Raw genomic sequence first — 72,089 nt, forward strand, 5'->3', positions numbered from 1 at the left:
CATGCATCTTCTCTGCAGTATGATAATAGTTCCATTCCCACTCAAGGAAATCACCCCCTCACAATACCAGGCCTCATCCTCCTAACTTATATTTAGAGGGAAAATTCTCAGGTATGAGTTTTGGCACTATTATCACAAAAGTAATGGTTAAGCAGGGGAGACAAAAGTTAAGTACTAAGGAACTCTTTCTTTCTGTGGTTTCCCAAGGGTAGAACACTGATGGGTAGAACAAGTGGGACTCCCTTCCTTAAAGCCATGGTAATATTTGGTAGCATGGCCTGGTTGTGAGGGCTAGGGGCTAATGACTTCAATTAGGAATTACCTCATGAGTTTAAAGTTGACCAGTTATCTACTGAAGCAGAACACTATGAAGGCATTTACTATTACAGCAGGCTATCATTGCATGAAACTAATTAGATAGTAATTACACACTTACAGATTTCTTGGTAACCAGGAAACAGTTCTATGTATTTTGCATTTTGATATCACAACATTAACTAAAATGCAGACAGCCATATAATTAACATATGACATTATAACACATGAATTACAACAAATTATCTTACTGATGCATAATGATTTTAGCCTAAATTATTCTCAAAATCTTTATAGAATTAAGAATTATTTCACCTCCAACTCAAGTTTTGACTCTCCTAAGCAAAATGACAGCAACCAGCTGACCCTTAGCAATATTTTATAGACTCAGTTTTATAGCTAGAAGAGGGAAACAATCAATCATGTTTTTCACCTGCTGAATTTAACAGATGAGGAAAAAGTCACAATAGTACTAAATGTAAATGGTCTCTGAATCCCAAAGTCCAATGTTTGTTATCCACTGCAGATGCTATCCCACCAATCTCCTTTCTAAAATTTCCATTACTCTTTCACATAACTGTTCATTTCCACCTAGATTTATGCTTGTGATTATGCAATTTACTCTAATCAACAACTGAGTAATTTTATCACATGTATCAAAATCCTACTTCCAAAATTGATCCATCCAGGAAGACTTCTCTGACTCCAAGGATAAAAACTGCAGTTTGTACCACTGTCAAGTCATCCAAGAAAAATCCTCCTTTTGTGTTTATTTAGCAGTGCTTACATATATAGAAATTATATTTTCTTAACTAAAACCCAGGACACATGATCTGAGCCAAATAATTTTTTTCAATTCATAAGCTTTTATAAATATTTAATTTGAAAATATTAAATAACAAGTAAATAAACTGATTTTAAGGACAAGAATAAAATTATATGCAATTAGGGTTGTACTGAAAAACTACTAACAACATTCTTAAAAAATTCCCACACCTGAATCTAGAAATCCTCCAGTTAGTGACTAGCTTTGTGGAGGGAGAAAGACAGTTATCCATCTGCAGCAGTTAACAACACCTTTAGCTAAATATTTTGTTGACATTTCACACTACTTGTCAAGTTACTTTATTTGCCAAAAAAGATGTGAGGCTATATTCTTTATGTGAAAACAAGAGTTCTGTAAAGATGGCGCATCTTCATCCCTAAGACACCAAACTTGTGCAAGATGACAAAGGTGGTGCCCATTGTCAGTGAGTGCACATGCCACGGAATGCTCCTCCCTGCCCCATGCTCAGGCAGGAGACTGATTATATGGTCAACCTAGGAACAGAAGCTGAGAACATCTTAACAGAAATATTCCTTTGCCTTACTCAAGCTGAAGATACAGGACATAATTTAGGAGAAAAATATTATAGTGTCACAGGTAATAAAACCCCAGTACAGGGTTAGAGCCCCAGGAGGCTGCATGGGTGATAGAGGAAAAAAGCAAAAACAAAACAAAGTTAAGAATAAAAGCATTATGGCTTAAACTTTCCCAAGTAGAGCATATTAATCTAGACATAGAATCTAAGACAGAAGCACTGAATCAATACTTTCACACAAATTAGTGTAAACTGATTCCAAAAGAAATTTAAATTATCATAAGTGTAAAATGGGGCCCAATATTCATGCCCAGAATTTTAAATTGGAATATAAACCTTTTGTTGCTAAATAAAGGAATGCTAAAACTTAGATGCATATACTGAAAACTTTGCATATACTCAAAAATAAACAAAAATACATATGCCAAGGAGAAAAACCTCTCCATCATACATTAGACCCTACCATTCAATTTTTCTACCTTTTATTTTATATAAAAATGCATATTTTACAATGGATCATTACGTCAATAAAACTCTATTAACAATAAGTCTTGGGGCTTCCCTGGTGGCGCAGTGGTTGAGAGTCTGCCTGCCGATGCAGGGGACACGGGTTTGTGCCCCGGTCTGGGAAGATCCCACATGCCGCGGAGTGGCTGGGCCCGTGGGCCATGGCCGCTGAGCCTGCACGTCCGGAGCCTGTGCTCCGCAACGGGAGAGGCCACAACAGTGAGAGGCCCGCGTACCGCAAAAAAAAAAAAACAAAAAAAAAAAACAATAAGTCTTCAGCCATAAGCTTTTAGTAAAAATTTGTACTCCTAATACAGTGTTGATTTTTCTTACCTATACTGGCCATAACTTCTTTTCTTACCAATCTGTAGACTAAATTTGATCCCCTGAATGTTTCAGAGAAATGATTATATATTATTACGTAATATTTAATGTATAATGACTAGATAATATTTTGAAACAAATAATATACATTGCTTAATATTTTTTATTTCATTTTATTTTACGTGTACTCGGGAACACTTACCTGATATAGAAGGTCTTTCTGAGGCAAAGGGGGGGACTGTCCTTCATACATAGGAGGTGGTTTATGTGTGGGTGGAAGGTCGATCCTACAAAAAAACAAAAAAAAAGGGTGGGTGGGGGAAACATTCAAGATTCGCTTAAGTTTTGAGAATATTTTCCTCATACTAATATTTGTATTAGCATACATGTTTAATTCAGTTCTTACATTTCCATTAATCAATCATAATTGGAAGAAAAAAGTGAACTGGTTTTAAAGGTTCTAATGTTTAGGACTAATCTGAAATAAACAATTCTTTGAAAAATCTAAAAAAGAAGCAAATAGAAGTATTTTTTGAACATTATTATTAAGCAAGTAATCTAGTATATGACTAATTAAGTACTGTACATTTTTACATATGACTATGCCTACCAACATTTTAAATATAGTCAAACATGTGAAATGGAAAACACTTTCCTCCGAAGTGTCATAAAAGTGATTTAAAAGACTATATCTTAAAATGATAATGAAAAAAATGTTTATACTATATTTTGGAAATACTTCCATAATTAGTTTTCAAAAGCCATGGTCATTCTTAGAATATTCATCATGTAAATTAAGATTTTCAATCTACAAACCATTATAAATCTTGGCACCTGAAATAAAGAGACCATTACATCCTTGGGGAATGTATTTATCTTTGCCAAAATGACGTAATCTACTAAAAAAAAGTATTTTCATATATTTTTAAATTGTTGCATTACAACAAAAATAGAATTAAATATACCTTGTAGCTCTCTGCATTTTAGAAAATAATTTTTCATATATTCTCCTAATTTTGAAGATCACAGATAACTAATTTTCAGTAATTGAGATTAGTAAATCAAATAAAAATTTTACCTATATTAAAAGATAAAGAGGATGAAAGCTATAGAGGCCAAAGAAATTACAAATTCTCACTTCTCCATGTGGGCATGAAATAATATTTTAAATGAACAGAATTCAAATAATAAATAAAATGATTACATGGATATAATTAGTGGCCTACTAGTAAATTATGTTTTTGAAATTATAGAAAAGTTTGAGATAATCTGGCAACTAAGATGAAGTTAACCACAAGCTAGATACTCTTGAAATATTAGAGGAATCGGTCTTACAGGTATTAGACTGAAAGGGTATTTTATAATCCTTTTATTTAAAGTAATTATTTCCTTTAATGTAACAAAAATCACAGCAAATGTATAGCTCCAAGATGCCATAAGTTATTTAGGTGAGAAAACCAAGGTTCATGGAGGTGACGTGACTTGTTCATGATCATACCGCTAATTTGATCGTAATAGAGCTAACACGCAGGTGTCCTTAATCCAAAAAGATCAGTGCTCTAACTATGCCAGATTAGAGAGGCAGAGACATACACAAAGCATTTATGAAGACAGAAGAAATACATTCCTTCAGAGCCAGCCTCATGTCCTCATATAAAAACATTAATAACCACACAAGAAATAATGTCATTTGTATAGAACTTCACAGTTCATAAACATCTTATTCTACTCTTATCACAGCCATGTGAGGTAAGCAGGAAAAGTATTATTCACATTTCACAGATGAAGCAACAAAAGCTGCTGATGGAATTAAGTGACCTGGGACTTCGGTCTTTTGATTATACAACAGAGTGCAATTTCTGTTTTGTAATTCTATCTCATGATTAGGTCCAAAACATTGCTTTCTCTTTAAATAAAAGCACATTTTGTAATTCACCAAAACTTAAATTTCTTTAAGATAAAAGCTTTAAAACTCAATGTATTTAATAACTTTTGGCAGTTTAAAGTTAGTTATATCTATACATAAAACAGGTATAAACAATTTAAAGAAGTAATTTAAATTTCTAAGATTTTTTATATCTGTCTTTCAACTACTTCATGGAAGACCTGCATTTTTATTCAGAAGGCAGGACAACATAGAGTCATTATGTTACCATTTGGAAAGATATGTAATATACTGTAGGTTAAAAAGGTGTCTAATATATTTGTCTCTAGCAGCCCCTTGCAACTGTTTATTTACTAAAATGTAGTCAGACTTTCTGACAAAACCAGTCATCTTACAAAGACCTAACAGTATCTTTACTTCCATCCCTCAGACACTTTTCATATGAGTAGCTATAAAGATAAAGACTGCCACATACTGAATATTCATAGTTGAACACAAGCAAAAAATTTACCTACACTTTGTCAAGGTAGGATGGTCTCTTTTTTCGAGGAGTCAACAGCACAGTCACAAAGATGGCAATGATGAAAAGGGCAAGGACAGCTCCAATTACAGCTCCAGCTACAGCTATAGAAGAGGTCTGCTTAAGTGGAACATCTGTAAAGCAACAAAAATTAGGTTTTTCAAACAATTTTAAGAGTTCTTGAGTTTTTGTCCTCTGATTTCTACAATGTGCAAGGACTAAGTATGTTATCCAACCACAAGCTTAGAAGACCCCAAATTTGATTCGTTACTTTTTGTAGCATTATGCTAACACATTTATTCCTTGCAAGATGTCACCTTAGCACTCCAACTTTACGTTTTTAAAGTGATGAAAAGAATAGACCCAGTCAGGTATCAATGAGTGAATCTACTGTCAACAGGCAAAGAATGTCTGGACGAGAAAAGAAGATAGAGAAAAGGATGAAAACTAAGTTCTTACTCTAAAAGGTGATAAAAAAAACAAAAAATTCAGTATTCTTTAATGGAGTTAGCCAACAATGTATTGAATAGATTTTTACCTTTCATTCTATTAAAAGAAATTCTATGAAAGAAACCAAAAACCTTCAAGAAAGAGAAAACACTAAAAAACAGAAAATATCCCAGACCTAATAAATAGTCAAAAAGTGACATTGCAAAATCTAAGTTTTTAAAATAGAAGTATTATTAAAACAGTGCTTGCTGCAGATAGCTTCCTTTAATTCACACACATTTAATACAAATTAAACTTTAAGATAGTGTCTATACTACAAAATTATGTAAATTCTTCCCTGTCTCCTGGCTACAGGCACACTCTATCATTTCTGAATACCAATTTCTCTTTTCCAGCCTGCACCACAAAATTTTATAAGAAAGGATGTTAAAAACATACTTAGTAGCTAGCATTTCACACAATTCTAAAAAAAAGTCACCCTACTTTATGAACTGCCAATTAAAGGAATTTACTAAAATAATTTTCAAATGTAAGTATTATGGATATGACAAAACCATCAATCGTTATGTGTAGGTATTATTTTGACAATTTCAGCCATATTAAATCCAATAACTGAATTTTGTGAAGCGACCCATCAGTTACAAAGAACCTTCAATATACAAGATTTTATCTTTCTAACCAGTAAGAAAGATATTTAAGGTAACATCCTATAAATGAAGATACTGCTATTCTAAAGTTAAATATTCTGCCCAAGGTCATTCAGTCAATAAATAGGAGAGAACACAGGGTGAAATAAAGCTAGGTTGGGGCAGGATAGAAACCTCCACCCATAAGCCCTTTTTGGGAAAGAATGGTTTCTCGCAACATCTAACGTAGTCTCTCCTTTTGGGCCCCCTATTTGGAAATGCCGAGCTCTTAGTCTTCCATTAAATTGACGTTCATATACACCCTTAAATAATTACAATTACTGTTGGAATCCAGACATGGCAAATTTAAATAGAATTAAGCACTATCAGTTTTGAAATATGTTTCACCTACTTACCATCACGGTATTTCCAAATACATACATAGTGTATTCAGAAGCATTTCCCAACTGTTCATATTAAAATGTGATTCATGTGGTTTTAGATTGCTAAAAACAACATTTTAGGGCTTCCCTGGGGGCACAGTGGTTGAGAGTCTGCCTGCTGATGCAGGGGACATGGGTTCGTGCCCCGGTCCGGGAAGATCCCACATGCCGCAGAGCGGCTGGGCCCGTGAGCCATGGCCGCTGATCCTGCGCGTCCGGAGCCTGTGCTCCGCAACGGGAGAGGCCACAACAGTGAGAGAGGCCCGCATACCGCAAAAAAAAAAAACCCAAAAACAAAAAAAAACCCACGTTTTACTTTCTTGCCAATTATAAAAATTTCTTTAGCAAACTAATGATCTTGGGTTTATTAATGGTTCATTTTATTAGCCTCATTCTAGACTAAAAATCTTATACCAGTGAGTGCCCAAGGAACCCAATCTGATAATCTTTCAAATACTGAATAGAAGCTAAAACTATACAATTATTTTAAACAATATAACCAGCTTCATTGTTCAGGATGTTACCCTCATCTGCTAATACATACCTGGTTTATCTTCCTGTTGTTGCTAATTTCTCTAATCACTACTAACTCCATTTGAATATGTGCTACATGACAAAAAGATTTGAAAACCAAGCCAGTCAAGTATTACTCTGCTCTTATAAATGTAGAAAATAGACTTGGGATGATTTAGGGCTAGTCTTATCTTCTACACTATCACTTTTCCCACCATGTAAGTTATAGTTTTGTATTCGGTTTTTAACAATAGGCCAATTGAAACCTATTAAGGTTACATGACCAAGGTTATTTGACCAAGGTCATACACCTTATCAGTGGCAAAAATAAAAAATCCCTATGTGTCAAGTATGCTACCTATTCTACACTAGTTAGTCTAAAGATTTCCCTTTAATGGAATTTTTTCTTTTGCTAAGGAATAAAGTGGCCCTACCACTTTTGCCCAAGCGTGGAGAATTTAAATTTGGGTATTCTTATTTTGATGATAATGACAAAGTTAATACCATATGTATGTAATACTTCTGAAATTATTTTTCAAAAACTCAGGTTACTCTTTGAATATAATTAGCCTAAATTAAGATTCTCAATTTAACACATCATTATATATATATATATATATATATATCACTCAATCCCAACACATCATTATAAATTCTTCACCAAACCTCACACCTCCTACAAGAAAGCCTTTCATTTAATCTTAGCAATAATATTTAATTTGGTAGTGTTTTATAAGTAATAAACCAGAATCAGACTTTTAATATCCTAATTTAATTTCCAAATCTGAATATATACTATTTTTAATATCCTGAAGTAATTCTCAAGTCTATATAGATACTATTCTTTAAACATTTAAATTATGGTCTACTTATCCAATTCTGTCCCATTAGGCTTCTAATTTCTAGCTCTAGAATTCCATAACTGAGAGTTGACTGTATGTATACTGTAACTCTTCCTTCTATCTTAATTTGAGCATATTTATTTCACTTGGCTCCATTCATTCTTTATTCATCTCTAACATTTTTTGCACACCTCTTCTTAGTATTGGAACAGGCTAGTAAGTGCTGAAATGAGGAAGTGGAAGAAAAGTTAGGCAGAGTCCATTTACCAATTGGATATCCTACTCTACATAGGGAAACTGATTAAGTACATATATGACATATATATCATATTTCCTTTTCTGATTCTTCAACTTACTGAGAAAAGAAGAAATAATATATTTTAGAGTATTAAGATTTTAAAAGTATTAATGGGTGATGAACACTAGTATGAAATGCAAAGGGAGAGCTCAAGTTTCTTGCATTCATGTCAAAGAATTTTGACGAAAATTGAGAATTTAGCCCCAACACTGCCTCCCCACATCCCTGTCCTCATAATCTACATAGACTCTATATTCCAACAAAACCACTACAAGGAGAAAAAAATTTTAACTAAGCAAATGTATAAAAATTTGGCATTTTTCAACATTAAGCTAGTTTACTGAGTGACTGACATGAAGCAACATTACCTTACCATCACCTAAGGAGATGTTCTACTAAATCTAATTGTATGCTTACAAGCAGCAGAAAACAAAAAGACAAAAGCATTAAAATATTTAGTATTAAAGGATTGGTGCATGTCTTCCAAAAGAACATCTTTCTGTTATCACAGCTGCTTATTAACCCATATACATTGGAAACTCACCTCCAAAAACAGAAAAATAGCATTCCTCAATACAACCAAAGTACACTATCCATAATTAAAGATACCATGCATATGTCTTATGGAGAAAGCTATCAAAAATCAGTTACAAATAATACAAAAAATTTAATACAGATATGAGAAATAACTTTCATTACTTTTTGAAAAAATATACATAAATATTATAGATATTAAATTGAATTAAAGCTTGTCTTTGTTATCACTCTGATACAAGTGAATAAAGCCTACGTAAAGGCTATTCAAACATGTGCTCACCTGATTCACATCTGAAACTGAGGCATTATAAAGTTTTTAAAAGTTAAATACTATTCTATACACTAAAATACGTGCTTCTGGCAATATGCTAAAACCATTTAAAATGGGTGAGTACAGAAATCCATAGTCCCTTTTTACACTTACATTAAAACACCAAATCCCAACAATTGAGATGTTAAGTTTCATCCCTCTTTTTCTTCATTTCCTCCACCCAAACTTCTGTGATGCCATGGATTGATTCACAGCTTAATGTAATACCCTACAAACTTATCTTCCCAACTTTCATTTGGGATTAAATTCATATATTCCCATAATACATGTTACTGTATTACCAAATTTTCCCCATATGCCCCACTGTTTTATTTTTCAATAGCCGTTTTAATGCTTATATTTCAATACGACATCTAAGCCAAAGCCTTTATAACCATCCAAATATTTATCTCACTATTTTTCAATAAAAGTCCTCTATTTGGGTCAGGACAGTCTCCTCAGCATCTCATCCAACAAATTACCAATAGTAACCAAACATGTGCCAGGCCCTGTGCTAGGAATGCCAAGGATAATTTTACACAGTTCCTGTCCTCACAATAGAGCAAAAGCCTCAAGGTAGGGTCAGAGAATCCATAAAAATATTTATTTTCCAATGAAGCATAGGATGAAATCATCACTTTTCTAAAAAAAAAAGAGGGAGAGGGCATTTAATAAAAATTACTATTGTACTAGTATGGATTGGCACTGGTAGCCCTAGTTGGTCCATGTGTCAGATGGCACCCTGCCACACAGGGCACCCAAAATTTCCTATAGGAAGTGTGGAGTGGGACAGTTCCAGAATGAAAGAAAACAGTTACATCTTTACTTGGTGGTCCCTCTCAACATAGCATCCTGTGACAGACATATTGTGATATATGGGAGCTCAGCTGAATGAACTAAAAACTTATCTAGATTTAACTAAAGGTCAAAAATGTAAAGAAGGCATGACATGTGTGCTCTGACAGGTGAACATCTGACTCGTAAACCAAGTGAGGGTATCAGTGTTAATCCGTGTTATATACTAGTAGGCATTTAATCCAAGTAAATGCCATTCCTGCAAAGAACTGACAGAATGTAAGATAACACCAATAATGTAGGCACAAATAACAAAACCCCACAAAAATGGCAATGCAAATAACTTCTTCCTAATACATAAACTTTACCAGTTACATTATGAAATAAAACCATGGCAATCTAATCAGATGTGACAAATCAACCCCCCCAATCAAATACATTTAGAAACCAAATAAAACAAATTTATATTCACTCTTATTGACAACAAACCTCACACTAAACCCATACTGTGCTGAAATAGCTAATGTGAGTGGTGATTAGCATGATGCTGAAAAACCAAACACCTTGAACATGAAGACTAGCTCTAAAAACAGTAGTTGGGATGAAAACTGCTAAGGTTCCCAACAATGAACTTCTTTCATTTGAATCTACTTGTTTTCGAGAGGTGGCTTAGCTTTCATACCTAAAAACAAGTGTTAAAATATACTCAACATGGACTTAAAACTTTGAATCACTGAATCAAAAAATACAAAACCAAGATTAAAAAAAAATGAAGCACATTCAATTACATGGTTTTCTCAAAAATGTTTTAGCAAGAAAAAAAGTTAATTTTTAAAATGAAGCACAATTATATTGTTTACCCAAATATTACTGTTTTAGTGAAAATAATTAGTATTTTAAAATGTTATTTTAGCAGATTAAAAATTTCTTTTTTGAATATTTTGTAATGCATATAGCAAAATTCTATGGTAGCATATATATAATTTATAAACTTATACATATTAGGGGTATAAGTACATACTAATTTTTAACTGATAGGCACAGTCAAGAGTATTGAAGAGCACTGATCTAAAGAAGATAGATAATAACTAGAATAAAATGTGAGGTTACAATAGAGAAGATATAAGTTGATAAAAAAGAATTATGAACAGCAATTATTAATTCTAAAGGGAAAAGTTGCATAAAACTATAATTTGAGCTGGACCTTGAATATGGACTGGTTTCCCAATATGGCAAAGGGAGGAAAGGGTATTTCAGGTAAAGGGAGCAGCATGAACATAATTATTAAGACATCAAAGCACATGGTATGGTAAAAAAAGAGTTAATAGATGTAGAAATTATGTAGGCTCCCTGTTAGTAGATCTAGGCTTTGAGCATCAAATGGCTGCTAATATTGAAAGAAAACGAGGTAAAGACTTGCACCTTCTGATAGAGGAACATACTACCACTGAAGTAACCTTGACCCCCAAATTAAACCTTAATCTTATCAAGGCTCTAGATCTGTCAACTTACAGAAAATACAGAGGTGCAACTGGCACAATCCAAACTGGAAAACTGCAGGACAGATGAAGCTGTTTCTTCACCAAAAAAACTGCATGGGAAAAGTGTGGGAGTGGGGAACAGCACACAGAGAACACACAGATTAAAAGACATCTCAACCAACCAATGTATGGATCACATTTGGTTACTAGCTAAAACTGCAAAAATATATGATTACAAATTTGAACACTCACTGGATACCTGACATTAAGGAATTATTCATTTCTGGTGTAGTAATGAATCTGTGGTTACTTTCTCTAAATGTTCCTTAACTTTTAGAGCTACATACTGATATATTTACAGATGAACTAATGGCAGGAGGGCTTATATAGACAGAAATTTAAATAAAACAAGACTGACCATGAACTGACAATAACTGAAGCAGGTACATGAACATTCATTTCATTATTCTGTCTTATTGCATATTTTTTAGTAATAATCTTTTTTTTAAACAGGAAGGTCAAAGTCTCTAGGTCTTGTTTCCTCTAGCTTTTAGATCAAACTGTCCCTTCAAGACTAGGTTTTCCCTGAGATATTTCTCATAACTGAGACTGTGAAATTAGGTATCACGTCTATGCAGAAGTATTATGCATGAAAGGAAATAAGGCCTTGAATTATTCTCAAGTTTTGAGATTTATACTTTAAAGTTATTCTGCTAAACTCACGTTCACTAGGCTTCATCCATAGTGCCCAGCCAGAACAAACAGCAGCTATTAACTAAAAGGCAAGTGAAATAAAACATGACAAAATTGGGGCTTCCCTGGTGGTTGAGAGTCTGCCTGCCGATGCAGGGGACACGGGTTCATGCCCCGGCCCAGGAAGATCCCACATGCCGCGGAGCGGCTAGGCCCGTGAGCCATGGCCGCTGACCCTGCACATCCGGAGCCTGTGCTCCGCAACGGGAGAGGCCACAACAGTGAGAGGCCCTCGTACCACAAAAAAAAAAAAAAAAAAAAAAAAAAAAATCACAAAATTGAATCATATTTTACCCTTCAAAATTGAAATGAACATGATAAAATAACTATTATCAAGGTTCAAGAAGAGAAATGACCCCTAAGGGTAGGTATATATAGCAAAAGCTTTTGTAAGCAATGTTTGGTTTCAAGCTCCTGATGGAAACCTATCACTACTCAACTCAAAGTAGACATGTACTTAAGAAAAAAAAGTGCAGCTTACTGGAATAGAAGAAAACAGAAATGCATAAACAAACAATTTTTTTTAAAAAATACCAAAAAGTTGGTATACTCTGTACACTATTCCAAAGATTCATGCATGAATTTTTATTGGTATAACAAGAATGAAACCAAACTTAATCCAGTCAAATTGTATGTTATTTGAAAAAAACTGCTGCTTGCTCTAAAATAGTTTAAAGTTTAGGGGGAAAAATGTATCAAATTTTAACTTATTTTATCTTAAAATATTTTAGGTTTTATAACAGTGTTTATTTATTTTATTTTTATTTTATTTTTTTGGCCGAGCCGCACAGTGTGTGGGATCTTAGTTCCCCAGTCAGGGATGGAACCTGCACCCCCTGCAGTGGAAGCATGGAGTCTTAACCAACAGACCACCAGGGAAGTCCCTGTATCATAATTTCAAATGTCAGAAATGAGGAACAAGGAGAAGGTAACTACAAACAATAAGAAACAATGTCATTCCTACTCAAAGCAGCTCACAAGCAACAAGTTAAAAACACTAAATGCCAACTTAAAAAATATTTTATGAAATGTGTTAATTCCAAACTGAAAGCTAAAATTTAAAAATTTGACTTACGTCAAAGTCACAGCAAACATTTAAAATTTATTTTAACTGCTAGGACTAGAGAGAGAAGATAATTCATGACTGTGGAGAATGTTACTGATGATATGTATATATGAGATATGAATTATATGATTAATTAAAAGTAAATTTTATAATGCTTAACATGCCAACTTAGATGCTTCCTCAAACTTTATTTAACTGTATCCTTAACCTGATATAGTCTTGTTTGGAAAGAGAAATAAAATAGGTTTCTAATTCCACAAAACATCATTAATCAAAGGAAACTAGGTTACACACACACACTCTCTCTCTCTCTCCAGAAAAAATCAAAATGCGGACAAAGAAGGTAATCCAGAGCCATAGGCTTGTTATAGAAATATGCCTCTTAAGAATTTATTTTAAAAACTTTTATTTAAAGATTTATTGAACGGCTATTGGGGCTACCACCTGATAAGTAACTTGGTTAAAAAAAAAATCCCTGGTACAAATTAAAACTAAATATATCCCAATATAACAAAAATTTGAGAAAAGAGCTTTTTATGGATGATACATTAACAAGTAAATAGGAAAAACAATCCAATCTGTAAATCATTCCCCTGTTAGAATTAAAAAATCAATATGGGTACCATTTCTTCCTTCCTTACACTTTACATTGATTACTTCCACACATTAACAATTTCTTGTTCATACTTTGTTTCAGCAGTATTTACCAAAAGCAAAATCAAACTAAAATCAGATGTTTTTGCATCTAATATTGCTACATTTCTCTCAATTTTTGCACTTATACATTGTACTTCCTAAAGCCCCTTATGCGAACATTCAGCCAGGCTTACCATTATAACTTTCCTATATATGGCTATCAGAAGCAATACCTACTACTGAAAAACCCTAATGGTTTCTTTAATGTTAGACTTATCAAACAGAAACCTTTCAGGCACACGGTAAAATACTAAATCTTTCAACTATAAAGTACTTCTCAAATACCACTTTTAAAGTCAACCCCTAGCCTATTAAAGTTTCAACATATTTTAATAAAAATGCAAAAAAGGGAAAAACAAAGAGTTGAATTTATCTCCACTGTATCACTGAAGTACTTTAACCACTGTGAAATAAAACTCTAAAGTGAACACAAAAATGAAAAACCAGTTCAAATATAAAGGTAATAAACACGGCCAAAATAAAGTAAAACTATTCTTCCACCTTTTCCAAGAAGAGAGTAGGAGTTCAATACATCAATTAGCTGTGCACATTACTGATACTCAAGAAGTAATTTAAAAAACTGGTTATTAATATGACTATGTTTACAAACAAGTCTCTATGTACAGTAAACATACATAAAGCTCTAATAAACAATAGTGCAATGCTTCAGAAAGTCTTAAGCACTAGTATCATATCATATTCTTAAAATTCTGAAGTCTTTTAGTAGCTTGCCAAATGATTCAGAAAGGATGCAGAATATATCAAATACTCACAGTGTTCCATGTCACTCTCCACTGCCAAAAAAAAAAGCAAAAACAAAAAAACCCAAACCAACAAAAACTAAACAAAAAACCCTAACCACACAATAGCCACTATTTAAAAGAAAGTTCATGATCACTAAGTAGATATATTTTAAAGTACAGTTCTTGGAATACGTTGCAAATTTCCTTCGGATTAGACTCAAGTTGTGATTTGTACAATATTCTAAATGGGATTACTCTTCTCAGATTCATATGACACTTCAAACCACTATTCTAAAGAGGATGTTTTGCTCAAAAAAGCCACAAATTTTCATCTTTCATGGAAAAAAGTTTTAGACTCATCTTTCTTATGGCCATATCATTGCTAACATTTAAATAAAAAAATAAAGCCACTTCAATCATAAGGTATTATCAAGAAAGTTTTTCTTCCAATGATTGGGACCAAAGAGTCTTAATATTGGTCAGTGGTTAGCCATATTTAAACCAAATATTTTTAACAAGACATCAATGAACTTAACTGTATCCTTAACCAACACTTTACTGTTATACTAAGTGTTTGAGGGAGAGAAATAAAATAGATTTCAAACTTCCACAAAATACTGCTAGTTAAAATAAAGGAAACTAGGTTATAATCACTGAGAATAAAGCCTTCACTACTTACAAAATTCTATGAACATGTTAGAACTTTGACTTATAAAAACATTTTTTTAGATTTGATGAGGACTGGGAAGGGAGCAGTTGGGAAGGTGAAAAAAAAGTACCTACTTTGCCATTTTATTAACAAAATAAGTTATTTAATTTATGATTCTCCTGCTAACTTCTATTTCAACTCCCTGGCAAAACACCTAAGGCAATTCTACACAGTCCTTTTTTCAAATGAATCAACAGATAAAACATATTCTTTGGTCTTCAAAATAGTTGTCATCATTATAATTGTATACGACTACACTGTAGAAGCAATTTAATTACCTAACAAAGAAGATCCACATTTGAAGACTTAGGTAAGACTTCTTTTTCAAAAGATACATGATTTTTGGAAAGGATATACTTAATTATGTAAAAAACAAAAAACAAAACAAAAAGACCTCATGATGTTTCCAGTTTTAATTGGAAAAACAAAAATCTTGAAACACATACATACATTTAGGAGGAAAAGGGGGATGGTTTGTCAATATCCATCAGCAAGTGCTAGTGATTGGTTCTATAATTCAGATTTTTTCTTGTTAAATCTCAAATTTCCAAGTTTATTCTATTTTTTTCCTATATATTTATCCATTTGAACAACATCAATAATAAATGACTAAAACAAGATGGTCTACAAAATTCTCTGCACAGATTCTTGGCTGAAATATTTGTCTCATTTCTAAAAATGGTACTCCAATGCTTGTTTTACCCATGGTTTTCCATATACTGAAATGCTCTCTCTGCACTCTATTAAACTATGTATCATCTTTTCATTATTATTCTTATATTTAGGACATAAATCATTAAAACAAAACTACCACTTCATGTACCAAAACCTATGTTCACATGACAATATAAGCATTGCCCTCCAGAGATGAAAAAATTGTAGTAATTATCATGTTTAAAAGGCATGTTTTTATTACTCTTGTATATATTTTGGACAAAAATATTGATCAGCTAATTATGCTCTTCCACACATCATGTTCACTGAGTGTACTACCACAGTTTTTAGTGCAACAAAATACCTTTGAAAAGCCACTCTACAGTAATTATGGCAAGGCTCATTAAAATGCAGAGGTAAAGATTCCATTTGTATAGAAACATATAAAATAATGTCTGAAAAGAAAAGGTGTTTCATCAGGCTGAATTTTTTGTATACTAAAAATATATATAAACATTTCTTGAATTAGTTTTATAGTCAATTTTGATGTAGTATCATTTAGTGGTGATGAATTTCGAGAGGTATATGTTTAACAAACATTTTACTTGAGATTATAGTCTTAGGTAAACATTTAACACACAATGCCAAGGTAGTTTTTTTTTTTTTAATATTTGTACCAAAAAGGTCATTCATTTAACGTTGACATTTCTTCTTACCTGTGTGCCTCAGACCAATAAAGTACTCTGCATTAAAATTTAAATCTTGAGACAGTAGTACAGCATTGAAAAAAAAACTGTAAAGCAGCTCAGATACACTGAACTCAGATTTTACATTTCCGTTTGTCAAATTAGAATATAAAAAGTAAGCTTGAAAATCAAGTTGAAAAGCTTATTATTCCTCAAGAAAAAGTATGAACAATCTGAAAATGATCAACTAGTACGAATGAAACATTGTACATAGTTAAGTCACATTTAGTGGCTGCTAAACATACCACTCCCTCCTGGAAATTACGGAACCATCTACATGTGAAACTAAGTCATCTTCATTTTCATCATACTGTTCATCGCTGACGAACTTCATTCCCATTTTTAGATCTTCATAATAATCCATTGGTCTTTCAAACCTACTGAGATTTTCTACATTGTTCCACTGCGCTTTTTCATGCTCTTCTAAATAGTCTTTCCGTATTAGATTGTTCACTGGATTTTTGTTTTCTTTTTTTACACTGTCTGGGTAAGAATCAAGCTCATCTTGTTGAAGAACATCTATCTGTGATTCTTTTTGCATATCTGATGGTGGAATGTAGTTCTTGGCAAAGTAGTCTCCACGAAACGTCCGTCTTCTCCTATAGCAGAATATTCCAGCCAAAACACTTACAAGTACTACGAAGAGAGCCCCACCCACTACACTAGCAATGATTGTGCCAATTGTGTCATCCTTAATTGTTGCCAAAGTTGACAATGGGAAGGGCAATTTTTTTAGTTCTGTTGCTAGATCCTCGAAGTCAGCAGTTGAGGGATGCCACTGAATTGTAGGCTGAAGGGTGGTAGTAGTAGGAGGATCTAATGGAAACGGTAAAGATAGACAAGACACAGAAAGGCAAAGAATGTCAATGCAGGCTGATTCAGCAGCAAGTTGAAAAGACAGCACAGTTAATGAAAATATATTCATAGTAACAATAGTTTTTCATTCTTAATTTAAGATTAGAAAGTAGTGATACTTCTGTATGTAAAAAAAAAAAACTGACACTTAGTCAGTTACCAATTATGTAAAGGGAATGAAAAATTATGTATGGCATAAATCCTAAATTATTCTATTCCAAGTTTAAGCGTGATATTGTATTCTAAGAAATACTTTCTTTTAAATTAAGACTATTATTTAAGTGTCCTATATACAGCTGGCTTAAGAATTATCATTACTAAAAAATTAAATCGAATCATTCAAATGTACATTTTCTTAGCCAGTAGCACAAGGAAATAACAATAAACTAATAAAAGAATGAAAAAATTAAAATCTGTTTTCTTGAAATCCATCTTTACCTAATATAGTTTATTTTTGTAAGAGCTGAACTTATCTTTAAAAGAATGAAAAACTATAGATTCTTGTTAAGTGGCCATAGTATAAGCTGTTGACTTAATAATTCTCTCAAAAATATTTTCCTTAAATAAAGAAAACTCTATAATTTTTAGAAAGGACATATGTAGTATATACCATTATTTAGTGATTTAAAAAAAAAAAAGCACATATTTAAACTATGTTAGCCAGATGGGCTATTATCAAATGAGACCAATAGACAAAGTAAAAACATGTTATAAACTATACAGTGTTATAAAAATGTCATCATCATGTCTATGCTCCATGGGTAAGATATCTGAACATTTAGGAAATTGAGAAATTTCAACCATGTCTGCAAAATTCAATGTCACATTGCTTTAGGATGGAGTCTCAGAAAGAGCAGCTAATATTTTAGAGAGAACATTCTAATGGTACTTAAATATTAGAGCAAATGATCCTGTGTATTGCCATTAGATTACAGAGTAAATAGCCATTAATATTAAAAAGCAACTAAACATAAATAGTAAAAATTAAAGATTGGTTAATTATCAATTAAGTGGTATTTGTAGGTCATGTTACACAAAATTCTAGAGTTTGAAGAAAGGATGACTTTAAAAATCTTGAATTTCTTCATTGACAAAAAACAAATGACCCAAATGGTAATCTCCTATAATTATTTTTTAAATGAGTGGTACTGACAGAGCTTTTAAAAAGTGATTGTTAGAAAAATACTAAATCTACATGGGGTAAGTTATTCTAAAATTACAAGCTAAAGAAAAATACTTACTGAAACAGGTTTCATCACGGAATGCCATATGTACAGAATGTAGTAAAACTTTAGCAAGTACAGTGTAAAATGTAACAAGTACATTATAAGTAATTTCCTATGAGTTTAAACCAATATAACAGGCAATCCAGTCAAGTACCTTGAAGTGAATTAGTTATCATATTATATGTAAGTAAATGAATCAAAGAAGAGTTTTAATTTGTGAGAACAAATTCAACCTTAAAAAAAAAAATTGTGAAATTGCAGGATCATTTCTACTATAAAAGTAGTAAAGCCTCATATAATCCAACCTCACAGAACCAGGATATTAAAGAAACAGACTAAAAATTAATCATTTATAAGACAACTCATGTATTTTCTGAGGAGGAGGACTAATGGAAGTTTTACATATTAAATGTCATCTTTACAATGATTCCCAAAGGAAAAAGTGTTATAATAAACGGGCATCAGCATGTTTAAACAAAAGCACAAATCACCTAATTAATGATTTAAAATTCACACATTTTTGTGCACATAAAATTTTTAAAGTTTTTGATAGCTCTTAATGAAGTGGTATTTTTCTCAGACTAGTACATGTACACCTGAGCTCTCACCAAATATGATACATAACTGTACATTTTTACGAAGTATTCTTAAAAAGAAAAAATCACTGACATTTATTTCTACTTGTAATGTTCTTTATGTGAACACAAATGGACATCTACTGTGTATTTAACTGAGATTTAACAAAATAAAACTTTCAGAAAATCTAACAACAAAAAAAGAGTAACCAAAATAAATCTATTTAAAAATCTTATTTTGTCAGCAGTTCTAGAAATTTTCAAACCTACCAGCCCCTCCTCAACTAGTGTAAAAAAAAACAGCATAGGGCTTCCCTGGTGGCGCAGTGGTTAAGAATCCGCCTGCGAATGCAGGGGACACGGTTTAAAGCCCTGGTCCGGGAAGACCCCACATGCCGCGGAGCAACTAAGCCTGTGCGCCACAACTACTAAGCCTGCGCTCTAGAGCCCGCAAGCCACCACTACTGAGCCCACGTGCTGCAACTACTGAAGCCCACGCGCCTAGAGCCCGTGCTCCGCAACAAGAGATGCCACTGCAGTGAGAAGCCCGCGCACCACAACGAAGAGTAGCCCCAACTCGCCACAACTAGAGAAAGCCCAAGCACAGCAATGAAGGCCCAACGCAGCCAAAAATAAAATAAATTAATTTAAAAAAATAGCATAGCCTCACTTTTAATAAGAGGGACTATTGCTAAACGTTATATTTTGTATCTTAAGCAATGGACATATCATGATTCACATGAGACATTTATTCATGTTTTCCAATTCTTGCTCTGCTCCAAGATAATTACAGTGAGAGTCATTCTTTGTGTAAGGAGGCAGGAGGACAATTTTGTAATCACTAATAGCTACTTATCTATCATGATTTACAAATCGTTCCCATAAATAAATAAGCATTCCTTATTTATTCAGTTGTTATTTTTTATATTCTTTGCTAAATGTGATAAATAAATATATAACAAATGTAATAAACTAGTAGATTCTGAGTTCTCCACACACAACTTCTTAAGTTTCTTTTTCAAATTAACAAATTCTGCCAAATAGGAAAACGAACAGTCCAGTAAAGCCTCTGTAGCTATAAAGTATATGTTAGCCTAATAATTACTGTGTTAAAAAAACTGAATGAATTGGTTCTCTTTTCTTTTAGACTATATAAATTGTTTAAATAAACAAAATCTATAAATGTTAAAGTTGAAGGATTGCTAAATTAAGTGCATCTGATATTATGTCTGGATTGAAATTCATTCAAATTATATGATTTGAAATTCAAGATTTGCATAGGAATATACTTTGATTTTTAGGCATGAGGAACTTAAGTGATATATGAAAATTCGCTACTCTAGTCCCAGAGACGTAAGAGGTATCAGGGAGAAAACACACACACCAAAAGCAACTAGAAAAACACAATTTTAAGCCGTCAGTTAGTCCTGGACAAAGAGCCACTGTACCATCATGAGTAATAACTGAAGTTGAATATTGCAGTCTTGAATCTTGAATATTGTACCTCTTGCGCAATAACTTATACCAATGTGGGAAAATGTATAACAAAATTTCAAATAATTTCCCTCTGAGTTGCTAATTCTATTCTGTTGTGGGTAGAACTTTTTAGCCTCCAGTCATAGCATACATTCCTTTTACAAATATTTTAAAATATCATATATGAAATTTTAAAATATAAATTTTATTATTGAGATTAAAATGTTTTCCTAGAGGAAAATGGGTACATATAACTCACAATGATAAAGATTAACTTTCTGATCATTTACTGTATAAGTTATGGCCTTTTATTGTGATAAAAGCCTACTAGTAGGCTTTAATAATCAGTTGGGGAAAGCAATTTATATCTAGGATACATGATATACACTAAGAAGCTCGTAGAGAAGCTAACTAAACTCAGTACAGTATACTGTATTAAAGACTGGACAGAAAATTAAAGTCTAATTCTTGATGATTACTTAACAAAAACCATCTCATATAATGCTATCTTTTTCTGAAGTACTCAGTGGTAATTAACTGTGATTTTTCATATTTACTCAAAGTTTTGTTTCCACTCTTATAAGACTTAGTAGAGGTTGATTTTAAAATGTGTAAATTTTATCATCAGTGGTATATTAGTACCTCTGCCAAAAAAATAATAAATTCACATAAATGCAGACTGAATTTTTTATTCTTTCCTGATTATTTTCTTCTCAAATGTATTCATGCATGCAACAAAAGTTTACTGAACACTTACTATGTGCTAAAGATTGCTGCAGAGGGTGAGAATACAGTATTGATTAAAGCACACAAAACTCCTGCCCTCTTAGGAAATATGTTCTAGTGGGGGTAAAAACAGGCAAGCATATAAATAAAATATGTAGTATGTCACATGGTAATATGTACCGCAGAGAAAAAATAAGGCAGAGAAGAATGACAGACAGTAGTAAAGGGGTGAGAAGAGAGAAGTTTCCATTTTTTTTTTTTTTTTTTGCAGTATGTGGGCCTCTCACTGTTGTGGCCTCTCCCATTGCGGAGCACAGGATCCGGATGCGCAGGCTCAGAGGCCATAGCTCACGGGCCCAGCCGCTCCGCGACATGTGGGATCTTCCCGGACCGGGGCACGAACACATGTCCCCTGCATCGGCAGGCGGACTCTCAACCACTGCGCCACCAGGGAAGCCCGAGTTTTCCATTTTAAATATGGCTGTGAAGGTGATATTTGAACAAGTACCTCTTTCCCTGAAGGTATGAGGATATCTGAAGAACATTCTAGGCAGTGGAAACAGAAAGTGCAATGACTCTGAGGTAGGAATGTGCCTGTTCTGTTCAGAGAACAGCAAAGTGGCCAGGGTGGCTGAAGCCAGGTGTACAAGGGTTATAATAAGAGGTGAGCTCAGAGAGATAATCTAGGGCCATAACATGTACAGAGCTTATAAATCACTGTAAAGGGCTTCCCTGGTGGCGCAGTGGTTGAGAGTCCGCCTGCCGATGCAGGGGACACGGGTTCGTGCCCCGGTCCAGGAAGATCCCACATGCCGCGGAGCGGCTGGGCCCGTGAGCCATGGCCGCTGAGCCTGCGCGTCCGGAGCCTGTGCTCCGCAACGGGAGAGGCCACAACAGTGAGAGGCCCGCGTACCGCAAAAAAAAAAAAAAAAAAAAAATCACTGTAAAGATGTGGTTTTCATTGGGGGCAAAATGGGAAGTCCATGGAAGGTTTGGAGGAGAGGACTGACGTGATCCAACATGCCCTTTAAAAGGATTATTCTGCCTGCTCATTTGATGACAGATTGAAAAGTAGGAAAATTAAATGGCTGTTCTATAGTGAAGTAAGGGTTGCCTGATGGTTTGTGCCAGAATACTGGCAACAAAAGCGGAGAATTGGTAAGGTTCTGTATATAACATAATGAGAGAGCTCACATCAATTTGTTGATGGATGGGGTGGGGTATGAGAGGAAAATTAACATCAGGAGTAAGTATCAAGGATTTCATGCCCTGAGCAAATGTAAGGATGGAGCTACCAATAACTGAAAAGGCAAACAAAGACTGCTGGAGAAAGAGATTCGGTGGCAAGAGGCAGAAGAAAGATGAGGAACTCAGTTCTGAATGCATATTATACTTCTACATAGGAGGCTAATGATCACTAAGAGGCAGTGGGACACACAAGTCACGAGTACTGGGAAATGGACCCAGAATACCAAAGATATAAATTTAACATATCGCCAATAGATAAGACACCAAAATTGAGCCTTGATATTTAAATGATTACATACTTAGAACACATTGAGCCTAGGATTTACAAGTAATATCCCACACCAAATTTTGTACAACAGAAATAAAAAGTAATCGGTCCTTAGGTAACCACATTTTAAATATGGATTTCCTGTGGCTTTAAGATTCCTTTTTTTTTTAAAATAAAAAAACCTCTAAGGGAAGAAAGAGAGACTAATATACTAATAGATTTACACCAAAGCACTGCTGTTGGCAGAAAGGACTAGCTAGAGATGTACAAAGCTCTAATCTTCTTGTGAGATACATGCAAAAAAAAAATTGTGTATCATGTGCCAGGCACTAAGTGCTGAGTATACAGTAATAAAAAAAAGCAAACACAAATTTTTGAAATATGAGGATAGATAATAGGTAAATAAATAAGCATACAACTACAAACTGTGGTAAACACCGTGAGAAAATAATATGGGAAACTGTTCTTAGATTAAGTGATCACAGAAGGACTAAGAATGTAACATTAATGTAAGCTTAAAATTTCTCTAAAATCATGGAAAAGAATCTGAAAAAGCATATCTATACATATATAAAACTGAATCACTTTGCTGTACACATGAAACATTATAAATCAACTATACTTCAATTTAAGAAAAATTTAGTTTTAGACTGAAAAAAGAAAAAAATCTTAACTACCTATTATCTAATTACCATACAAACCTCCATTTCTCAAGATTCTCTTCCTTTTTCCTCTTTCCATTTGTTAGACACAAAGATTGCTACATTCTTATAGTCAGGAGGGAGACGTTTAAAATATTTATATAATTTTTATAAATAAGCATTCCATTGATAATTTATTATTTATTACACCCAGGAAAAATATATTTTTGGCTCCAACTATGTTTTGTAAATACCCTAATATATACTCAGTCAAACTGATAAAAACATTCACAGTGAAACAAATGGAATGCATAAAATCTAAGTTCTTAGTGGCTTATGGACTGACCATAAAACACATCTTAAATTTTATTTCATTGGAACATTTTCAGTAGTGTTCCTACTTCGCCTCTCACTAACTCTATATGGTATAGCCTCATATTGAGTGACAATGATATTTAATAAGAGGTTCATCAAAATTGATATCCCATTTTATTTATTAGGCACATGTGCAGAGTAGCTTACCAAAAACAAACAAAAAAATCCAACATTTATTCTTGGTGTAAATATGAAAGAACCTAGAAAGGTACACACTACTGATAAAAAGAATATCTAATACTATTTAACTGAAAAATTAGTTATATGTATAAGGTCTTAAAATGTATATGAACTTATTGCAGAGACATTTTGACATTTTTTAAGTAATGGAATGCCACTTTACATATGTATTTCAGGTAGAGTTGCTTTATTATATCTCTTTTAGATTATTTGGAAAACCTCACACTGAGGAATATGCATCTTCACAAGTATAAATTACTGCCTAGATCATAGTGTTATTGTTATGATTGTTGTTACAGAAATAATTTAAGTAACTCATTTTGTGAGTAAACAGTAACTTACCTGAAATATAGATGACCTTTTGATCACTTCTTTGACCAAGGGAATTGGTCACTTTACAGACATAAACACCAGAATAATTGAAAGTCAGTGGATGGACAAAATGAAGAGTATTGTCTGAAGCCAATAAACCATCAGGCCACTGTCCATCCAACCTATATTTTAAAAGGCACAAAATTACTTTAAATATCTTCAGATTCTACTCATTGACAGCTATTTAAATAAGACATTATACTTCCTAGTTGTCAGTGAAAGAATCAGTATCCTTTAGGTAAAAGTCACTATGAAATAAAAGCATATGTTATGAATTTTCATTTTAATAGAGATGAATTAATTGATTAAGAATACCCATTCTTTCAAAATATCAATTCATATCAATTCATATAAGTGAAGCTAGGCTAACATATTAGAGGGAATAGGAGGGAAGGAGAGGAAAAAATATGTGATTTTTAAAGAATTATATTTGGAAAACTGGAAAATTAGAAATATACATTATTTGAAGACATACCCATAGTATCAAAAGAATTAAAATAATTCTCAGTGAATTGTGCATCTATACATGATATATCTACAACTTTCTTAATGAAAAGTCATCATTTTAGTACATGATAATGTTTTAGCACCTTCTGTAACATATTTAAAGAGCAACATTTAATACTGAACAAATAAATCTATACTGTGCCCTATCCAAAGATGGTTAATTTCTAAAGCACCAACAAGGGTCTTCTTATAAAATAACTTCATTCATAAGGTAGGCATTTGTGACAAAAAAAACCAATGCACCTTTGGTATCAATAATAACTCTTTTTAAATGGTTTCTCTACTAATTGGGTTAAAAGGTCCTATCTGATGTACACATTATTATAAACCATAATAGGAATAAAATCCCACTATAAGAACTCTAAAACCATTCATTGCAATGGAACTAAGTATACTGTTATATTTCATTTTTCCAACCTTAGGGTATACCCCATGGGGGGAAAAAAACCAATAGGTCTTTATTTTGAAAGTGTTTTTACAGCCCATAAATTATTTTTTAAGATAAGAGGATAAAAAGTGAAGTAAACCCAGGCACTCAACTACTACTATAGTTTGAGCTAAGCAGACTTTCAAAAAGTGCATTCATTCATTCACTCAGCCATCCATTATTTTAATTACTAAGAACTTACTATTTACCATATTCTGCTCTGCTGGTGTTGCTGAAATGCACAGGTAAATAAGATTTGGTCCTTGCTTTCAATGATCTAAGCACATTAGTAGGAGACCAACAACTAATTACAAAGGTAATAAGAACACAGAACAATGAAAAGGTAGAAAGCAGCAAATCAACTCTGGAGAACAGATGGAAGGATTTTGGTCTGTGATCTCAAGTGCATAAAAGAACAATCAGTAAAATCTTTTACAGTTGCTATGACTTTAATTTGCATTGAAGGATAAAGGTAACATTCTTACATGGTTTAAAGAACAAAAACAAAAACCCCATATCTTCTTCTTAAGAGGACTTTGGAAAGAACATTTTTACAAGCATCAGCTTTCAAAAGGTAAACCCTTTTTCTAGGAGTATAAGAATGAATATGAAGTCTATGTACTTACCAGTTAGCTCTGTACTTTGGGCCCAAAATTCTAACCACTTTAATTCTGAGAAATATAAAAATGGCTTATAATCCTTTAAAGCTGTTTATTCAAATAAGCTAGAAAAATCTAAATATCATATTAAACTCACAACAAATGACACGCTAAGCACCTTCCATGCTCCTGTACCTATGTTACATGATTTATATTCACTGTCTCTACCCTCACAAAAACTCTATGGGGTACCATTATCAATGAGGAAACAAAGGATTAGAAAGGTTAAATAACTTATTTAAAAAAGACATCTCCAAGTACAGACACCAGGATAAGAACTCAGAATTGTATGACTTTTAAAAATACCCTATCACACATCTTAACCAATGCCTTCTTCCCACATTGAAGAAAATGTAAATGGAAGGCCTTCTCTACTTTTAAAACTTTATCCTTGCTTAAAGACAATAGATTGACCAAATATACTCTTTCCTTGCACCCACAAAATACCACCTAAAGTAAGATTAAAGGAATGAACAAACTACTAAAAACCAATGCGGAGAAAGAGAACAGGAGGTAGAATTCATCAGATGTTTCAACAAACTTTTAGAAGACAGAAAACAGATGGGGAAAACAATATATGCTTTAGGCCAATGTTTCCCAATCAGGAGTAATTCTGTCTCCAGGTGACATACCTGGTATGTCTTGAGACAGTTTTGGTTGTCACAACTGGGGGCGGGGGGAGTATGTGCCACTGGCTGTAGAGAATAGAGGCCAGGGATGCCACTAAACATCCCACAATTCACAAGACTGCCTCCAACAACAAAGATTTATCCAGCCCAAAATGTCAACAGTACCAAGCCTGAAAAGCTCTGCTTTTGGCTGAAGAAGTGCTTGCAGGAGGCATATGAATGAGGAAGCAGCAAATGTGGTCCACTGAACCCAAGATCTGGAGTTTGACTCACTGTACTGCAGAAGGCCAGAGTGAGGCAGAGGGCTAAAAATAAGATCAGCTGAAAGTTGAAAAAAACAAAAAAACAGAGTCCTCTCAACTCCATACAGATACCAGGCATTTATGTTTTAGGCAAAATAATGAAGGTTAATTCAATAAATAAACTGAATGGCCATGAAAAAAAGAATTCTCCTCTTCAGTAACTGATATCTGAAGCTCCCCCAGTGAAATAAACTCCTCTCTAGTTGATCACTCGAAGTGGAATCTACCCAGTAGGCACTCCCCACTTAAAATAAAATGCTGAAGAGTTTCCACTCAGCATTTTATTTTAACGCATCACTGTGAAATGACTAGACAACTGAGAAAATTAAGAAATATCTACAAAATGAAAGACCAAACAAACAAAAAAAAGAACCTGGAGGAAAAAAGAAACAATATGTAAGAAGCAGAAAAAACTCTGCAGAGGAAATAATTCTAGTATCTCTAGGAAGAAACCAGAAGATACTATATCCATAAAATATGAAAAGGATGCTATGAAAATGAACAGAGAATAAGAAAACACTCTTAGAAACTGAAAATATGTCAAAAGAAAATTTTCAATCAGTGGAGCAGAGGGATCGAGGAAATCTTGGGAGAACAACAAAAACTGAAAACTAAGTAAAAAAGAATGTTGAGTATACAATAAATAGGAATTCCAGTACAAGCAAACAAAAAAAAAAAAGCAGGGTTAATGACCAAAGGAAAAAAAAAAGAAGAAAAGAAAAAGAAAGAAGAGGAGAGAAGCAAAGAGAATCCACAGTTGACAGATACAATTCTCTAGACTGAGAAGGTGTGGGGCGTGGGGGGAGGGGTGCAAACACTGAGAAATACAAAAGCAAACCTCAGAATAGCAGTTTGAAATTCCACAGATAAAGAGAATTAAGGATATTCAGATAGAAAACTACACAAGTAAAAAGAAGCAATTATTAGCCTCAGGAAAAACAAACAGCTTTAGGAACAAAAGAAAACAAAATTCCAGTATACTACTTAACTCTCAGTAAATAATATTTACCTGTCATAGGGAGGCAACGATTACACAGTTTATTTCAAAGTAGCTTAATTTCATTGGGACGATGAAGGTCAGGAATATGTGTATGAGTATGTTTACGTGTGAAGGGGTAGATATAAAATTAAATTTTCGTTTTCATAATAAGTCAATAGACAGTGTTAAAGATTAGTAAATTAAGCAGCAGCAGTTTAAGACCGATGATGATAAACACCAGAAGGAATTGCTAACATCGCCAAAGTAGCCTCAATCGCGGGGGCTGGAAGGTGGGGAGAGGTGGGGCAGAAAAACACTTAGAAACCCTTAATTTAATTTCCAGCTCTTAGTGTAATCATATATTACACTGATAAAAACAACTTCCAATATGCATTTAAGAATACTTCTGACTTTTAAATAATTTCTCTTTAGAAGTATCTAACATTATTACCTGCTCCACACAGATTTGAAGGGTGGTGGATTTGCATCAGCATTACACTTGAGAGTAACACCTTTTCTTCCTACAAACCAGTTTCCATCATAGCCTGTTACTGAAACCTCAGGAGCGTCTATAAAATAAATGCATTATACAACAGATTATCTTTTGTTTATGATAGATGCAATACACAACGATAAAGCATTAACATAATACACAGCTTTAGAAGTGGTGTATTTCCCTTCTCTCATATACATAAGAAATAAGGAATACAGTACTCAGTAAATACTGGTTGACTAAAAGAATGACTGAATGAATGGACAATGAGCACCAAACACTAGGCAGCTATAAGCATGTACAATTCTAGTTATCACGGACACAATGTAAGAATATTCACAAACCTATAATCACCAAAAGCAAAATGTAAGAGTCCTGTTATGAAATACGCAGAGGTATATGAACAAAGAAAATATAGTTGGTAATTTGATGAGACATGGCATTTAAGTACCAAGTCACTATATGAAACTGTCTTTAAAGAAATGTTTAATTCATAAGGAAATATCCCCTAAGAGATACCAAGTCAATTACAAAAATAATAATAATAATAATAAGATTCCTTATATTACAATTAATTAATATCCTTTGGGCATGTAAAGATGTGACAAACTTTCTAAGACTATAATCACAACTAAAGTAAATTATCTGAGGCCTCAACTATTCTAAAACATTAAATTTTTATTCATGGCCTAAAAGTACCCAAAGGTCTTTTAGCATATGTGCAATATAATTAGCTAAATGAGCAATTATCCACATCTACCATCAATATAAATTTATACCTTCAAACTGTAAAATCCAATACTAATCATTCATTCAACCACCATTGTTTAGCTCCTATTAAGTGACAGGCACTGTTTTAGATGTTTAGTATACATATAGACTCTGTATTCACAAAACTTATATTCTAATGGTAACAGGAAAGATGACATTTTAAAAACTTTAACTAAAATCCATTATGAGGGCCAAGAAGGAAAAGAATAGGATACTAAGAGAAAAGATAAAGAAATGCTATTTACGTATGGTACAGGGACATTCCATCCTTCTGTGAGCTATACAAGTAAACTAGATAAAAAGTACATGGCCAGATGGGAAGTTAGAGAGAGAACAGGTCAGTCTTTAACTCTGCAGGGAAGCCTGACGTCAATCAAGCAAGGTTTACAGAAAAAAGGAGTAAAAAATTAAACTTTTTATACTAAGGTACAATTACCTTAATAATTAAAAAAAATGTCTGCCTCTTATAAATACAAAGAATTAACAAACATTTTTTCTAACTTAAAATTGGTAATAAAAAATGTTACTGAAAGAACAGTACAGATATCTGTGAGTTTAAGTTATTTTCAAAGGAGGAGAAATTAGGTAGTAAAGTATCCCCAAAGAATACCTCCAAATTTTGAGATATGAATTTTGGATATAAGATTTTATCTCCTTAAGCTTTGTTTACATGTTTCAGAGGGCCCAATTAACAGGAGAAAAGAATACTCTGAGAACATTTTAGGAGTAGGCCACTAAATCTAAACCATAACTATAAAGCTTTACATCAGGAGAAATATTTTTACACATTTAAAATTTCATTCAGGCAAACAAAAAATAATAGTATAAATACTGAAGAAAATTTCAGTCATTATTAGACACAGGGAAGAAAAAAATATGAGAAAAATATTAATGGTACTTACAACCAGGATGTAAACTTTAAAAGAAAAAGGAAATGTTAAAAGTATGTAAAAGCAAGAAAGAAAAAGAAGAAAAATTTTATTTGGATTCTCCAAATAAGTGAGGAGAAAAGAAGGTACAGTCAGCCCTCTGTATCCATGAATTCAGCATCTGTGGATTCAACCAACTGTGGTTGAAAAATATTCAAAAAAAAATTCTACAAAGTTCAAAAAAGCAAAACTTGAATTTGCTGCATACCAGCAACTATTTCCATAGTATTTACATTGAATTTATAGCTATTTACATAATATTTACATTGTATTAGGTATCATTCTTGAGAATAATTCTTGAGCTATTCTTGAGGTATTATTCTTAAATAATCTAGAGATTATTTAAAGCACATGGGAGGATGTGTGTAGATTACATACAAATATTGATACCATGCCATTTTATATAAAGGATTTGAGCATCCTTGGATTTTGGTAACTGAAGGAGTCCTGGAACCAATCCCTCATGGATACCGAGGGACTACTACTAGGACTGTATTTGCACTCAAGAATACAATGGTAATAACATCCATGTAATACAGCTTCTCAAGTTTAACCCTATAAATATTTTAAAAGATCCTTAGAATTAGTTTTAAAAACCATTAATTATACCAAGTGTAATGAATATGTGTAAAATTCCATGAATGTCATATCAAAAAAAACAGTAACAACAAAAAACGAACATTTCCCTCAAAAACCTACGTAGATTTATGATCTGTGCATGGACAGAAATGACACCAGAACCTAAACACTTCTCCTAATTTTATCTTCAACCTACTTAATTTTCATTATCTTTGCTATATGCTATCTGCACCGTCACTTTTTCTCTTGCTCAAAATTTTAAAATGCTACACAAAGAATGTATCAAAAATGAGAAACTTTATAGAAGAGGGGAAAGTATATACACACACGTACATATCCACACAAACATACACACAAGAGTATCCCTTAACCAAAAAATAAAAGCACAAGATGGGCCAGGTTTGAACCTTATCTAAGATTATTATTATCCCAATGATGACTCTTGTTTTACCTTTATGAGGATCTTACAACATGATCAATAAAATCAGACTAGAAATAATACTGAAAAAACACAAATTTTCAAACTAATTAAAATGCATCTAGGAAGTAAAAGATCCTTGCTGAAAACATCATGGGTAGCATCAATAAAAATGAATAACAGCTAAATTAACTGGATTGGAGAAGGAGCTGTTTTTCACCAAGTATTGCACATTCTGAGGTATAAATTTCCACAATTCACCTAAGTCTAGCTTATTTTTAAGGTCTAAAAAGGACAAGCCTAAATAATTTTAAGCTGGACAGCAACTTTAAAATCATTGTCTGTCTTTACAAACATAAATATGTTCTGGTTAAATGGAATTGCCATGAAAATATTCTTTTTTTAATTAAGAAAAAATGTCAACAAGGAAAATCTATAACAATATCTGCATATTAAATATTCAAACTAAAGACAGCTTGATACAGAATTGTGTTAAAGGGAGAAAATTAAAATAAAATGCATGATGTTTAAAAGGCAAATGTTATTCTTTACTTACACTGTATGTCTAATATGAAAGAATATCGGATGTCCTTTTCCAAGGCTGGATGTTTTACAACACAAGTAATCCGCCTTCCTCTAGCAAATCTGGTAGGAAAAAGCTTGTATTGGCTGACAATTGTTGCTGTTTCATTTGGAAAAGAAGTCGTAGTGGATTCCATTTCGCCAAGATCACCTTCCCAATCAATATGTGCAACTGGTTTTCCAGTGGCTGCGATACAAATGGCTGCTACTGTTTCATTTCCTCCATCAATTAAAGAATCTGGCCCTTTTATCAGGCTCACAGTGGGTTCAACTGTTTAAATTTAAAAAAATTAGTTACATTTCAATCAAAAGCATATTTACCCCTTCCAAGCCACAACTAGCCATATTTCATAAACTTAGAGACAACTGCATATAAAATACACACACACTAAATGCCAACAGCAGCTGGGTTCTTGGAACGAGAAGATCATGAACCAGGCCAAACAAAAAGCAAGACTTTACATAACCATCACAAAGATGGCTCTCCCTGGTAAAGATACACTTTTCTTTACAGGGACAAATGAGTTTTCCCCAAAATTAGTATATAAAGAAAATTCCTGCAAATTTGATCATAATTTCCATTAGGAGATTAAAGGTACTACTACTCTGAAAGGAGATTAAAGGTACTATTACTATTACACTATTAAGCCCGTGGCACACGGGCTTAGTTGCTCTGCAGCATGTGGTATCTTCATGGACCAGGGCTCGAACCCGTGTCCCCTGAATTGGCAGATGGATTCTTTTTTTTTTTTTTTTGTGGTACGCGGGCCTCTCCCTGTTGCGGAGCACAGGCTCCGGACACGCAGGCTCAGCGGCCATGGCTCACGGGCCCAGCCGCTCCGCGGCATGTGGGATCTTCCCGGACCGGGGCACGAACCCGTGTCCCCTGCATCGGCAGGCAGACTCTCAACCACTGCGCCACCAGGGGAGCCCCGGCAGATGGATTCTTAACCACTACACCACCAGGGAAAAGAAAAGGTGGTTTTAACATAAAATGCTTCAATTTGCAGCAAAAATGTTTACGACACATTTAATATAGGTACTGTTAAAATGTAATGTCACTAACAGTTTATTGAAATGTACATGCTACCTACCTTTATCTGGTATAAGAAAGCTCCTCAGCAGGGGAAGTAATCTTAATGTTAGACTCCTTTAATCTACCCTCCATATATATGCTAGCTATCTCTTCATATTTTCCAGCAAATTTTATATGCTCCTTTCTGTGTAAATTCCTGAGTACTCACCATCATGAATTCTTTGGCTCAAGCCTATAGGTTACTGTGTGCATTAAATTTTTAATCTAAAAGACTATTTTTCATTTCCAAAATTTCTAATTGGTTCATTTTTTAAATATTTTTTGTCTCAACGTTCTGTTCCTGAGATTTATTTATGTGGGATCATTTAGCCTTAGATTATTATTTTGCAATTCTTCTTTTTTTTACTTTTTACTTTTAGATCATTTAGATTTGCAGGCAATTGTATAAATTATTAGTTTTAACTACTGTATGGTTCATTTACTGTTGGACATTGGTGCTATTTCCTGTTTGGTACAAACAATTTTATAAGAAACATTTTCATTCATGTATCTTGGTATATTTGTATAAAAGGTCCTGTAGTTTATCCCTTGGTACTATGTTTATTTCCATTATTTACCAGTTAATGCCAAAAAGCTTTCCAAAGTACCAATTTACTCCCAATCTTAGCACTCTGGTTGGTCCAACATACCCACTACAGTTGATAGTCAGACATCGCAATGTTTGCCAACCTTGTAAGTACGTAACAGCATATCACTGAAACCTTGTTTCTAATTTCTCAGATTATGAATGACGTTAAGGATCTTTTCTTGTTTATGAGCCATTTGGAATTTCTTCTTCTGCAAAATACTTATTAAAGCCAATTGTTTTTTTCTTACTGATTTGGGAGAGTCCTTTTCTGATTATATGTGAAAATATCTTCCACCAGTTTAGGGCTTGTCTCTTTACCCTATGGTGTGTTTTGATGAGCAGAAGTTTTTAATTCAAATGCATAAAATTTATCAGTTAACTGCTTTTATATACAGGCACACCTCAGTTGATTGCACTTTGCTGTATTGTGCTTCATAAATATTGCATTGTTCACAAATAGAAAGTCTGGGGCAACCCTGCACTGATCAAGTTTATCAGCACCATTTTTCCAACAGCATTTGCTCATTTCCTGTCTCTGTCACATTTTGGAAATTCTCACAATATTTCAACCTTTTTCTTTATTATTATATGTGTTATGATGATCTGTGATCTTCGATGTTACTACTGTAAAAAGATTACAACTGGATGAAGACTCAGATGATGGTTAGCATTTTCTAGCAACAAAATGTTTTTTAAATTAAGGTATGTACATTGTTTTTTATGACATAATACTATTATACCAAAACTACAATAAGGTATCACTTCACACCAGTCAGAATGGCCATCATTAAAATATCTACAAACAATGAATGCTGGAGAGGGTGTAGAGAAAAGGGAACCCTCTTTCACTGTTGGAGGGAATATAAATTGATACAGCCACTACGGAGAACAGTAGGAGGTTCCTTAAAAAACTAAAAATAGAACTACCATACAACCCAGCAATCCCACTACTGGGCGTATATCCTGAGAAAACCATAATTCAAAAAGAGTCTGTACCAGAATGTTCACTGCAGCACCATTTACAATAACCAGGACATGGAAGCAACCTAAGTGTCCAGCGACAGATGAATGGATAAAGAAGATGTGGCACATATATACAATGGAATATTACTCAGCCATAAAAACAAACAAAATTGAGTTATTTGTAGTGAGGTGAATGGACCTAGAGTCTGTCATACAGAGTGAAGTAACAGAAAGAGAAAAACAAATACCGTATGCTAACACATATATATGGAATCTAAAAAAAAAGTGGTTCTGAAGAACCTAGGGGGAGGACAGGAATAAAGATCCAGATGTAGAGAATGGACCTGAGGACATGGGGAGGGGGAAGGGTAAGCTGGGACGAAGTGAGAGCGTGGCATGGACATACACTACCAAATGTAAAACAGATAGCTAGTGGGAAGGAGCCGCATAGCACAGGGAAATCAGCTCCGTGCTTTGTGACCACCTAGAGGGGTGGGATAGGGAGGGTGGGAGGGAGACGCAAGAGGGAGGGGATATGGGAATGTGTGCATAGACATAGCTGATTCACTTTGTTATACAGCAGAAACTAACACATCATTGTAAAGCAATTATACTCCAATAAAGATGCAAAAAAAAAAGACATAATACTATTGCACACTTAACAGACTATAGTATAGTATAAACTTTTTTTCTTTTTTTTTTTCCGGTACGCGGGCCTCTCACTGCCGCGGCCTCTCCCGTTGCAGAGCATAGGCCCCGGACGCACAGGCTCAGCGGCCATGGCTCACGGGCCCAGCCGGTCCGCGGCATGTGGGATCCTCCCAGACCGGGGCACGAACCTGCGCCCCCTGCATCGGCAGGTGGACTCTCAACCACTGCGCCACCAGGGAAGCCCTAAACATAATTTTTATAACACTGGGAAACCAAAAAATTCATGTGACTGTTTTACTGTGATATTCACTTTATTGCAATACTAGCTTTATTACAGTGGTCTAGAACTGAACCCACAATATCTCCAAGGTATGTTTGTACTAAGAATTACCTGTCTACTTCCAGACCAAGTTACTATATATATCACATCGTAATTCAGCCTTGAAGTAGACCAAATTTCTTGTTCTCTACAGAAATTTAAGAGATTGACTTATCCCTTCAAATGGTAAGCACAGTTGTTTAACAGTCTGTGTCCGATAATTCCAACATCTCATGCAGGTCTGTTTCTGTTGTCTTGTTTGTGGTGGCTGCTGCTTGTGGAGTCTTCTTTACTTGTATGCCTGGTTATTCAAGCAGATGACATCCTTGAGTTTGAATAATGAAGGTAGAAATAATTTAAGGCTTAGAATGCAGTACCTTTCTGTGCTTTCTTCTGCTAAGCTAGCTCCTGAGGACACTATCCAGTCCAGGATCTCCTTAATTTCAGACTACCCAAGCGATATAAACCAGGCCTAGAAGTCTATAAGAAGACTGGTTTACTACAGGTGTACTACTATTCTGAAAACGTTAAGCCTTTGGGTACCAGGAGAATATAAGAAAGGTTATTAGACATCCCATCTTGAGCAGACTTGCATTCAGATATTTGTCTCTCTCACTTCTCAAGGTTCTCGAAATCTTAGTTCATCATCTTCAGTGTCTCTTCTGAATTGTCTAATGTCCCCAAGGTTGAATACAGATTTTAGCTTTTGGTACTAGGTTTATTTCTATGTTTCTACCTTCTCTTAGATTTGGTCTAGTTATATTCCTCACTATGTTGTTATTTCTCTGAAGTTTTCAATGGTTTTTAACATTTCACCTGCCCATCCCCCACCATGGGAGAGTTAATGTGAATAACCTGTGCCATCAATAGAGGCTTTTATCTTCGAGGACCTTAAAAAGTTATCTTAAAGTCAATTTTAAATTGTTATTTCTATTTCTTCTGAAGGGAATCAATCCCCTGGTTGTACGCTTCATTTGGTTTCTAAAGTGACTTTTCTCATATTCCCCAACATTTAAGTTAACTTCTCTGTATGCTTCCCTGCCTAGTGGTTTTGTTGTTGCTTCCTCTTAAGATGCTATCCAAAGCCCTATATACTCTGATTTGGGGGAACATGAAGTTTTCCCAGCCCTGCATTAACGCCAGGATTGTTAAGCCTACTTCTTTCTGTTCGTTCTTTAACCCACCTCAAAAGTTTCCTCTCACATGCACATAGATCAGTCCTGAAGCAAAGACTTCAGAGGGCCATTCTGTAGGTCTCTAAAGCACACACATTCTTTCTCTCTCATGTTCCCTTCTTTCCAGTATTCTGCTCCACAAATTCTAATCACCTGTCCAATCTGTCTCTTAAACTCAGTGAGACTAGCATTCTCTACCTGAATTCCTTGTCACTGAGCTGTCGTCACTGGAAACTGCCTAAGGAGGAGGCTGGAGCAATTGTAGAACTCATCTTGTTTATTTTCCTTCTTTCAGGGATCATAATCCTACCGTGCCTATTAAGTTGCCTAGTTTTTTTGTTGCCAGAGAGAGAAAGGGTAAATCCAATCCCTGTTACTCCATCATGTGCAGCAGTGGAATTTTTTTTTTGTTTTTAATTACAGAAGTAATATTACTAAAAATTGGAAAAACAAAGAAAACTTATCCACAACTGTAATATCTTAATACAGTCATTATCATATTCTTCCATTTCCTTGTCTTATTTGTTTCTAGTTTCTATATAGATGTAATCATGGCATACCTACAGTTTTGTGGCTCATTTTATTTTCAAGCAGCAATACTTCTCTTAACTACCATTTTAACAACTATATAATATCCCATATATCAAGAGGAAGTAACCAATTGTACAACTCCTCTGCTATGGGGCATTTGTTGTTTACTGTTCCCAAAGCTTTTTGCTATATTACATTCCCTTAATTCACTTTCTATTACTACTACTCCTTTGAAACTCTAATGTCACTGCCTAATCTATACACTCAATACTTTTCTTTGCCTATTCTCTTTGACTGATTTGGTAAAATTTGATACTTAGTGCAGTTCTTCCCAATCAGTTCCAAAAGAATTAAGTTCTAATGCCTTCAGGTATCTGCTGTAAGTAATGAATTAACTTCTGCGCTATGCACTTAGAATGATAGTAGCTATTTGCCAGCCTTCGGAGAACTGAAAAAAATGGTCACTGAAATCATTTTCTGTATGGCTTCTCACTGTGGGAAAAAGCTGCTAGAATAATCTTTAAAACTTTTATCTTCTCTTGATATGAATAATATTACTTTGACAGTTTTTCTCAAAGCTATCTTTTTGAACTCCTCATCTCTATTTCTTCCAATCTCTGCCCTAATAAGTCTTAGGCCTTCAGTTACTTTTTGTAAGTCTCTTAAAAACTTTTATCTGATAAACACTACTACCTGGATGATCCCTGATTTTATTTGCTTTTGATACAAAGCTTGACTCTATATAGTTTCTAACCACCTACCTGGTATTGTTTGCCTATGTATCCTCCAACTCAATAAGCCAAATGTTGAGCTCATCGTCTTTTCCTCCCAATCCCCAACATGTTTTTCATTCAGATATGCCCATTTAAATTAATGGTAACATAATTTACTCAATCACTAAGGTTCAAAACCTGTTACTGTTCAAACCTCCCTAGTTTACTATATACAGTCAGTTACAACGTTCTGCAAATTTTTCCTTTGTAGTAGTTCCCTTCCTCACTCAAGTGGCAGAAATTAGAAAATTAACTTCAAGCTTTCATGGCCTCATGGCTGAAGCATTATGATTTCAGGACTCTTCATTTCAATCCATCAAAAACACCAGACTCATCATCTTAAATCACAACTTTCATCACATTACTTCTAAATCAGGTCTACGAGTTAGGTATCCCTCTAAGCAAGGTGAGAAGATGGTCAAAGCAGTGTTTCTCAAACTCTACTGTGCATAAAAAGTACTTGGGGATCTTGCTAAAATGTAGATTTATCATTCAACAAGTCTGGGAGGGATCTGTAATTCTATATTTCTAACATGCTCCCAAGTGATGCCACTGCTGCTGGTTCATGAACCATGCTTTAAACAGTGAGAATCTGGGACTTCCCTGGTTGTCCAGTGGTTAGGGCTACATGATTCCACTGCAGGGGGCACAGGTTTGATCCCTGCTCAGGGAACTAAGATCCTGTATGCTGTGCAGTGTGGCCAAAAAAATAAATAAATAAAAAATAAACAGCAAGAATCTGAGAATAAAAGAAGAGAGGTGAGAAGAAGTACAATGCTGTATACTAAGTTTGTATTTCCAGCAATATAAAGCTCAAATTCCCCATCTTAATATTTAGATTACTCCTACTCTACCTTTCTAGCCTTTAATTCTTGTATTTTATATAAATCCTTTGAACAAACAACAAATACTCAGTGGTCCTGCAGAGGACACTTGGCAATGTTGAGAGACATTCTAACTTGTTGAAACTTAAGCAACTGCTACTAGCATCTACTGGGTAGAGGTCATGGATGCTGCTAAACAGTCTACAATGCACAGGACAGCTCATCACAAGAATTCCAGCCCAAAAGTTTAACAACATCAATTTTGAAGAAACTCTGCCCTAATAATATGCTGTTTTCTGCCTCCCTGCGTTGGCTCATTCTCCTCCCTATACTTCTTTCCTTTTTGCCTACCTAAAACCTATCCACCATTCAAGGACTGGCTCAACTACTCTTCTACAAAACATTTCTAAACTAAAGAGTTTATTTATCCATTCCTATGCCCTACTTAAATAACATTTAGTGTATTACTGCTACATACCAGAAACTCTTATAGGCTTTAGGGATATAAAGTTAAATTTTAAAGTGCACAGTTGCAGTCCACCACAAGTTTATAGTGAAGAAGACATATAATAAGCATTATGTTTATTGCTACAACAAAGATAAGCTCAAGATACAAAGGCAAAAGAGCAAATAACCCCATCAAATTGCAGAGGGGTAGATATTTCAAGAATGGCTTCCAAAAGGATGCGGTTTGGGGCTTCCCTGGTGGTGCAGTGGTTAAGAATCTGCCTGCCAATGCAGGGGACATGGGTTCAAGCCCTGGCCCGGGAAGATCTCACGTGCTGCTGAGCAACTAAGCCCGTGCACCACAACTACTGAGCCTCCGCTCTAGAGCCCGCGTGCCACAACTACTGAGTCTGCATGCCTAGAGCCCGTGCTCCACAACAAGAGACGCCATCGCAATGAGAAGCCCGCATACCGCAACGAAGAGTAGCCCCCGCTCGCTGCAACTAGAGAAAGCCTGCGCGCAGCAACGAAGACCCAAGGCAGCCAAAAATAAATAAAATAAACTTATATATAAAAAAAAAGGATGTGGTTTGATGAGTAGCAGTTAAATAGAAGAATCTAGAAGAAAGAGACAGGAGGAAAAAGGTGGTAATCCAGGCATAAGAAAACACACATGTAAAAATATAGGTGTTAATGAAGTGTAAATAGTTAATTATGATTATAAAATTTGGGTTGCTGGGAGAAGTAGAGCAAGGAGTGGAATAGATGAAGTTAGAGAAGAAGACCCAGCTAAAAGCGTGACTCGTCTTATACTATCAACAGTCGAGCTTTAAACCATTGAGTATTGTGTTAATTTAAGGGGAACTACTAAAATTTAAAGCAAAAAGTCTTATTCACAAGTTCTCTCTTCTACATGAGAACTATTTATCTATTTTTTCTTGACACTGAATTTTTCTGTGACTTTTTTTACCCCAATGGCTTGCACTTGATTTTTCAGATATTTATGCCCTGCCTTCCAATCAAAACAGTTCTCAAAAGTATCAATTTTGTAAACATAAGTTATATTTTTCCCACAGCTTTTAGGGCAGGCTCTTAAACATTAAAGTCTTCAAATATTTAATTTTGTTTCTATTTTTAAATAGTATTTCTCAACATGAAAAAATATATAACATATTTGGACAAAATTTCTTTCCTGCACATCAGTGACCGTGAAATCATGCCATTAAATATTAGAGGCTGTGTAGTTATTTGGTTCTCTGGAGGCAGACATTGAGATCAAATGAGGAGTACAAAAGGCTTATTAGGGAACAACATCTGGGAGAAAAGTGAAGAAGGATTGAGTAGGGAAAGCTATCAGCAGACCTTACAAAGTCCCTGACAGGCAAACAGGCAGATTCATAGCAAAGACCACCCATTAAAGGAGTTCCACTCTGGGTGGAAATGACTACAGTTGCTTTTACTCCTTAATCCTCCTTCTAGTATTATAAAAGTACTCACTGGCTATTCCAAATTGGTTTACCTTTCACTGCAGGTGACTATTTTAATGCTAATAAGCTCATAAGCTCTTCCTAAATTCTGCTATAAACTTTAATAGTTATCAGATAGGAAAAGGCAGAAGATCTTTCAATGCAAGCAACAGACCAAGATTCAAATAGCTATGCAAATCCACAACAGCAGAAATAAAATCTGATTTGAAAAACAAATGAGATGTCAAAGGCTCTAAGACCACAGTCACTTAAAAAATGGAAAAGCTTATTTAAAGATGGTAATTTAATTAAAGGTTGAAAATTTGAGGGGAAATAATGAAAATAAATGTCAAAGAAACTCAGCACTTAGTATTATAAATAAAAAACAATCTTTCATGAAGAAAGTAAAATAGCTATAAATTACACAGCTTTATATAGATACACAGGTAGACAGGGACAAGATTTAGTTTAAACTGAGAGTCTAGAATCATAGAATTTTATGACAGAACTTGAAAAAACATATCTGAATTTTTATTTTAAACCTACATTTATATATAATTTCAATCATTTTAAGTTCTTGAAAATACTTTTACAATAATCCTCACCACACCACCAAAATATACAATTTAAGTACACCTACCTAATACAGTTACAATTGTAGAGGACTGAGCATTTCCAAGTGGGAATGTAACAGCTTTGCATATATATTGTCCAGAATCAGAGAATCCTATGTTATGTAGAGTAATTGTTGCATCATTAAGTGAATAGTTTTTAAACAAGACTCTTCCCTGATATTCTCCTTGAACAGAGAATCCATATTGAGGATGATGAACTGCAACAGTCTGTGCACTTTTGCCATGTATCTTCTCCCATAAAATTTGTGTTATAGTTTCATTTCCTTCAATTAAACACTTCAGTGAAACATTCTTTCCCCATACTGCTGTGACATGTGGCTCCACAATAACTGGTCCAGCTAAGGCACCTAAGGAAAAACAAAAAAGCATATTCTTAAAAATGAAAAAAAGTTACATTAACATATTATCAAATTCCCTCCCTTCCTGTTTTCCTCTCTCCCTTCTTCTCCTTGTGTAAGTGTACACACACACACACACACACACACACACACAGAGGCACAGACACTAATGACCGAGTAACAGGAAGGACTGAAAAGAGCTAGATGTTCCCAGGGCTGGATTTAAGACCCAAAGAATGATTCTTAAGTGAATCAAATAATCACCAATATGTGTTGCAGTGGAAAAGCACTAGATTGGGCCAAGAGTAAGCTTAAGAGCAGGTCCTTCCCCAGTCAAGCCACCAGGTAAGGTCCCAGCCCTAGCTGACACCCTGACTGCAGCCTTGTGAGAGACTCTGAAACAAAGGACCCAGCTGATCTATGCCTAGATTCCTGACCCAAAGAAACTGAGAGGTGATAAATATATGCTGTTTTAATACTATTAAATTTTAGGGTATTTTGTTACTCAGCAACAGATAATTAATATATTTAGGATCTGTCAAACCAAATATAATACCGAAGTTTCTTCCTTTGGAGAGTTCCTCTACCAAAAATCTGTATAAAACACTTCATTAAAGATAGACCAACTGCCAGAAAAGATGAATTTAAAAAACACATATAAATGTGAAATTAAGTTTTTCTATCTCACAGATGAAGAAAAACTATTCTACAAGCAAAAGTTAAAATAAAATGATACCAAACTTCACTTTTATAATACTGATTTCCTTCCTAAAAGCAATGGATGAAATATAAATCATTTTAAGGAATATAGGACTAATACTCATGAATACTAAACTCAAGCAAGATGCTCTTCACTGACAGGTATATTAGAACATATATAACAAATCCTTGGAGAGTTTACAACTCACATACATGTCCTGGCAAAATAAATGCTCAAATTAAGAAATAAACCAGTATAAGCACTTGAATATGGAAACTGTATAAATACCTTTAAAATTTAGAGTTATGTCTAGTTAATATTTTTAAATAAACACAAAAATGCAGAAAGGTATCAATTAAAAAGATAACCAAGAAAAATGTGTTTAAACGTATCAACAGTTCTAAACAACAACAAAACCTTTACACAATGTTATTTCCATGAATAAGATTTTTTCCTTCTTGGGAGGAAAAAAACCATAAATGAATATATTAGATAGATACATACATGGATACATACGTAGATAGATAGTTAGATAAGAGGGCAAACTTTATCACCCAAGAGATGATTGAGGATATTGCAAAAAAGGACTGACAATTCACACTGACCATACTTAACAGCTATGGAAGAAAAAGGGTTTCTTTTAGCCACTACACCAAAAAAGTATCAAGTCCAAAAAATTTACCATCATTGCTCTTATCATGCTTTCAAGCATAATTACAAAGCTTTTAAAATCTAACCTAAAACATATAAAATATGAAAGTATTCTAATGCATTTTAACAAGCTATCATAAGCCTAGTACTATACCCAAAACTATGCACATGAAAGGGCAATTTACTAATATTGAAAATTTCATATAATATTATGAAAGAACACACAGCTCTTTATTTAAAGAAAAAGATACAATGACCAAGTAGGATATTCAAGAATGTAAGAATATTTTTAGAGTATTCATCACACTGAAAGGTCACATAACTTTCTCATCTGATGCCAAAAAGACATTTAATAGAATTCAATATTCATTATCTGATTTTTTTAAATTAATTTATTTATTTTTAAATTTTTGGCTGCGTTGGATCTTTGTTGCTGCACACAGGCTTTCTCTAGTTGCGGCAAGCAGGGGCTACGCTTTGTTGTGCTGCACGGGCTTCTCACTGTGGTGGCTTCTCTTGTTGCGGAGCACGGGCTCTAGGCACGTGGGCTTCAGTAGTTGTGGCACGCAGACTCAGTAGTTGTGGCTCACGGGCTCTAGAGTGCAGGCTCAGTAGTTGTGGTGCACGGGCTTAGTTGCTCCGCAGCATGTGGGATCTTCCCAGACCAGGGCTCGAACCTGTGTCCCCTGCATTGGCAGGTTGATTTTTAACCACTGTGCCACCAGGGAAGCCCTCATTATCTGATTTTTTAAAAAATAACTAACAACTGAGAAAAGGATTCTTAATAATAAAGTAGATTTTTCTCAAATCACTGGCCATCACAAAGCTAAAATTTAAAAGGGGGCGTGGTTATTAATGAAAGACCAAGACAAGATGGTGCACTGTCATTATCATCATTCAACTTAGACTAGAAATTCCCATTCAATGAGATAAGAAAAGGAAAGAAGAATAAGAATAAGAAAGGAACAGACAAAATTATTATTTGAAAAACCTATTACTAGAAAAACCTAAGAAGGCCAAGTAAAGTGCTATTAGAACAAATAATGTGGTTGCTTGCAAACCATGCAAACTGAATACAAAATGTATATTCATCATGCCATAACAAGTGATAACCTTTACAAACTTACTGTAGAAAAAGTCAATATTTGCAAAATATTAACATTTAAAACACCCATGAATAATGTTGTAAAGAACCTAGAAACCTGAGCAATTAACTTGAGTAAATGGAAGATATGTTCCTGAGAAGAAAGACGTAATACCTACTACTTAGATGGCAAGTCTCTCCGTGTTAGCACACAAATTCAATGCAACTTCAGTAAAAACCATGACAAAAATTCTTGAAACTAGACTAGGGACAATATGTTTAAAAAAAAAAAAAAAAACCACAATAGCACAGTAAAGGGGAGAAAGAATACTAAAGTAAAAATAATAAAAACCTTAATGTCTTAAAACAATTGAAAGTACACAAACAGATCAACATATAGAATGGCATATACAATATGTAATATGTTGTACAAGTGGGGAAATAATGAATTAGTCAAGACATGATGAAAGGACAAGGGCTAATATTTGGAAATAGATCTACCCCTGCTTTACTAAACACACGCACACACACACACACACACAAATCCAGATGGACTGAAGATATAAATGTAAAAAAATGAGCCACATATTCCATTATACTGACAATAATTTTTTATCTACTCTGGAAGATAAACATTAGTTACTCTAAGGAGTGACACTACTAAGGATTAAAGAAAGAACTTTTAGTTTTTACTTTGTGTTCTTCTTTGATGTCAGAATCACAGTAAATAATGTTCAAAATAAAAGCAAATAAAAAATAAACAGAATCATCTTCCTCACATGGAAGTAGAAAAGAGATAAGATAAAAGAAGTATCATGGACTGAATGTTTGTGTTCCTCCAAAATATATACATTGAATACCTAACTGGTGGTGGGGTCTTTTTGTGGTAATTAGGTTATATGAGGGCAGGGCCCACAGGCTGGCATTAGTGTCCTCATAAGAAAAGGAAGAGAGAGTAGAGCTCTCTCTCCCTCTCTGTGAGGACAAAGCAAGAAGGTGGCTGTCTACAAATCAGGAAAGGGTCCTCAACAGGAACTGAATCTGCTTGCACCTTGATCTTGGATTTCTCAAACTCACAGAACTATGAGAAATAAATGTCAGATGTTTAAGCCAACCAGTCTATAGTGTTTTGTTATAGCAATCCAACCTTACTAAGACATTAAGTATCAGAATTAACTCGAAGGGATAGTGCTAATGATATCTCCTTACAACCTTAAGAATAATGGCTTATGGGGTAGCAACACTCGTATCAGGCAGAACAGACTTTAAAACAAAATCCAGAGCAAAAGACAAAGGATATCATATAATGATAAAGGGATCAATCCAAGAAGCAGATGTAACATTTGTAAACATATATGCACCTAATATAGGAGCACCTAAATATATAAAGCAAATAATAATAAACACAAAGGAAAAAATTGACAAAATATGGTAACAGTATGGGATTATAATACCCTACTTACATCAGTGAATAATCATCCAGACAGAAAACCAATAAGGAAACAGTGGTCTTAAATGACATATTAAAGTAGATGGACTTAATACATATTTACAGAATACGTATCTCATCCCAACACAGAATATACATTCTTTTCAAGTGCACATGGAACTTTCTCCAGGAAAGATCACATGCTAGGCCACAAAAAAAGTCTCAGTAAATTTAACAGACTGAAATTATATCAAGCAACCTTTCTGACCACAATGGTATGAAACTAGAAATTAATTACAGAAAGAAAAATGGAAAAAATACAAACATGTGGAGACTGAACAACATGCTACTAAAAACAAATCACAAAAAAAAACCACCACAATGCATCAATGAACAAATCAAAGAGGAAATCAAAAACTACCTTGAGACAAGTGAAAACAGAAACACAACTTTCCAAAATCTATGGGACACAGTAAAAGCAGTTCCAAGAGAGAAGATACAAGCCAACCTCAAGAAACAAGAAAAATCTCAAACAACCTAACTTTCTATCTAACAGAATTAAAAAAGAAGACAAAGCCCAAAGATAGGTAGTAGAAGGAGGAAAATAATAAAGATCAGAGCAGAAATAAATAAAAGAGAGACCGAAAAAAAAAAAAATACCACCAACAGAAAAGACCAATGAAACCAAGAGCTGGGTTTTTGAACAGAGAAACAAAACTTATAAACCTTTAGTCACAATCTTCCAGAAAAAGTGAGCCCAAATAAAATTAGAAACAAAAGAAAAGTTACAACCAACATCACAGAAGTACAAAAATCAAAATACCACAGTTACACACCAACAAATTGAACAACCCCCCAAAAATGGATAAATTCCTAGACATTGCAATCTTCTAAGACTAAATCAGGAACAAATAAATAGAAAATCTGGACAAACCAATTACAAGTAATGAAACTGAATCAGTAATAAAAAAAACTCCAAAAACACTAAAGCCCAGGACCAGACAGCTTCACAGGGCAATTCTACCAAACATTTAAAGAGTCAGTACCTATCCTTCTCAAACTATTCCAAAAAGCTAAAGAGCAGAGAACACTCTGAAACTCATTCTGCAAGGCCAGCTTTACCCTCATACCAAAATCAGAAAAAGACACCACAAAGAAAGAAAACTGCAGACCAGTATCTCTGATGAACACAGATGCAAAAATCCTCAACAAAATATTAGCAAACAGAATTCAACAACACATAAAAAGCACCATACATCATGATCAAGCAGTATTTCAGGATGCAAGGATGGTCCAATATCTGCAAATCAATCAATGTGATACACCACATTAACAAAGTGAAGGGTAAAAAAAGCACATGATCATCTCAACAGATGCAAAAACAAAACAAAAAAAAAGCACTTAACATCTATTTACGATAAACTCTCAACAAATTTGGTAAAGATGGAACATACCTAAACATAATAAAGGACATTTACAACAAACCCACAGCTAATATCATACACAATGGTAAAAAGCTAAAAGCTTTTCCTTTAAGATCAGGGACAAAACAAGCATGCACACTCTTGCCACTTCTATTTAACATAATATTGAAAGTCCTAGCCACAGCAATCACACAAGAAGAAGAAATACAGGCATCGCATTTGGAAAGAAATAAGTAAAACTGTCATTGCAGATGACATGATACTATATATAGAAAACACTAAAGTCTCCACCAAAAAAAATTAGAAATAATACATTCAGTGAAGTTGCAGGTTACATAATCAATATACAAAAACTGGCGGATTCCTATACACAATGACAAACTATCAGAAATAGAAATTAAGAAAACAATTCAATTTACAATTGCACCAAAAAGAATAAAACACCAGGAGTGCAAGAGTGTTCCCTTTTCTCCACACCCTCTCCAGCATTTACTTACTGTTTCTAGATTTTTTGATGATGGCCATTCTGATTGGTGTGATAACTGATACAGCTACTATGGAGAAGAGTATGGAGGTTCCTTAAAAAACTACAAATAGAACTAACATACAATACAGCAATCCCACTACTGGACATATACCCTGAGAAAACCATAATTCAAAAAGAGTCACGTACCACAATGTTCATTGCAGCTCTATTTACAATAGCCAGGAGATGGAAGCAACCTAAGTGTCCATCAACGGATGAATGGATAAAGAAGATGTGGCACATATATACAATGGAATATTACTCAGCCATAAAAAGAAACGAAATTGAGTTATTTGTAGTGAGGTGGATGGACCCACAGTCTGTCATACAGAGTGAAGTAAATCAGAAAGAGTAAAACAAATACCGTATGCTAACACATATACATGGAATCTAAGAAAAAAAAAAAGGTCATGAAGAACCTAGGGGTAAGACACAAATGGAGACGCAGACCTACTAGAGAATGGACTTGAGGATGTGGGGAGGGGGAAGGGTAGGCTGTGACAAAGTGAGAGAGTGGCATGGACATATATACACTACCAAATGTACAATAGCTAGTGGGAAGCAGCCGCATAGCACAGGGAGAACACCTTGGTGCTTTGTGACCACCTAGAGGGGTGGGATAGGGAGGGTGGGAGGGAGGGAGATGCAAGAGGGAAGAGATATGGGAACATGTGTATATGTATAACTGATTCACTTTGTTATAAAGCAGAAACTAACACACCATTGTAAAGCAATTATACTCGAATAAAGATGTTAAAAAAAAGAATTATTTTGTGAGCAGTTTTATATCTTTATCCAATAAAATGATTCAGAATTTTCAAAAAACACAAAAAGAATAAAACACCTAGGAATAAATTGAACCAAGGACGGGAATTCCCTGGCAGTCCTGTGGTTAAGAGCTACCAAGGGCCCGGATTCGATCCCTGGTCAGGGAACTAAGATCCCACAAGCCGCATGGTGTGGCGAAAAAATTAAAAAATTAAAAAATAAATTTAACCAAGAAGGTGAAGACCTGTACGTTGAAAGCTATAAGATGCTGACTTCCGGGAAAGATGGCGGAAGAGTAAGATGCGGAGATCACCTTCCTCCCCACAGATACACCAGAAATACATCTACACGTGGAACAACTTACTGAACATTGGCAGAAGACCTCAGACCTCCTAAAAGGCAAGAAACTCCCCATGTACCTGGGTAGGGCAAAAGAAAAAAGAATAAACAGAGACAAAAGGATAGGGACGGGACCTGCACCAGTGGGAGGGAGCCGTGAAGGAGGAAAGGTTTCCACACACTAGGAAGCCCCTTTGCGGGCGGAGACTGCGGGTGGCGGAGGGAGAAAGCTTCCAAGTTGCGGAGGAGAGCACAGCAACAGGGGTGCAGAGGGCAAAGCAGAGAGATTCCCTCACAGAGGATCGGTGTCGACAGGCACTCACCAGCCCGAGAGGCCCGGTGGGTGGGGCTGGGAGCTGAGGCTCCGGCTTCCTCGGAGCGCAGGGAGAGGACTGGGGTTGGCAACCTGAACACAGCCTGCAGGGGTTAGTGTGCCACGGCTAGCCGGGAGGGAGTCCGGGAAAAAGTCTGGACCTGCTGAAGAGGCAAGAGAATTTTTCTTCCCTCTTTGTTTCCTGGTGCGCAAGGAGAGGGGATTAAGAGCGCTGCTTAAAGGAGCCCCACAGACGGGCGTGAGCCGCGGCTAAAAGCGTGGACCCCAGAGGCGGGCGTGGGACGCTGGGGCTGCTGCTGCTGCCGCCAAGAGGCCTGTGTGCGAGCACAGCTCACTGTCCGCACCCCCCTTCCGGGGAACCTGTGCAGCCCGCCACTGCCAGGGACCCGGGATCCAGGGACGGCTTCCCCGGGAGAGCACACGGCGCGCCTCGGGCTGGTGTGGCGTCGCGCCAGCCTCTGCCGCCGCAGGCTCGCCCTGCGCTCCATGCCCCTCCTTCCCCCCGGCCTGAGTGGGCCAGAGTACCCGAAGTGGCTATTCCTTTAACACCGTCCTGTCACAGCAAAGGACAGACGCCCTCTGGCAACCTACACGCAGAGGCGGGGCCAAATCCAAAGCTGAGACCCGGGAGCTGTGAGAAGAAGAGAAAGGGAAATCTCTCCCAATAGCCTCAGAAGCAGCAGATTAAAGCTCCACAATCAACTTGATGTACCCTGCATCTGCGGAATACATGAATAGACAATGAATCATCCCAAATTGAGGAGATGGACTTTGAGAGCAAGATGTATGGTTTTTTCCCCTTTTCCCCCTTTTGTGAGTGTGTTTGTGTACGCTTCCATGTGAGATTTTGTCTGTATAGCACTGCTTCCACCATCTGCCCCAAGGTTCTATCCGTACGTTTTTTTTGTTTCGTTTTGTTTTGTTTGTTTTAGTTTTTTTCTTAATACTTATTTTTTATTTTAATAACTTTATTATATTTTATCATACTTCATTTTATTTTACTTTATCTTTTATTCCTTCCTTCCCTCCTTCCCTCCCGCCTCCCTCCCTTTCTTTTCCTTCCTTCCTTCCTCTTCTTCCCCTTCCCCTTCCCTTTCCCCTTCCCCTTCCCCTTCCCCTTCCCCTTCTTCTACTAATTCTTTCTTTCTACTTTTTCTCCCTTTTATTCTGAGCCATGTGGATGAAAGGCTCTTGGTGCTGCAGCCAGGAGTCAGTGCTGTGCCTCTGAGGTGAGAGAGCCAAATTCAGGACACTGGTCCACAAGAGACCTCCCAGCTCCACATAATATCAAACGGCGAAAAGCTCCCAGAGATCTCCATCTAAACACCAACACCCAGCTCCACTCAACGACCAGCAGGCTACAGTGCTGGACACCCTATGCCAAACAACTAGCAAGACAAGAACACAAACCCACCCATTAGCAGAGAGGCTGCCTAAAATCATAATAAGGCCACAGACACCTCAAAACACACCACCAGACGTGGACCTTCCCACCAGAAAGACAAGATCCAGCCTCATCCACCAGAACACAGGCACTAGTCCCCTCCACCAGGAAGCCTACACAACCCAGTGAACCAACCTTAGCCACTGGGGACAGAAACCAAAAACAATGGGAACTATGAACCTGCAGCCTGCAAAAAGGAGACCCCAAACACAGTAAGACAAGCAAAATGAGGAGACAAAAAAACACACAGCAGGTGAAGGAGCAAGATAAAAACCCACCAGACCTAACAAATGAAGAGGAAATAGGCAGTCTACCTGAAAAAGAATTCAGAATAATGATAGTAAAGATGATCCAAAATCTTGGAAATAGGATAGACAAAATGCAAGAAACATTTAACAAGGACCTAGAAGAACTAAAGATGAAACAAGCAACGATGAACACAATAAATGAAATTAAAAATACTCTAGAAGGGATCAATAGCAGAATAACAGGCAGAAGAACAAATAAGTGACGTCAAAGATAAAATAGTGGAAATAACTACTGCAGAGTAGAATAAAGAAAAAGAATGAAAAGAACTGAGGACATTCTCAGAGACCTCTGGGACATTAAATGCACCAACATTCGAATTATAGGGGTTCCAGAAGAAGAGAAAAAGAAAGGGACTGAGAAAATATTTGAAGAGATTATAGTTGAAAACTTCCCTAATATGGGAAAGGAAATAGTTAATCAAGTCCAGGAGGCACAGAGAGTCCCATACAGGATAAATCCAAGGAGAAATACGCCAAGACACATATTAATCAAACTGTCAGAAATTAAATACAAAGAAAACATATTAAAAGCAGCAAGGGAAAAACAACAAATAACACACAAGGGAATCCCCATAAGGTTAACAGCTGATCTTTCAGCAGAAACTCTGCAAGCCAGAAGGGACTGGCAGGACATATTTAAAGTGATGAAGGAGAAGAACCTGCAACCAAGATTACTCTACCCAGCAAGGATCTCATTCAGATTTGATGGAGAAATTAAAACCTTACAGACAAGCAAAAGGTGAGAGAGTTCAGCACCACCAAACCAGCTTTACAACAAATGCTAAAGGAACTTCTCTAGGCAAGAAACACAACAGAAGGAAAAGACCTACAATAACAAACCTAAAACAATTAAGAAAATGGGAATAGGAACATACATGTCGATAATTACCTTAAATGTAAATGGACTCAATGCTCCCACCAAAAGACACAGACTGGCTGAATGGATACAAAAACAAGACCCATATATATGCTGTCTACAAGAGACCCACTTCAGACCTAGAGACATATACAGACTGAAAGTAAGGGGAAGGAAAAAGATATTCCATGCAAATGGAAATCAAAAGGAAGCTGGAGTAGCAATTCTCATATCAGACAAAATAGACTTTAAAATAAACACTATTAGAAGAGACAAAGAAGGACACCACATAATGATCAAGGGGTTGATCCAAGAAGAAGATATAACAATTGTAAATATTTATGCACCCAACATAGGAACACCTCAATACATAAGGCAAATACTAACAGCCATAAAAGGGGAAATCGACAGTAAACATTCATAGTAGGGGATTTTAACACCCCACTTTCACCAATGGACAGATCATCCAAAATGAAAATAAATAAGGAAACACAAGCTTTAAATGATACATTAAACAAGATGGACTTAATTGATATCTATAGGACATTCCATCCAAAAATAACAGAAGACACATTTTTCTCAGGTGCTCATGGAACACTCTCCAGGATAGAGCATACCTTGGGTCACAAATCAAGCCTTGGTAAATTTAAGAAAATTGAAATTGTATCAAGTATCTTTTCCGACCACAACGCTATGAGACTAGATACCAATTACAGGAAAAGATCTGTAAAAAATACAAACACATGGAGGCTACACAATACACTACTTAATAACGAAGTGATCACTGAAGAAATCAAAGAGGAACTAAAAAAATACCTAGAAACAAATGATAATGGAGATACGACGACCCAAAACCTATGGGATGCAGCAAAAGCAGTTCTAAGAGGGAAGTTTATAGCAATACAATCCCACCTTAAGAAACAGGAAACATCTCCAATAAACAACCTGACCTTGCACCTAACGCAATTAGAGAAAGAAGAACAAAAAAAACCCCAAAGTTAGCAGAAGGAAAGAAATCATAAAAATCAGATTAGAAATAAATGAAAAACAAATGAAGGAAATGATAGCAAAGATCAATAAAACTAAAAGCTGGTTCTTTGAGGAAATAAATAAAATTGATAAACCATTAGCCAGACTCATTGATAAAAAAAGGGAGAAGACTCAAATCAATAGAATTAGAAATGAAAAAGGAGAAGTAACAACTGGCACTGCAGAAATACAAAAGATCATGACAGATTACTACAAGCAACTCTATGCCAATAAAATGGACAACCTGGAAGAAATGCACAAATTCTTAGAAATGCACAACCTGCCAAGACTGAATCAGGAAGAAACAGAAAATATGAACAGACCAATCACAAGCACTGAAATTGAAACTGTGATTTAAAATCTTCCAACAAACAAAGCCCAGGACCAGATGGCTTAACAGGCTAATTCTCTCAAACGTTTAGAGAAGAGCTAACACCTATCCTTCTCAAACTCTTCCAAAATATAGCAGAGGGAGGAACACTCCCAAACACATTCTACGAGACCACCATCACCTTGATACCAAAACCAGACAAGGATGTCACAAAGAAAGAAAACTACAGGCCAATATCACTGATGAACATAGATGCAAAAATCCTCAACAAAATACTAGGAAACAGAATCCAACAGCACATTAAAAGGATCATACACCATGATCAAGTGGGGTTTATTCCAGGAATGCAAGGATTCTTCAATATACGCAAATCAATCAACGTGATACACCATATTAATAAACTGAAGGAGAAAAACCATACGATCATCTCAATAGATGCAGAGGAAGCTTTCGACAAAATTCAACACCCATTTATGATAAAAACCCTGCATAAAGCAGGCATAGAGGGAACTTTCCTCAACATAATAAAGGCCATATATGACAAACGCAGAGCCAACATCATCCTCAATGGTGAAAAACTGAAAGCATTTCCACTAAGATCAGGAACAAGACAAGGTTGCCCACTCTCACCACTCTTATTCAACATAGTTTTGGAAGTCAGAGCCACAGCAATCAGAGAAGAAAAGGAAATAAAAGGAATCCAAATCGGAAAAGAAGAAGTAAAGCTGTCACTGTTTGCAGATGACATGATACTATATATAGAGAATCCTAAAGATGTTACCAGAAAACTACTAGAGCTCATCAATGAATTTGGTAAAGTAGCAGGATACAAAATTAATGCACAGAAATCTCTGGCATTCCTATACACTAATGATGAAAAATCTGAAAGAGAAATCAAGAAAACACTCCCATTTACCACTGCAAAGAAAAGAATAAAATATCTAGGAATAAACCTACCTAAGGAGACAAAAGACCTGTATGCAGAAAATTATAAACACTGATGGAAGAAATTAAAGATGATACAAATAGATAGATATACCATGTTCTTGGATTGGAAGAATCAACATTGTGAAAATGACTCTACTACCCAAAGCAATCTACAGATTCAATGCAATCCCTATCAAACTACCATTGGCATTTTTCACAGAACTAGAACAAAAAATTTCACAATTTGTATGGAAACACAAAAGACCCAGAATAGCCAAAGCAGTCTTGAGAAAGAAAAATGGAGCTGGAGGAATCAGGCTCCCTGATTTCAGACTATACTACAAAGCTACAGTAATCAAGACAGTATGGTACTGGCACAAAAGCAGAAAGATAGATCAATGGAACAGGATAGAAAGCCCAGAGATAAACCCACGCACATATGGTCACCTTATGTTTGACAAAGGAGGCAGGAATGTACAGTGGAGAAAGGACAGCCTCTTCAATAAGTGGTGCTGGGAAAACTGGACAGGGACATGTAGAAGTATGAGATTAGATCACTCCCTAACACCATACACAAAAATAAGCTCAAAATGGATTAAAGACCTAAATGTAAGGCCAGAAACTATCAAACTCTTAGAGGAAAACATAGGCAGAACACTCTATGACATAAATCACAGCAAGATCCTTTTGGACCCACCTCTTCGAGAAATGGAAATAAAAACAAAAACAAATGGGACCTAATGAAACTTCAAAGCTTTTGCACAGCAAAAGAAACCATAAACAAGACCAAAAGACAACCCTCAGAATGGGAGAAAATATTTGCAAATCAAACAACTGACAAAGGATTAATCTCCAAAATTCACAAGCAGCTCATGCAGCTCAATAACATAAAAACAAACAACCCAATCCAAAAATGGGCAGAAGACCTAAATAGACATTTCTCCAAAGAAGATATACAGACTGCCAACAAACACATGAAAGAATGCTCAACATCATTAATCATTAGAGAAACGCAAATCTAAACTACAATGAGATATCATCTCACACCAGTCATAATGGCCATCATCAAAAAATCTAGAAACAATAAATGCTGGAGAGGGTGTGGAGAAAAGGGAACACTCTTGCACTGCTGGTGGGAATGTGAATTGGTGCAGCCATTATGGAGAACAGTATGGAGGTTCCTTAAAAAACTAAAAATAGAACTACCATATGACCCAGCAATCCCACTACTGGGCATATACCCTGAGAAAACCATAATTCAAAATGAGTCATGTACCAAAATGTTCATTGCAGCTCTATTTACAATAGCCAGGAGCTGGAAACAACCTAAGTGTCCATCATCGGATGAATGGATAAAGAAGATGTGGCACATATATACAATGGAATATTACTCAGCCATAAAAAGAAACAAAATTGAGCTATTTGTAATGAGGTGGATATACCTAGAGTCTTCCATAGAGAGTTAAGTCAGAAAGAGAAAGACAAATACCGTATGCTAACACATATATATGGAATTTAAGAAAAAAAATGTCATGAAGAACCTAGGGGTAAAACAGGAATAAAGACACAGACCTACTTGAGAATGGACTTGAGGATATGGGGAGGGGGACAGGTAAGCTAGGACAAAGCGAGAGAGAGGCATGGACATATAAACACTACCAAACGTAAGGTAGATAGCTAGTGGGAAGCAGTCGCATAGCACAGGGAGATCAGATCGGTGCTTTGTGACCGCCTGGAGGGGTGGGATAGGGAGAGTCGGAGGGAGGGATATGCAAGAGGGAAGGGATATGGGAACAGATGTATATGTATACCTGATTCACTTTGTTATAAAGCAGAAACTCACACACCATTCGGAAACAATTATACTCCAATAAAGTAAAAAAAAAAAAAAAGCTATAAGACACTGATAAAAGAAATTTAAAAAGATGCAAATAAATGGAAATACATCCCATGTTCATGGATTCTTAAAATACCCATACTACCCAAAGCAATCTATAGGCTCAATACAATTCCTATCAAAATTCCAGCGGCATATTTCACAGAACTAGAACAAATAATCTCAAAATTCGTATGGAACCACAAAAGAACCCTAACAGCCTAAGCAATTAAAAAAAAGCTGGAGGTATCACACTCCTTGACTTCCAACTATACGACAAAGCCACAATAATCACAACACTATGGTACTGGTATAAAAACAGACACATGATCAATGGAACAGAATAGAGAGCCCAGAAACAAACCCACACACAAAAACTCAAAATGGATTAAAGACCCAAATGCAAGACCTGAAAACATAAAACTCCTATAAGAGAGCATACATTCTTTGAAATTAGTCTTAGCAATATTTTTTTGGATCTGTCTCTTCAGGCAAATGAAACAAAAGCAAATATAAACAAATGGGACTAAATCAAACGTAAACACTTTTTCCCAGTGAAAGAAACCAACAAAATGAAAAGACAACCTACTGAATGGGGAAAGATATTTGCAAGTGGTATGTCCAATAAGGGATTACTATCCAAACTAAACAAAGAACTTATATAACTCAATATCAAAAAACTAAACAACCCAATTAAAACATGGACAGAGGACCTGGACAGGCATTTTTTCCAAAGAAGAAACAGATGGCCAACAAGTACATGAAAAGATGGTCAACATCACTATCATCAAATACAAATGTAAATCAAAACCACAATGAGATATTACCTCACAACTGAGAATGGCTATCATCCAAAAAAACAAAAAATAACAAGTATTGATGAGGATGTGGAGAAAAAGGAACCCTCATGCACAGCTGGTGGAAATGTAAATTGGTACAGCCACTATGAAAAGCAGTATGAAGGTTCCTCAAAATATTAAAAATAGAACTACCATATGATCTAGCAATTCCACTCCTGGGTATTTACCTGAAAAAACAAGAGCATTAATTTGAAAAGATATATGTATGCCAATGTTCAAGCGGTATTATTTACAATAGCCAAAACACAGAAACGACTTAAATATCCATAAAGAAGATGTAATACACACACACACACACAAAATGGACTATTAGTTATAAAAAAGAATAAAACTTTGTCATTTGCGACAAAATAGACAGACATGGAGGATATTTTGCTTAGTAAAATAAGACAGAGACAAATATTATACTATATGTTTTCTCTTATATACAGTATCTATTTGTATCATCATATACAAATGCAAATCAAAACCACAATGAGATATCACCTCACAGATAGAATAAGCTAGTGGGAGAGAGGGGAGGGGAGAGAAGGGGAGAGAGTTGTGAAGATGGGCACAACAGGTGAAGGGGTTTAAGAGGTACAAACTACTAGGTACAAAATAAAAAGTTACAAGGATACAATGTGCAGCACAGGGAATATAATCAATATTGCATAATAACTTTGCAGTACATTCTATATCAAATTACTATGTTGTACACCTGAAACTAATATAATATTGTAAGTCAACTATACTTTAATTAAAGAAAAATTTTTGGAAAAAAAAGAAAAAAGAACCATGGTTAATGGCCACCATTACTAAAGAGAATATTTGGAGATAGGAAAAAGAAAAAATGGATCTACTGAATCAAAAATGTATTTAAAATATTTTACAACACTTTAATAGGGAAAACCACTCTCAGCATAACAACAAAGACAGAAGAACCACCAAGGAAAAAGTTGATAGATTTGACCAAAAAAACTAACCCTCTAATAATTGAAGAGCCTGAGCAGATATTTACCAAAAAACTATAAATGGCTTTTTTTAACGTGTTCAATTTTACTCATAAACAAATACTAATGTAACGATTAAGTTTTTCTTTTCGATTTTTTTTGTTTTAATTTCTAGGAGATTGAGTGGTTTTTTATTTTCTAATTTTTCTACAGAAACATTCTGAGTAGTTTTTGCTTGTTGCAAAAGTCAATTCTGGTGTAAAACTTTTTTGTTTGTTTCAACCCTTAAACCTTTACTCAAGGCTTTATACTACCCCTTTAAGTACTCTTTGGCTCTCCCTTAGATTCCATGAGCTTCTAATGACGTATCTCCTTGTTTTTCAGTTAGCCACAGTTAGTTTCTGTTGCTTGCAAACAAAAGTGTCTATTACATTTCCAATCCTAGACTAAACCCAAAAGTTAAAAGCCACTTCTGAATAAGATTTTCCCCCATGGAATCTCAAAACCGTGGAGAGGGCTTCCCTAGTGGCGCAGTGGTTGGGAGTCTGCCTGCAGATGCAGGGGACACGGGTTCGTGCCCTGGTCTGGGAGGATCCCGCATGCCGTGGAGAGGCTGGGCCCATGGGCCATGGCCACTGGGCCTGCGCGTCCAGAGCCTGTGCTCCACAGCAGGAGAGGCCACAACAGTGAGAGGCCCACATACAGCAAAAAAAAAAAAAACGTGGAGAAACAGATTTTCCTTTGTGGTTCTTAGACCAAGGTCAATATTAGAATGCCTCACTACTCAAGATCTCCCAAACACTGAGCCTCTTCTTCTCTTCCCCCCACTTTCCCATCTGAAGCTTCACTGGAGCATTTGACTGGAGAGCAGAAGTGTACTGGAGAAACAACTGTTTATTACTAAAGATCTAAGTTATTTGCATTATATATGCTTCATTAATGGTGATGTAAAGCCTACAACATAAAGAGGCTAAGAACAGCAAAGAATTGAACCTATCATGTCTGGCAAGACTTTAACTTTGTAATATCCTGGTTACTGCACACTCTAGAAGCCAAGGAAAAACATGATAAGATACGATGTCCTGTTTCTGCTCTGTGTGTCTATTTGATATAAATCAAATAAAAAGTTTTGTAGTTAATCAACTGAACTTATTATCCTTTCAAAGAGAAAGAGAGAAAGGATTGCTTTTCCCCTACCTGTGGCTCCCATGAAAACACAACAACCAAGAATAAACAACTGTTCAGAATTTTCATGTGTATTTGTATAGTCATTCAGTGAGTATTCAGAGTACCCAGAGGATTCAAGTCATCAGGAAATATATATATATATATATTGATCAAGAAGCTTGTAACAGAAAAAATATATATATAGGACTGATGTAACTTCTATGGATTTTTTCAAAACAAAAACAAACAGCAAGACTTGAGATTCATATTAGAGATCACATTAAAGAAAACTGATTGAAATGGAAGTACGAGTAAAGTGGCAATTGTCCAAGAAATGAGCCAAGAACTAAAAGAAGTCATCACAAATCTATCTTTAATACTATCCTTTTTGATATTTTAGTTAGGATCTACAGAATAAGTATATGCAAACAGTATACAAATGAAACATTTATTGATTGTACTGTGTCCAACTACAAACAACACTTCCAAACATCTCTAAAGTAGGGATCTCTTCAGACTCCTCAAAATTTAGAATAATTTTTTAAAGCAACAACTGAAGTAAGTATACATTTTCAGGAGACGAGTAAAATCAGAGAATCTAGGTATCCTCAACAATTTCAGCACACTTAAAAACATTTTAGAGGAATTAAATATAACACCAGTAGATTCAGTAATTAGTCTGAATTGTTTTAAACTGATGTTTGCCATGTCAACTTCAAACATGTAACAAAAGTATTTTCAACAATATCCCCAAACAACACTCAAAACAGAGATAAGTGCAGACAGAGTAGAGCCAAGTGACTAATAAAATGTGAAAACTATAAGCTGAAAACTCAGACACTATTAGAGTATGAAAGAATCTCTAACTCTGGGATCATAGGAGATCCTATATTCTAAGGAAAAGCTTGGATCACATATCAAAAATGGTTGAAAGAATCCAGGGCATCAATCTATCAGTATGTATTAAGTATGTACTTTGTTTCCAGACACTGTTCTAGGTACTGGGAATAGTATTGAACAGATAGATGTCCCTGTCCTTACAGGGTTTACATTCTAATTGGAAAGACAGAATTAACAAGAAAATAAAAAGATACCAGATAGTAAGAACTATGGAGGAAAATAAAGGTAAAAGGGACAGTTATTACTTTACGGTAGAACCATAACTTTTTCATCAAAGAGTGATAAAAGAAGGCCTTTTAAAAATAACACTGGAGCAGAGATTTGAAAAAAGTAAAAGTGAGAAAAAAGAACATTTCAGTGTTCCTATAGTGAAGTGAGAGGAAGAATGGCAGGAAATGAGGTCACAGTGGCAGCAGGGGACCAGACTATACATTTGTAGGACTTGGCTTTTATTAATCCTGATAAAATGAAAAACTAGACAGTTTTTAGCAGAAACATGACATATTCTAATTTACCTTTTAAAAGGACTAAACCAAGGATTCCAGTTAAGAATGTATTTTGCTAAAGGAGGAGAGAGCAGATGGGGTCTGGACCATACTAATCAAAGTGGCCGTGTTAAGTAGTGGTCAGATTCTGGATATACTGTATTTTGAAAGCAGACCAAATAGGATTTTTGGTGATGGAACCAAATATTGGGTCAAAGATAAACAGAGAAGCCAAAATTACTCCAAATTTATGGCCTGAGTAAGTGGGATGGTGGAGTTGCCATTTACCAAAATGAGAATTAGCAAGTGGAGCATTTTTAAGGGGTAGAGTTCAGAAGTGCAGTTTTCAGCTTGTTAAGTTTGTGATACCTATTTCACAACCAAATGAATATATTTATAAGCAGCTGAATACATAAAAGTATGCTGTTCTGGAGAGAGTGATGGACTGAGAATGTAAATTTAGAGTAATCAACCTATAAAAAGGTATATAAAGTAATTAGGCTGAATGAAACCCCTAAAGAGTATTAACAACACAAACACTAAGAACCCATGGAGCATTCAAACATTTAAAGGTTTGGAAGTTAAATAGAATTCAGAAAAGATGGCAAAGGGTGGCCAAGGAAGAAAGACGAGGACCAAGAAGTATCCTGCACAATAAGTTAGCAAGTACCTAGAAAGAGAGTGATCAATTACTCCAAATTCTGTATAGGCCAAAAAAGAGGACTGATAAGTAACTAATGAACTTGGCAACTGTCTTTAGTGAGTGGTGAGGATAAAAACCTGATTGGACTAGATTTGTAATAGTATGGACACTCTGATTCTAGCCAAGGAAGAGTAACAGGATGTACCCACCTGCTTGAAACAACCATAACAAGACAATAAGCAGCAGGCAACAAAAGATAATGATCCCCGAGAGACAGCAAACACACAGATGAGCCAGATGACTGGACTCAGCTGACGGCCCACAGTGAATTCCAGAGCCACAACTAGGGAGAGAGAACATAAAGAGCCAGGCAGTCTCCCTGAGTCCTATGCAACCTCATACTGAAGATTCTACCCAGTACAATCAGCCAAGAAAGCAAAATAAAAGGTATCCAGATTAGGAAAGAATAAAACTGTCTTTACTTGCAGAAAATACAATCATCTGTGTAGACTATCAGATGGAATCTGCAAAAAAGCTACTATATCAAGGGTGATTAGTAAGGATGGTAGTAGTCTTATGTAGGACCTAAGATCAATATACAAATATCAATTATATTTCTATGAATTAGCAATGAAAAATTGGGAAGAAATTTTCAACACTGCGTTTAGCATTAAAAAAAAGATAGGCTAAGGAGAGATCTGACAAAAGCTATGAAAAACTAATACAGTTAAAAGCTGTAAAATTGGCTGAGAGAAGTTAAAGACCTAAATAAAATAAATGGAAAGGCATACTTGTTCATAGATTAGAAGATTCAATATTATTTTATTTTTTTATACAACAGGCTCTTATTAGTCATCCATTTTATACATATTAGTGTATACATGTCAATCCCAATCTTCCAATTCACCCCACCCCCAATTTCCCCCATTGGTGTCCATACATTTGTTCTCTACATCTGTATCTCTATTTCTGCCCTGCAAACTGGTTCATCTGTACCATTTTTCCAGATTCCACATGTATGCGTTAATATATAACATTTGTCTTTCTCTTTTGGACTTACTTTACTCTGTATGACAGTCTCTAGGTCCATCCACGTCTCTACAAATGACCCAATTTTGTTCCTTTTTATGGCTGAGTAATATTCCATTGTATATGTACCACATCTTCTATATCCATTTGTCCGTCGATGGGCATTTAGGTTGCTTCCATGACCTGGCTATTGTGAAGAGTGCTGCAATGAACACTGGGGTGCAGGTGTCTTTTTGAATTATGGTTTTCTCTGGGTATATGCCCAGTAGTGGGATTGCTGGATCATATGGTAATTCTATTTTTAGTTTTCTAAGGAACCTCCATACTGTTCTCCATAGTGGCTGTATCAATTTACATTCACAACAACAGTGCAAGAGGGTTCCCTTTTCTCCACACCCTCTCCAGCATTTGTTGTTTGTAGATTTTCTGATGATGCCCATTCTAACTGGTGTGGGGTGATACCTCATTGTAGTTTTGATTTCCATTTTTCTAATAATTAGTGATGTTGAGCAGCTTTTCATGTGCCTCTTGGCCATCTGTATGTCTTCTTTGGAGAGAGGTCTATTTTGGTCTTCTGCCCATTTTTTGACTGGGTTGTTTATTTTTTTAATATTGAGCTGCATGAGCTATTTATATATTTTGGAGATCAATCCTTTGTCCGTTGATTCATTTGCAAATATTTTCTCCCATTCTGAGGGTTGGCTTTTCATTTTGTTTATAGTTTCCTTTGCTGTGCAAAAGCTTTTAAGTTTCATTAGGTTCCATTTGTTTATTTTTGTTTTTATTTCCATTACTCTAGGAGGTGGATCAAAAAAGATCTTGCTGTGATTTATGTCAAAGAGTGTTGTTCCTATGTTTTCCTCTAAGAGTTCTATAGTGTCTGGCCTTACATTAAGGTTTTAATCCATTTTGAGTTTATTTTTGTGTATGGTATTAGAGAGTGTTCTAATTTCATTCTTTTACATGTAGCTGTCCAGTTTTCCCAGCACCACTTACTGAAGAGACTGTCTTTTCTCCATTGTATATCCTTGCCTCCTCTGTCATAGATAAGTTGACCACAGGTGTGTGGGTTTATCTCTGGGCTTTCGATCTTGTTCCATTGATTTATATTTCAGTTTCTGTGCCACTACCATATTGTCTTGATTACTGTACGTTAGTAGAATAGTCTTAAGTCAAGGAGTCTGATTCCTCCAGCTCCGTTTTTTTCCCCACAAGATTGCTTTGGCTATTCGGGGTCTTTTGTGTCTCCATACAAATTTTAAGATTTTTTGTTCTAGTTCTGTAAAAATGTCACTGGTAATTTCATAGGGATTGCATTGAATCTGTAGATTGCTTTGGGTAGTATAGTCATTTTCACAATTTTAATTCTTCCAAGAACATGGTGTATCTCTCCATCTGTTTGTGTCATCTTTGATTTCTTTCATCAGTGTCATAGTTTTCTGAGTACAGCTCTTTTACCTCCCTTGGTAGGTTTATTCCTAGGTATTTTATTCTTTTAGTTGCAATAGTGAATGGGATTATTTCCTTAATTTCCCTTTCTGATCTTTTGTTGTTAGTGTTTAGGAGTGCAAAAGATTCCTGTGCATTAATTTTGTATCCCGCAACTTTACCAAATTCACTGATTAGCTCTAGTTGTTTTCTGGTGGCATCTTTAGGATTCTCCATGTATAGTATCATGTCATCTGCAAACAGTTGACAGTTTTACTTCTTTTCCTCTTTGTATTCCTTTTATTTCTTCTTCTTCTCTGATTGCCGTGGCTAGGACTTCCAAAACTATGTTGAATAATAGTGGTGAGAGTGGATATCCTTGTCTTGTTACTGATCTTAGAGGAAATGCTTTCAGTTTTTGACCACTGACAATGATGTTTGCTGTGGGTATGTCACACGTCCTTTATTATCTTGACGTAGGTTCCCTCTATGCCCAGTTTCTGGAGACTTTTTATCATAAATGGGTGTTGAATTTTGTCAAAAGCTTTTTCTGCATCTATTGAAATGATCATATGGTTTTTACTCTTCAATCTGTTATGTTAATATTGACTGATTTGTGTATATTGAAGAATCCTTGCATCTGGGATAAATCCCACTTGATGATAGTGTATGATACTTTTAATGTGTTGTTGGATTCTGTTCGCTAGTATTTTGTTGAGGATTTTTGCATCTATAGTCATCAGTGATATTGATCTGTAATTTTCTTTTTTTTAGTATCTTTGTCTGGTTTTGGTATCAAGGTGATGGTGGCCTCGTAGAATGAGTATGGGAGTGTGCCTTCCTCTGCACTATTTTGGAAGAGTTTGAGAAGGATGGGTGTTAGCTCTTCTCAAATGTTTGATAGAATACACCTGTGAAGCATTCTGGTCCTGAACTTCTGTTTGTTGGAAGATTTTTAATCACAGTTTCAATTTCATTACTTGTGATTGATCTGTTCATACTTTCTGTTTCTTCCTGGTTCAGTCTTGGAAGTTTATACCTTTCTAAGAATTTGTCCATTTCTTCCAGGTTGTCCATTTTATTGGCATAGAGTTGCTTGTAGTCGTCTCTTAGGATGCTCTGTATTTCTACGGTGTCTATTATAACTTCTGCTTTTTCGTTTCTAATTTTATTGATTTGAGTCCTCTCCCTCTTTTTCTTGATGAGTCTGGCTAATAGTTTATCAATTTTGTTCATCATCTCGAAGAACCAGCTTTTAGTTTTATTGATCTTTGCTATTGTTTTTTTTGTTTCTATTTCATTTATTTCTGCTCTGATCGTTATGATTTCTTTCCTTCTGGCAACTTTGGGGTTTTTTGTTCTTCTTTCTCTAGTTCCTTTAGGTGTAAGGTTAGATTATTTATTTGAGATTTCTCTTAGTTTCTTGAGGTAAGCTTGTATAGCTATAAACTTCCCTCTTAGAACTGCTTCTGCTGCATCTCATAGGTTTTGGATCGTCGTGTTTTCATTGTCATTTGTCTCTAGGTATTTTTTGATTTCCTCTTTGATTTCTTCAGTGATCTCTTGGTTATTTAGTAACGTATTGTTTAGCCTTCACGTGTTTGTGTTTTTTACGTTTTTTCCCTGTAATTCATTTCTAATCTCATAGCATTGTGGTCAGAAAAGATGGTTGATATGATTTCAATTTTCTTAAATTTACTGAGGCTTGATTTGTGACCCAAGATGTGATCTATCCTGGAGAATGTTCCATGCGCACTTGAGAAGAAAGTGTAATCTGCTGTTTTTGGATGGAATGTCTTATAAATATCAATTAAATCTATCTGGTCTATTGTGTCATTTAAAGCTTCTGTTTATTTATTTTCATTTTGGATGATCTGTCCATTGGTGTAAGTGAAGTGTTAAAGTCCCCCACTATTATTGTGTTACTGTTGATTTCCTCTTTTATAGCTGCTAGCAGTTGCCTTATGTATTGAGGTGCTCCTGTGTTGGGTGCATATATATTTATAATTGTTACATCTTCTTCTTGGATTGATCCCTTGATCATTATGTAGTGTCCTTCCTTGTCTCTTGTAACATTCTTTATTTTAAAGTCTATTTTATCTGATATGAGTATAGCTACTCCAGCTTTCTTTTGATTTCCATTTGCATGGAATATCTTTTTCCATCCCCTCACTTTCAGTCTGTATGTGTCCCTAGGTCTGAAGTGGGTCTCTTGTAGACAGCATATAGATGGGTCTTGTTTTTGTATCCATTCAGCAAGCCTGTGTCTTTTGGTTGGAGCATTTAATCCATTCATGTTTAAGGTAATTATTGATATGTATGTCCCTATGACCATTTTCTTAATTGTTTTCGGTTTGTTTTTGTAAATCCTTTTCTTGTCTTGTGCTTCCCAGTTAGAGAAGTTCCTTTAGCATTTGTTGTAGAGCTGGTTTTGTGGTGCTGAATTCTCTTAGCTTTTGCTTGTCTGTAAAGCTTTTGATTTCTGCATCGAATCTGAATGAGATCCTTGCCGGGTAGAGTAATCTTGGTTGTACGTTCTTCCCTTTTATCACCCTAAGTATTTCATGCCACTCCCTTCTGGCTTGTAGAGATTCTGCTGAGAAATCAGCTGTTAACCTTATGGGAGTTACCTTGTATGATATTTGTCATTTTTCCCTTGTTGCTTTCAATAATTTTTCTTTGTCTTTAATTTTTGTCAATTTGATTACTCTGTGTCTCAGTGTGTTTCTCCTTGGGTTTATCCTGCTTGGGACTCTCTGTGTATTAACCTTATGGGAGTTACCTTGTATGATATTTGTCATTTATCCCTTGTTGCTTTCGATAATTTTTCTTTGTCTTTAATTTTTGTCAATTTGATTACTCTGTGTCTCAGTGTTTCTCCTTGGGTTTATCCTGCCTGGGACTCTCTGTGCTTCCTGGACCTGGGTGGCTATTTCCTTTCCCATGTTAGGGAAGCTTTCCACTATAATCTATTCAAATATTTTCTCGGGTCCTTTCTCTCTCTCTTCTCCTTCTGGGATCCGTATGTAATGCGAATGTTTGTGCAATTAATTTTGTCCCAGAGGTCTCTCAGGCTGTCTTCATTTCTTTTCATTCTTTTTTTTTCTTTATTCTGTTCCACAGTAGTGAATTTCACCATTCTGTCTTCCAAGTCACTTATCCGTTCTTCTGCCTCAGTTATTCTGCTATTGATTCCTTCTAGTGTAGTTTTCATTTCAGTTATTGTTCTGTTCACCTGTTTGTTCTTTAATTTTTCTAGGTGTTTGTTTTTTAATTCTTCTAGGTCTTTGTTAAACATTTCTTGCATCTTCTTGATCTTTTCCTCCATTCTTTTCACTATTATTATCTTCACTATCATATTATCTTCACTATCATTATTCTGAATTATTTTTCTGGAAGGTTACCTACCTCCACTTCATTTAGTTGTTTTTCTCGGGTTTTATCTTGTTCTTTCATCTGGTACATAGTCCTCTGCCTGTTCATTTTGTCTATCTTTCTGTGAATGTGGTTTTCGTTCCACAGGCTGCAGGACTGTAGTTCTTCCTGCTTCTGCTGTCTGCCCTCTGGTGGATGAGGGTATCTAAGAGGCCTGTGCAAGCTTCTTGATGGGAAGGACTTGTGGTGGGTAGAGTTGGGTGTTGCTCTGGTGGGCAGAGCTCAGTAAAACTTTAATCCACTTGTCTGCTGATGGGTGGGGCTGGGTTCCGTCCTTGTTAGTTGTTTGGCCTGAGGCGCCCCAACACTGGAGCCTACCCAGCTCTTCGGTGCCTAACAAAGGCACCCCCGCACTGGAGCCTAGCCAGCTCTTCGGCTAATGGTGGACTCTGGAAGGGCTCACACCATGGATACTTCCCAGAACTTCTGCTGCCAGTGTCCCTGACCCCGCGGTGAGCCACGGCCTCCCCCTGCCTCTGCAAGAGGCCCTCCAACAGTAGCATGTTCAGTCTTCCAAGGGGTCAGTGCTCCTTCCCCTGGGTCCTGATGCACACACTACTTTGTGTGTGCCCTCCAAGAGTGGAGTCTCTGTTTCCCCCACTCCTGTCAAAGTCGTGCAATCAAATCACGCTAGCCTTCAAAATCTGATTCTCTAGGAATTCCTCCTCCCGTTGCCAGACCACTAGTTGGGAAGCCTGACGTGGGGCTCAGAACCTTCACTCGAGTGGTTGGATATCTGTGGTATAGTGTTCTCCAGTTTGTGAGTCATCCGCCCAGCAGTTGGGATTTGATTTTATTGTGATTGCGCCCTTCCTACCATCTCATTGCAGCTTCTCCTTTGTCTCTGGATGTGGGGTATCTTTTTTGGTGAGTTCCAGTGTTTTCCTGTCGATGACTGTTCAGCAGTTAGTGGTGATTCCATTGCTCTTGCAAGAGGGAGTGCTCAATATTTTTAAAACATTAATTCTCTGTAAATTGATCTATAGATTCAACACAATCCCAATCAAAATCCAATCAACCTTTTTATAAAAACTGACAAGCTACTGCTAAAATTAATATGGAAGTACAAATGTAAATTTTTGTGACCTTGGCTTGGCAAATATTTTCTTAGATATGGTATCAAAAGCACAATCAGTAGATTTCATAAAATTTACAATTTTCTGTTCTTCAAAAGACACTTCTTAAGACAAGCCACTTACTGGGAAAATGTCTTTTGCAAATGAAATCTGATAAAGGATTTATAGGTGATAAAGCACTTGAATCCAAAATACATAAAGAATTATCAAAACTCCATAAATACAAAACAGGTCAATAAAAATGGACAAAAGACTGGAACAGACACATCACGAAATAGCACATGAAAAGATGTTCAACATCATCTGGGAAATTCAAATGAAGGCCACAATAAGACACCACTACATATCTATCAGAGTAGCTAAAACTTAAAAAGACTGACAACACCAAGTGTTGGAGAAAATGTGAAAAAATGAACTCTCCTACATTGCTGGTTTAACTGTAAAATGGTACCTCTTCAATGGAAGATAATTTGGCAGTTTCTTTAACATAGGAGCACCATATCATCCACCAACTTCACTCCTTTATCTTTACTCAGTAGGGGGAAAAAAAGCATGTGCCTATACAAAGATTTGTACACAAATGTTCACAGCAGCTTCATTCTTAACAGCCGGAAACTGGAGCCAACCCAAATGTCCATCTACAGGTGAATGAATAAACAAATTGTGGTATACGTGTACAATGAAATACTACTCAACAATAAAAAGGAATACTCAAGTAGGAAGGAATCTTCTTCAACTTGATAAAGAACATTTATTTAAAAAACCTACAGCCAACACCATACTTAATGGTGAGAAACTAAAAGCTTTCACCATAAGATCAGGAACAAGTCAAGGATGTTCCCACTGTTGTACCTTTCCAACATCATACTGGTGCAATAAGAATAGGAAATAAATAATATACTGATTAGAAAAGAAGAAATAAAACATTGTTCACAAATCACATGATCGCCTATGTAGAAAATCAGAAAGAATCAACAAAAAAACTCCTCAAACTAATAAGCAATTATAGCAAGCTTGTAGGATACAATTGCTTTCCTATAATATTAACGATAAATAAATAAAATTTGAAATTAAAAACAATATCATTTACATTAGCACCCAAAATTTAAAATATTTTGGTATAAATCTAACAAAATATGTACCAGATCTATATAAGAAAAACTAAAGAACTAAATAAATGTAGAATATTCCACGGAATATTCCATAGAATACTGAATCAATACTGTCAAGATGTCAGTTCTTCCCATCTTAATCTATAGATTCAACATGATCCTTGCTCCCAACAAATTGCTTTGTGGATATTGACAAACTGATTCTAAACGTATATGGAAAAACAGAAGATACAGAATAGCTAACACAATACTGACAGAAAAGAACAAAGTCAGAAGACATGCCATATGACTTCAAGACTGACTATAAAGATATAGTAATCAAGACAGTGACACTAGTGAAAGAACAGATTGATAGAACAGAGACCCCAGAAATAGATTAATTTTACTATAGTCAATTGATCTCTAAAAGAAACAAAGGCAATGTAATGGAGCAAAGAGAGTCTTTTCAACAAGTAGTGCTGGAACAACTGGACATCCACATGCAAAAATATAGATCAAGACACAGAATTTACGTCCTTCATAAAAATTAAAAATGGATTGCAGACCTCAATGTAAAACACAAAACAGAAAACGCCTGGATGATAACATAGGAAAAAATCTAGATGACCTTGGGTATGGTGATGACATTCTGGATACAACATCAAAGACATGTTCCAGAAAAGAAATAATGATAAGCTGGCCATCATCAACATTGAAAACTTCTGCTCTGCAAAAGACATTATCAAGAAAATGAGAAGACAAGCCACAGACTAGGAGAAAATATTTGCAAAATACATATGTAATAAAGCACTATTAACCAAAATACACAAAGAACTTTTAAAACTCAGCAAGAAAACAAACAACTCAATTCAAAAATGACCAAAGACCTTAACAAACACCTTATCAAGGAAGATATACAGATGGCAAATAGGTATATGAAAAGATGCTCAACATCATATCATTAAGGAATTGAAAATTACAATAATGAGATATCATTACACACCTATGAGAATGGCCAAAATCCAAACACTGACACCAACAAATGCTAACAAAGTTGTGGAGCAACAGGAACTCCCATTCATTGCTGGTGGGAATGAAAAATGGTACAGCCACTTTGGAAGACAGTTTGGTGGTTTCTTACAAAATGAAATATACTCTTACCATGTAATCCAGCAACTGTGCTCCCTGGTATTTACCCAAATGAGTAGAAAACTTACACCCACACAGAAACTTGCACATGGGTGTTTAGAGAGCTTTATTCATAACTGCCAAAACACACAAGCAACCAAGTTGTCCTTTAGTAGGAGAATGGATAACTAAATTGTGGTACATCCAGACAATGAAGTATTATTCAGTGCTAAGATGAAATGAGCTACCAAGCCACAAAAAGACATGGAGACACCTTAAATGCATATTGTTAAATTTAAAAAGCCAATCTGCAAAGGATACATATTAAATGATTCCAACTGTATGATATTCTGGAAAAGGTAAAACTATGAAGACACTAAAAAGATCAGTGGTTGCCAGGGGTTAGAGGGGATAGAGAAATGAGCAAGTGAAACACAGAATTTTTAGGGCAGTGAAACTATCCTGGCATACTATCATGGTAGGTACATGTCATTATACACTTACCAAAACCCACAGAATGTACACTACTAAGCGTGAACCCTAATATAAACTACAGTCTTTGGGTTATGTCAGTGCAGGTTCATTGACTGTAACAAGTACACCACTCTGGTACGGGATGTTGCAGGGAGGAAGGGGAGACACACATGGACCAGGGGGGATACAGAAACTGAACATCCTATTCAATTTTGCTATTAAAAAATAAAGTCTTTTAAAAAATTTTAAAAGGAATACTCATACAACCAAATACTACTCAGCAATAAAAGGAAATAAACTGATATATGCAACAATCTGGATGAATTTCAAAATAATTATGTTGGAAGAAGACAGAAAAAGACATACATAGAGTATGTTTCAATTTATATAAAACTCTAGAAATTGCCAACTACTTTATAGTGACAGAAAGCAGATCAGTGCTTACTTGGGGGAAGAGGGTTAGGAAGGGATGAAATGGATGGTTTATAGGGGACACAAAGAAACTTTTGGGAGTGATGGATAACATTCACTATCTTCATTGCAGTGATGACTCAACAGTGTATATACCTTTGTTAAAACTTATCAAACTATACACCTTAAATATGTGAAGCTTATTATATGCCACTTATGCCCAGTAAGGCTGTTTTTATAAAAAAATGAGAATAGGAGAGGGACTGGAAAACATTTATTATACATGTAACTTTTGTGAGAATTTTTACCATAAGGGCAGAGAAAGAGATCAGACAGCAGCTCAAGAAAGATGATGGGTCAGGGAGAGTATTTTTTTAATGGGAGATGTTATAGCATAGTTTTAAGCTGACTGAAATGACTGAAAAAAATTTATGAGACAAGAGAAGGGTCAATTGTTGCGAAGAGGCAGTATGGGACAGGACTAGAAGAGATACTGTTGGCCCTTCATTGTGCATCAGCTATAGCAGGCAGAGACTACCAGTACAGACAGATAGGTTGGTAGATACGGTGGTGAAAGTTCTTTTCTGACTACTTCTCTTTTCTCTTTAAAACAGAAAGGATTTCATATGAGAATAAGAGGACGTCCTAGAAGCGTAAAAAGAAATAAGGTGTGAAACAATTGTGGGGAAAGAGTAGATAGACTGAAGTAACAGTACTCAAAGTGAGACCCTTTAGATTACCTAAGACCTTTTCTGGTGGTTAATGAAGTCAAAACTATTTTCACAGTCATACTAAGATCTTATTTGTCTTTTTCATTCTCATTTTGTCATGAGTATATGGTAGATTTTCCAGAGGCTACAAAACATGATACTCAGCAGGCTGAATGCAGAAGCAGGTATGAAAATCCAGTTGTTGTCAATTTAGACATAAAAGACATTCACAAAATAAAACACAATGCTACTCTTACCACTAAATTTTTTATAGGAAATACCTATTTTTCATAAAAATATGTTAATATGTAATGGGTTTATTATTTTTGAAGGAATTAAAGCATTTTTAAATTTCTCAGTTTTAATTTTTAACCAAATATTGACAGATAAAACCCATATTAAGAAAAGCTCGCTGTAGTCCTCAATAATTAAAAAACAATCTTTTTTAATATTGATTTATTTATTTTTTGGCTGCATCGGGTCTTAGTTGAGGCATGTGGGATTTTTCGTTGCAGCGCATGGGCTCTTCGTCGTGGCACGTGGGTTTCTCTCTAGTAGCGGCACGCGGGCTCCAGAGAGCGTGGGCACTCCAGTTGCAGCGCGTGGGCTTAGTTGCCCCTGGCATGTGGGATCTTAGTTCCCCGACCAGGAATTGAACCAGCATCCCCTGCATTGCAAGTTGAATTCTTAACCACTGGACCACCAGGGAAGTCCCCT

Source organism: Hyperoodon ampullatus (assembly GCF_949752795.1).
Source record: "Hyperoodon ampullatus genome assembly, chromosome: 5".
NCBI lineage: Eukaryota > Metazoa > Chordata > Mammalia > Artiodactyla > Ziphiidae > Hyperoodon > Hyperoodon ampullatus.